Source organism: Nicotiana attenuata, unplaced genomic scaffold (genome assembly GCF_001879085.1).
Source record: "Nicotiana attenuata strain UT unplaced genomic scaffold, NIATTr2, whole genome shotgun sequence".
Classification (NCBI taxonomy): Eukaryota; Viridiplantae; Streptophyta; class Magnoliopsida; order Solanales; family Solanaceae; genus Nicotiana; species Nicotiana attenuata.
In genome coordinates, this window is record NW_017670996.1 from 178945 (window position 1) to 251033 (window position 72089).

Consider the following 72089-nt stretch of genomic DNA (forward strand, 5'->3'; position numbering starts at 1 on the left):
AGCTACAGCACAGGGATCTGCAGACAGTGCAGAGTGTAGTATCAGCACAACCGACCCCATGTGCTGGTAAGTACCCAGCCTAACTTCGGCGAAGTAGTGACGAGGCTAGGATTTTTAGACTACCAAATAAACCTGTGCAGTTAAAGCATATACAACGGAGAAGTAAAGGTAGAAATATACAGGTAAAGATAGGAGGGGGAAAACATGCTGCGGGGAAATCAAGTAACAACAGAGAACCAATAAGTAACCGTAAAGAACACCATAACTCATTTATCAACAATAATCAGGAAATCAAAGGCAAGTGCACGGCATCACCCTTCGTGCTTTTACTCTCGTCCTCACCAAAAGAATCAATATAATTGGCACGGCATCACCCTTCGTGCTTCTACCTCACATAATCATGGCACGGAATGATCCTTCGTGCATTATCACTCATATCATGGCACGAAATTGTACATCGTGCGGCACGGCATCACCCTTCGTGCTTTAACCTCACAATATCGGCACGGCATCACCCTTCGTGCATTAACACTCTCTCACAAATATCGTGCATGGCATCACCCTTCGTGCTTTAACACTCTTCCTTACCCAAACAACAATCACAAAGCAATAAGGGCAATGAAATCAATAAAATTATAATAAAGTCCCGTCAAGGGGACAATAGCATAACAACAATATCCTGGCAAGGGAAACAATATCAAAGGCAACAACATCCCGGCAAGGGAAATAATATCAAGAGTAATAACCTCCCGGCAAGGGAAATAATATCAAAAGTAATAACATCCCGGCAAGGGAGGCAATTTCATAAACCTCTTCTCTTTTCCACGATTTCTTCACAACTCAATTCAAAACTTGAGCCAAAGCTCTACAATGTTCAATTACCAATAGTACTTCCACAAATCAATTCACAACTTGAGCCAACGCTCTTCAATATTTAATTACCGCTAATGCTTTCACAATCCTTGTTCAACAATAGATATCATCACATAAAGCATGAACAATACGAAACGGAGTCACATTTATCAAAGTATAAGACCCACGGGCATGCTTGACTCCGACGTATAGATACTCGTCACCATGCCTGTACATCGTACTCCACAATTAACACATAGCAAATAACACACAACTCCTAATCCCTCAAGCTAAGGTTAGACCAAACACTCACCTCGATGCCACGAACACAATTCAAGCCTCAACTATCGCTTTACCACTTGTTTTCACCACCAATTTGCTTGTATCTAGCCACAATTTAATTAATACTATTAATAAGTGCTAAATGAATCAACTCTAATGCATGAAAATGGGTTTTCAAATGATTTCCCCAAAAAGTCAAAAATCGACTACGGGCCCGCTTGGTTCAAATCTGAAATTTGGACCAAACCCGATTACCCATTTACCCCCGAGCCCGGGTATACAATTGGTTTTGGAATCCGACCTCAATTTGAGGTCTAAATCCCCAAATTTCAATATTCCTAAGATCTACCCAGAATTCCCATTTTCACCATGAAAACTCTAGATTCTAGGATGAAATCTTGTAAAAAGAAGTTAAGGAGTGAAAGAAATGAGATTAAAATCACTTACTTGTGTTTTGGGGATGAAAAGAGTGTTTGGAAAATCGCCTCTTATGTTTTAGGTTTCTGAAAATTGAAAAATAGTTGAAAAGTCCCGTTTATATACTCCTCTCAGACCCTCACTGCGGACCACATAAAAAGGATTGCGGTCGCGGAGCTCCACCACGGACCGCGAAATATCGAGCGCGGCCGCGAAGACATTGCCTTGCTCACCGCGGACCGCATTAATCCCACCGCGGCCGCGAAGACCCTACCGCGGTCGCGAGAAATCACTGCGGACCGCGAAGCCTGGTTCAGAGACCTGCAACTTCTCTGAACCTGCAATAGTTATTTTTCTAAGTTTAAATGCACTCCGAGGCCTATCCAAAACTCACCCGAGCCCTCGGGGCTCCAAGCAAAACATGCACCCTAACCTAAAAACATCATACGGACATGCTCGTGCGATCAAATCATCAAAATAACATCAACCACTATGAATTAAGCCTCAAATTCATGAAATCACTCAAGAACATCAAAATTCTCAATTTTCTAAAATAAGGTCCGATTTATACTATACGGACTCCGATTCTTACCAAACTTCACAGATTCAACTAAATTATTATTTCAAATTTGTACTTGGCTCCGGAACTAAATTACGGGCCCGATACCATCAATTTCAACATCTTTCATTTCCCAAAAACTCTTATATTTTCCAGTAAACAATTTTCTTCAAAAATTTATTTCTCGGGCTTGGGACCTCGGAGTTCAATTCCGGGCAGACGCCCAAGTCCCATATTTTCCTACGGACCCTCCGAGACCGTCAAATCACGGGTCCGGGTCCGTTTACCCAGAATGTTGACCGAAGTCAACTTAAATTCATTTTAAAAGCAAGCTTTATCATTTTTCACAGATTTTTCACATAATGGCTTTCCGGGTACGCGCCCGAACTGCGCATGCAAATCGAGGTGAGACAAAAAGGAGGTTTTAAGGCCTCGGAACACAGAATTTACTTTTAAAACGAGTGATGACCTTTTGGGTCATCACATCCTCCACCTCTAAAACAGTCGTTCGTCCTCGAACGGACATAAGAAAGAAGTACCTGAGTTGGAGAAAAGATGGGGATATCGGCTCCGCATATCGAACTCGGACTCCCATGTCGATGCCTCAATATGCTGACCCCTCCACTGAACACGAACAGAAGGGAAACTCTTCGGCTCCTCCTCATACAAGTCCTTGTCCAATTAGACAGTGCTGAAGTCTAACACGTGGGATGGATCGCCGTGATACTTCTGAATCATGGACACATGAAACACTGGATGCACGGCTGATAAGCTCGGTGGCAACGCAAGTCTGTAAGCCACCTCTCCCACTCGATCATGAATCTCAAACGGGCCAATGAATCTAGGGCTAAGCTTTCCCCTCTTACCAAATCTCATCACGCCCTTCATAGGCGACACCCGAAGCAACACCCGCTCGCCGACCATGAATGCCACATCACGAACCTTACGGTCGGCATAACTCTTTTTCCTGGACTGAGCTATACGAAGCCTATCTTGAATGATCCTGACCTTGTCCAAGGCATCCTGTACTAGATCCGTACCCAACAACCGAGCCTCTCCCGGCTCAAACCAACCAACCGGCGATCGATACCGCCTACCATATAAAGCCTCATAAGGAGCCATCTGAATGCTCGACTGGTAACTGTTGTTGTAGGCAAACTCCGCTAAAGGAAAGAACTGATCCCACGAGCCTCCAAAGTCAATAACACAAGCTCGGAGCATATCCTCCAAAATCTGAATAGTACGTTCGGACTGGCCGTCCGTCTGAGGATGGAATGTTGTGCTCAGCTCGACCCCTGTGCCCAACTCACGCTGAACTGCCCTCCAGAAATGCGACGTAAACTGCATACCTCGATCAGAAATGATAGACACGGGCACACCATGAAGACGAACAATCTCCCGGATATAGATCTCAGCTAACCTCTCAGAAGAATAGGAGACTGCCACAGGAATGAAATGCGCTGACTTGGTCAGCCTATTAACAATAACCCATACTGCGTCGAACTTCCTCTGAGTCTATGGGAGCCCAACAACGAATTCCATGGTGATACGCTCCTACTTCTACTCAGGAATCTCAATCTTCTGGAATAAACCACCAGGTCTCCGATGCTCGTACTTTACCTGCTGACAATTCAAACCGAGCCAGATATGCAAAAATATCCTTCTTCATCCTCCTCCACCAATAATGCTCCCGCAAATCCTGATACATCTTAGCGGCGCCCGGATGAATAGAGTACCGGGAACTATGAGCCTCCTCTAAAATCAACTCTCGAAGTCCATCCACATTAGGCACACAAACTCGACCCTGTAGCCTCAAAACTCCATCATATCCAACTGTAACCTGCTTGGCACCTCCGTGCCGCACTGTGTCCCTAAGAACACACAAATGAGGATCATCATACTATCGATCTCGGATACGCTCAAATAATGAAGAACGAGCGACTGTGCAAGCTAACACACGACTAGGCTCAGAGACATCCAACCTCACGAACTCATTGGCCAAAGCCTAAACATCCAAAGCAAGCGGTCTCTCACCGACCGGAATATATGCAAGACTGCCCATACTGGCTGACTTTCTACTCAAAGCATCGGCCACCACATTGGCCTTCCCCGGATGATATAAGATGGTGATATCATAGTCTTTTAAGAGCTCCAACCACCTTCTCTGCCTGAAGTTTAGTTCTTTCTACTTGAACAAATACTGTAGACTCTTGTGATCCGTGAACACCTCACATGCCACGCCATACATATAGTGCCTCCAAATCTTCAACGCGTGAACAATGGCTGCTAACTCCAAATCATGAACTGGATAATTCTTCTCATGAATCTTCAATTGCCTCGAAGCATAAGCAATGACATTGCCGTCCTGCATCAACACCGCACCAAATCCGATACGAGATGCGTCACAATAAACTGTATATGGCCCTGAACCTGTAGGAAAAACCAACACTGGCGCCGTAGTCAAAGCTGTCTTGAGCTTCTGAAAGCTCACCTTGCACTCGTCCGACCACCTAAACTAGGCACCCTTCTAGGTCAACCTGGTCATCGGGGCTGCAATAGATGAAAACCCCTCCACAAACCAACGGTAATAGCCTGCCAAACCCAAGAAACTCCGGATCTCTATAGCTGATGTGGGTCGAGGCCAGTTCTTGACTGCCTCTATCTTCTCCGGATCCACTTGAATACCCTCTGCTGAAACACCGTGACCCAAGAATGCAACTGAACTTAACCAGAACTCGCACTTCGAAAATTAGCATACAACTGACTATCCTTCAGAGTCTGAAGAACGACTCGAAGATGCTGCTCGTGCTCCTCCCGGTAGCGGGAATAGATCAAAATATCGTCAATGAAGACAATCATGAAGGAATCCAAATAAGGCCTGAACACTCGGTCCATCAAATCCATGATAGCTTCTGGAGAATTTGTCAATCCAAATGATATCACCAAGAACTCATAATGTCCGTACCGAGTGCGGAAAGCTGTCTTAGGGACATCGGATGCCCTAATCCTCAACTGATGGTAGCCAGATCTTAAGTCGATCTTAGAAAACACTTGGGCACCCTGAAGCTGGTCAAACAAATCACCAATCCGTGGCAATGGATACTTATTCTTGATTGTGACCTTGTTCAATTGCCGGTAATCTATATGCATCCTCATCGATCCGTCCTTCTTCTTAACAAACAACACCGGCGCACCCTAAGGCGAGACACTAGGCCTAATAAAGCCCTTATCAAGTAAGTCTTGAAACTGCTCCTTCAATTCTTTCAACTCAGGCGGGGCCATACGATACAGCGGAATAGAAATGGGCTGAGTGCCCGGAGCCAAATCAATGCAGAAGTCAATATCCCTGTCGGGTGGCATGCCCAGCAGGTCTAAAGGAAACACCTCAGGAAACTCACGAACCACGGGCACAGAATCTATAGAAGGAACCTCGGCACTAGAATCACGAACATACGCCAAATAGTCCAAACATCCCTTATCAACCATACGCCGAGCCTTCATATATGAGATAACCCTACAGGTAGAATGACCAGGAATCCCTCTCCACTCTAGACGAGGTAAACCCGGTAAGGCTAAGGTCACAGTCTTAGCATGACAGTCCAAGATAGCGTGGTAAGGTGATAACCAGTCCATCCCCAATATGACATCCAAATCAACCATATCCAAAAGTAGCAAATCTACTCGAGTCTCAAGACCCCCAATCACAACTATACAGGAACGATGTACACGATCTACCATAATAGAATCACCCACCGGTGTAGACACATATACAGGAGCACTCAGGGAATCACTAGGCATGAACAGATACAGTGCAAAATAAGATGACACATAGGAGTATGTAGATCCTGGATCAAATAGAAATGAAGCATCTCTACTACAAACCAGAACAGTACCTGGATAACTGCATCGGAGGCCTCAGCTTCGGGCCTGGTTGGAAGAGCATAACATCGAGGCTAGGCCCCACCACTCTGAGCTACATCTCTGGGACGGCCTCCTACTAGCTGGCCTCCACCTCTAGCACCTCTACCTCCCCCTCTAGCTTGCTGAGCGGGCTGTGGAACACTCAGTGCCTGAACTATGGCACGGGAACCATGATGCTGAGAGCTGCTCGATGCTCGAGGGCAAAATCTACCAATATGCCTCGTATCGCCACAAGTATAACAAGCCCTCAGCTTCTGAGACTGCTTACCCTGACGACCTGAATGACCACCCTGAAAACTCTGGAGCGGCGGTGCACTAATAGGAGCTAGCGGTGCACTGTAGGACTGCTAACCAGAATACTGCATATGGGAACCACGACCACCTGGAGCACCGTGAGAAGCCTGAAGTGTTGACTGAAAAGGCCTAGGAGGAAGGCCTCTACCAAAAGAATCTCTGCCTCCAGATGAGGCACCACTGAATCTGCCCGAATGACGAGGCCTCTTGTCAGACCCCTGACCGCTCCCCAGTGACAGAACCATCTCAACTCTCTTGGCTACATTGGCCGCATCCTGAAAGGAAATCTCGCTCCCCGTCTCCTTAGCCATCTGAAGTCGAATAGGCTGAACGAGTCCCTCAATGAACCTCCCCACTCTCTCTCTCTCTCTCTCAGTGGGAAGTATAAGAAGAACATGGCGGGCCAAATCAATAAACTTGGTCTCATACTGAGTAACAGTCATAGAACCCTACTGGAGACGCTCAAACTCCCTCCGATAGCTCTCCCTCTGAGTGATAGGAAGAAACTTCTCCAGGAATAGCTGAGAAAACTGATCCCAAGTCAGAGCTGGTGACCTGGCTGGTCTAGCCAAACAATAATCTCTCCACCAAGTCTTGGTAGATCCAGACAGTTGAAAAGCAGCGAAGTCGACCCCATTAGTCTCCTTATGCCCATGTTCCGGAGAACCTCATGACAGCTGTCTAAATAATCCTGGGGATCCTCAGAAGATGTACCGCCAAAAGTGGTAGTGAACAGCTTGGTGAACCTATCCAATCTCCACAAGGCATCGGTAGACATAGCTGCTCCCTCACCGGTCTGGGCTACCACACCCGACTGAACTGCTCCAACTGGCTGAGCTGCTGGAGTCTGAAACTGGGGAGCCATTTACTTCGAAGTGCGGGTAGCGGGAGTCTATGCTCCTCCCCTAGCCTGAGAGACAGCTGGTGCTAACGGAAGTAAGCCTGCCCGAGTGACTCTCTCCATAAGGCCCACAAGACGGACCAGAGCATCCTGGAATACTTGGGTAGCAATGAACCCCTCTGGGACCTGAGCTAGTCCTGCTGGAACTGCCTGGGCCGGTACCTCCTCGTCAAACTCAACCTGAGGCTCCGCCACTAGTGCTGCTGCTCTGGGCTGAGCTCTGCCCTTGCCTCGGCCCCTATCATGGCCTCGGCCTCATCCTCTGCCCCTCATAAATGCTACCGCTGGGGGCTCGGGCTGCTGAACAACGGATGAAGAAGCGCATGTTCTCTCCATCTACGAAAGAACAAAGTAGAAGTTAAATTAGCATTGAGAAACCAGATCGCACGACGGGAAAGAATAGATGTGAAATTTTTTCTAACTCCGTAGCCTCTGGGGATAAATACAGACGTCTCCATACCGATCCCTCAAACTCTATTAAGTTTGTCCGTGAATTATGAGACCTAAGCAACCTAGAGCTCTGATACCAACTTGTCACGACCCGGATTTCCCACCCTCGAGAGTCGTGATGGCGCCTACTAGTGAAAGCTAGGCAAGCCAATTATTCCAATTATTTAACCATTTTCATTTTTAATCCCTTAACAATTCCAAATCAACAGAACTAAAACAGCAAAAATAATAAGTACAAAACAGTGCGGAAGATGAAATTTGATAATTTAGATTAATACAAACTGCAGAAGTCTAAGTACAACTCTACCCAGAATTTGGTGTCACAATGTCACGGACTATTAATGAATACTACAAATAAAGTCTGAATAGAAATACACAAATCTGTCTCTGAATAAGTAAAAACAGAAAGGAGATGATAGAAGGAGACGCCAAGGTCCGCGGACGCTTGCAGGACTACTTCGGGTCGCCTGATGAACTGGAAGCAGCAACCACACTGTGGTCTAAAAGCTACAGCACCGGGATCTGCACACAGTGCAGAGTGTAGTATCAGCACAACCGACCCCATGTGCTGGTAAGTGCCCAGCCTAACCTCGGCGAAGTAGTGACGAGGCTAGGACCAGACTATCAAATAAACCTGTGCAGTTAAAGCATATACAAAGGAGAAGTAAAGGCAGAAATTTACAGGTAAAGATAGGAGGGGAAAAACATGCTGCGAGGAAATCAAGTAACAACAGAGAACCAATAAGTAACCGTAAAGAACACCATAACTCAATTATCAACAATAATCAGGAAAGCAAAGGCAAGTGCACGGCGTCACCCTTCGTGCTTTTACTCTCGTCCTCACCAAAAGAGTCAATATAATCGGCACGGCATCACCCTTCGTGCTTTTACCTCACATAATCATGGCACAGAATGATCCTTCGTGCATTATCACTCATATCATGGCACGGAATTGTACATCGTACGGCACGGCATCACCCTTCGTGCTTTAACCTCACAATATCGGCACGGCATCACCCTTCGTGCATTAACACTCTCTCGCAAATATCATGCACGGCATCACCCTTCGTGATTTAACACTCTTCCTTACCCAAACAACAATCACAAAGCAATAAGGGCAAGGAAATCAATAAAATCACAATAAAGTCTCGGCAAGGGAACAATAGCATAACAACAATATCCCGACAAGGAAAATAATATCAAAGGCAACAACATCCCGGCAAGGGAAATAATATCAAGAGTAATAACCTCCCGGCAAGGGAAATAATATCAAAAGTAATAACATCCCGGCAAAGGAGACAATTTCATAAACCTCTTCTCTTTTCTGCAATTTCTTCACAACTCAATTTCCAACTTGAGCCAACGCTCTACAATGTTCAATTACCAATAATACTTCCACAAATCAATTCACAACTTGAGCCAACGCTCTACGATGTTCAATTATAATACTTCCACAAATCAATTCACAACTTGAGCCAACGCTCTTCAATATTCAATTACCACTAATGCTTTCACAAGCCTTGTTCAACAATAGATATCATCACATAAAGCATGAACAATACGAAACGGAGTCACATTTATCAAAGTATAAGACCCACGGGCATGCTTGACTCCGATATATAGATACCGTCACCATGCCTGTACATCGTACTCCACAATTAACACATAGCAAATAACACACAACTCCTAATCCCTCAAGCTAAGGTTAAACCAAACACTTACCTCGATGCCACGAACACAATTCAAGCCTCAACTATCGCTTTACCTCTTGTTTCCACCACCAATTTGCTTGTATCTAGCCACAATTTAATTAATACTATTAATAAGTGCTAAATGAATCAACTCTAATGCATGAAAATGGGTTTTCAAATGATTTCCCCAAAATGTCAAAAATCGACCCTGGGCCTGCTTGGTCCAAATCCGATATTTGGACTAAAATCCTATTACCCATTTACCCTCAAGCCCGGGTATACAATTGGTTTTGGAATCCGACCTCAATTTGAGGTCTAAATCCCCAAATTTCAATATTCCTAAGTTCTACCCAAAATTCCCAATTCCACCATGAAAACCCTTGATTCTAGGATGAAATCTTGTAAAAAGAAGTTAAGAAGTGAAAGAAATGAGTTTAAAATCACTTACTTGTGTTTTTGGGAAGAAAAGAGTGTTTGGAAAATCGCCTCTAATGTTTTAGGTTTCTGAAAATTGAAAAATAGCTGCAAGTCCCGTTTATATACTCCTCTCAGACCCTCACTACGGACCGCATAAAAAGGATTGCGGCCGCGGAGCTCCACCGCGGACCGCGAAATATCGAGTGCGGCCGCGAAGACATCGCCTTGCTCACCGCGGACCGCATTAATCCACCGCGGCCGCAAAGACCCCACTCGGTCGCGAGAAATCATTGTGGACCGTGAAGCCTGGTTCAGAGACCTGCAACTTCTCTAAACCTGCAACAGTTATTTTTCTAAGTCTAAATGCACTCCGAGGCCTATCCAAAACTCACCCGAGCCCTCGGGGCTCCAAACCAAACATGCACCCTAACCTAAAAATATCATACGGACATGCTCATGTGATCAAATCATCAAAATAACATCAACCATTATGAATTAAGCCTCAAATTCATGAAATCACTCAAGAACATCAAAATTCTCAATTTTCTCAAATAAGGTCCGATTTATACTAAACGGACTCCGATTCTTACCAAACTTCACAGATTCAACTAAATTATTATTTCAAACTTTTACCGGGCTCCAGAACCAAAATACGGGCCCGATACCATCAATTTCAACATCTTTCATTTCCCAAAAATTCTTATATTTTCCAGAAAATAATTTTCTTCAAAAATTCATTTATCGGGCTTGGAACCTTGGAATTCAATTCCGAGCATACGCGCAAGTCCCATATTTTCCTACGGACCCTCCAGGACCGTCAAATCACGGGTCCGGGTCCGTTTACCCAGAATGTTGACCGAAGTCAACTTAAATTTATTTTAAAAGCAAGCTTTATCATTTTTCACATAATGGCTTTCCGGGTACACGTCCGGACTGCGCACGGAAATCGAGGTGAGACAAAAAGGAGGTTTTAAGGCCTCGGAATACAGAATTTACTATCAAAACGAGTGATGACCCTCACATTAAAATACATCTACAACATCATACAACTTAAATACAATTTTAAAACTTCAAAGCTTTTTAATGGTAGTCAGTGGTGGAGAGTCAAACGCCTTCAAAATTGGTTGATTGACAACTTCAATTTAAACACCAATTGTGCAACATGAAAGGAAATTGCTAAGTTAAAACGATTGAAATCCATTGATGAATTCCATTAAAACTCAATACAACAAGAAAGCATAAAAAAGCAGAGAACATCAAATGAAGAAAAATTGGGAAAAAATAGAGAAGGAGAGTAGAGAGACGAAGACAGAGACAGAGACAGAGAGAGAGTCGGAGAAAGAGACTGGGAGAGAGACGAAGAGAAAGAGTGGGCAAGTATAAAGGGACAAGAAAGTAATTGATATTCCTTATTCAATTCCTAATACAAATGGATACTCTTTAAAACTTATTTGTATATAATTGGTAAATTGTATATCACCTTGTAATTAAATTGAAACTTGAATTGGGATGGTAATAAGGTTTCAAATAATGTATAGGAAGGTAAAAATCCCATAAAAAATAAGACAAGAAGGTAAATGTTCACACTGTTAAATAGGGAGTGAATCCCAAAATACTACTCTCCTCTCCAAAGGTTCCATCTTCCTTGAAAATTGTTTACTTTATTTAAAAATACCTAAGATTCTTAAAGAAAAATTGACATATGTAACTACAGAAAATTTTGCACCCTCCCCCTCCCCCCCTCCCCCCAAAAGTAAGAGGCCCAAAGCAACCGCTTCATCCACTTTACTGTTGGGCCGCCTCTGGGAAGGAGAAATATCAGAAAATTGATCGAGAAATGAGCATGACATTTGAAGTTATTTTTAAAAATAATATTTTTTCGTAAATAATAACATGACATAGTGTTGTCTGATGTGGATATTAATATTTTATTTAGTTAGCTGATTGAGGGTCATTAAGGTAAGAGAGATTTTAAACAATAGATTTCAACATATTGAGGTGTCTAGTGTCTATTTACCTATTTTACCAAAAGAAAGAACCTTTTAATTCTTGATATTATCTGAAATGCTTTCCCTAGAAGGATTTATTGTTATGCATAAGCGTGTAGCCCTAGTTTAGGCAAACCCGAAATCCAAATGGAAATTTAATTTTTAAAAAATTTTAATTTGGATTTTCAGATTACGAATTGAATTTTGAAATAATTTTTAAAAATTTTGGATTTGGGATTGGATGTTGGATTTGGTACTTTTGATTTTTGAATATCCGAAAATCTAAATTTTTCATACTTTATATTTAATCCATTATTCATATGCCAATAATAATGAGTCTACTACCCTACCCATTAGACATTATCTCGCATATTAAATGCTACTTATTAAGGCACTGCCAGAATACTTTCTATTTCGACATGATTTTACCATTGCTAATCTTATCGTCTTTATTAGTGTCTATGTTGTATTTCCTTGATGATGATTTTATTACTTGAATACTTTATTTTAAATGATTGCGGTTAGAGAGAAGAACTTCTTAGAAAATTTTACATGAATATTTTATTTGGATGTTCATTTTTGTAAGAAGCAGAAACAGCTCAACTTATAGGCTCAAAATCGAAAATTCGAAATATTCAAACAGATTAATCCGAAATCGAATATAAAATATCCAATCCACTCCGAGCTTATTTAGATTTGGCTTGTTTTCTTCAATCTAAAAATTGAATATTCAAACTGAAATTTTCATATCCAATCCGAACTGCCCGAACCCACCCACCTCGTTTATTGTCCTGACTGGGCTGAGGATTGATAAGAAGAGCAAATCCAAATCAGCAACGGTCCAAGCCCAATATTCAATCCAGCCTAAGCCCAAATAGAAGCCCTACTCGTGCCTAAAAATTTCTGGAGAAATTAACGACTACATGAAGTTGTTTCTGCTACCGGCGAAAGTTGCAGCGAAGAGCAGCCATGGCGGAGGCGAACCAGAATACGAACCCTAATCCGAATCCGAACCCGAGCAGCGGCGAAGTTCCACCGAATGTGACTATTTATATCAACAACCTCAATGAGAAAATAAAGCTTGAAGGTAGGTACTCCATGCTTCTCTCGAGATTTTACGTAAAACATTATCCTCTCATGTGTTCACTTTGTATTGATGTGTTACGTATTGATGGTGAATGAATTGTAGAGCTGAAGAAATCGCTGCACGCTGTGTTCTCACAGTTTGGTAAGATACTGGAGGTTTTAGCATTCAAAACCCTAAAGCACAAAGGACAGGCGTGGGTAGTGTTTGAGGAAGTCTCTTCTGCTAGCAATGCACTTCGCCAGATGCAGGGTTTCCCTTTCTACGATAAGCCTATGGTATTCATTACTCCGACTTCCTTTTGTTTCTGTGAATTTTCACTACTGGAATCTAGTTCCTAACTGTTGCAATGTGCTCTGCTGCAGTTTTAGTTCACAGTTGCTAAAAGAATCAACTTTACTATCAATCAATTAACTATACCTCTCAAACTAGTAGGGATCGGCTATATGGAGATTTATATGATTGATCTATCATAATTTAGCTATTTTTAGGCTATGAATTCATCGTAATCTTCCTGCTTTGTCTTTATACGGACTTGGGACTGGCTAGCTAAAGTGAATTAAATTTTCAGTGTGACTATTTATTTGACAAATGATCCTAGATATGTATTGAATGTTCAAGCATTTTGGCATCTTACCTATGCTCAATTAGAGAATACTATTTTTCATGGTGTCTTAATATTACACTGGCTACATTGTGGATGTGATGGATATAAGAGGTGGAGCTGCTAGGAGTAAGGATAAGTTTCCTTGAGGTTTTCAAACTAGTTGCGCTATATGGAAAGAGGAGTGGAACTGCTTTTGGCATTGGCAAACTACTAGATGAGCTTAAATGAAGAGACATGGACAGTGAGGATTCAAACTGTCAATTGTAACTTGCTTGGTATTGGGGCTTACAACAACAACAACAACAAAAAACCCGGTGTAATCCCAGTGTAACTTGCTTGGGATTGCGGCATAGTTGTTGCAATCTAGCAAACTACCTTTTTTTTTTGATAAGGTAAATAAATGTATTAAAAATTGAGGAAAACCCCATATACAAGCCGTATACCAAAAGAAGAGAACCTGCACCAAAATATGGTTCTCAACTAAAGAGACCCAATCCTCTATACAAATTGGGACTTCACGAGTACACCAAAAAGGAACAAGAAACAAAAGACTATTTTGCAATTTCATAAAATCTTGTTCCACCCTTTCAAATGCCCTCCTATTTCTCTCTCCCAAATAACCCACATAATTGCTAATGGGGCAACACGCCATGCCCTTGGACTTCTCTTCCCCTTCTTATGAGCTCAACTATGCAATGCCTCCTTCACAGTGCCCGGCATCACCTATTGCATCGCAAATAAATTAAGGACCACCCTCCACAAACGATTAACGACTAGACAATGCTATAGAAGATGATCTACGTCTTCGCCCAAGCTTTTGCACATGAAACACCAACTAATATAGGTGATCCTCCTCTTCTTAGTCAATGCAATGTACAAAACTACTAGACAATAAATTTTGAGGAAATTGATTTGGCATATCTTTGGATTGAGTATGGCATCTATATTGTTTGAATTCAGTCTATTGAGCAATGAATGCGACCTCAATGCTCAATTTATTTGAATTGGTATATGAATCTGTTGTATGCACTGTGCCTTATGGTAGTTTCTACTACTAAATAGTTTGCCTTTAAGGATTGGAGTTGGCTAAAACTGGATACTCTATGGATATTACAATTATCGTATACTGAAATACAAGTCTCTGACCAGACTAGGAACTTCTAATAATCACCAAACCTGTCATGCTTTTGATTCTAACGTATTTGTTATTTTAGAGTGCTTGACTGTTTAGGGCACATTAGTTTGTTCTTCGGCTAATGGCATGAGGGTAGGATGCGGCATGACTAAGGGGTGAGATTAGCGGGTTTTGATCTCGTTGAGAGGTAGACAGAGGAGATAGAAAAAGTTTGCCATTCTTGATTCATAAGATTCTATGTCCAATAGCACCGATATATTATCATACTGAGTCTTCTCTGCCATGTCGTGAGCCTAGGGTCTATCGAAAACAGTCTCTCTACTCCTCCGGAGTAGGGGTAAGGTCTGCGTACACACTAGCTTCCCCGGACCCCACTTGTGGGATTCCACTGGGTTGTTGTTGTTGTAGTCTCTGCCATTACTTCTCGGACCAACCAATTCGGAACTGCCTTCACAAGTCTTTATGCATTTTCTGAAATATATTAAGTAGAATGTATGATGTGATGACCCTAGGTTGAGAACTCAATGGACTAGGATGACCCCTTTTTTCCTTACCAACCAATCCTTGGAAACTCCGAATATTGGTCCACTAATGGAAGAGTATCCCAACTAGTTGAGTATCATCTATATAGTTACTTTCTTTGTGTTGTGTCTTAGCTAAGTCCCAATTGATTACAAGAGGTTATAGGTCTTTAAAAAAAGGTTACAGGTCTTTTTTAATAGAAGTTTTCTCCATTTTATTTTTATATACCTTTTTCGTTTTAGCACATTCGATCATTATAGTGTAATACCAAGGACCAAAGGTCTATATAGGACATGGTCAATCCTTGAGATGTGTTCTGAGATTCATCTTGTGGATATGCTGGTCTATAGATGGAAGAATGGAGTCAGAATAGATGATTGAAGTCGTAATTTGCTTTGACCTTTTAATTGTTTCAGTAAGCAATTGTATCTCCTAGTTTCAAAGATTGGTTAAGATAGTCTTTGTCAAGGATATTTCGACCTGGAAATTTGTTTTGTCCTCAGTCAAATGAGGATATTCTGAAATATATATGTATATATGCTGGTTTAGCTTCATGTGAGCTTGAATTTGCAAATCATACATCCTTTAATTTCAATCGTCGTGCTAGTTGCATATTTCTTGATGTGATTCTTCGAGTTAACAAAGAACCAACCGACCAGAATCAAGATTTTGAAACGAAAACGTGGTTTATGGGCTGATTTCAAGAAACAGCTTATCTCAAGTTTTAGGACTCCAAATATGATGATTCAAAAACGAGGTGAAAGATGACGATCTGAACTGTAAGAAAGACTATTTATTTGTTCAAAACAAGTAAATATTGAGGCTGTACTGGTTAACGAAAGTTCTGATTCTAGGATATTAAACGAACAAATTTAGATCAAGAAACGTGTTCTTGAATGATCAAGAACTAAAAAGTTCCTAAAGTCACCAATTGGAATCAATTAGCGTGATAAAGAAACACCACACGTAATTGAAAACAAGATAAAGACTATCACCACCTTGCTTGGAACAAAAAACAAGGATAAAGAAGACAAAATAGAGAAAAACACTCTATTGTAAACTAGGGCAAGCCTCACAAACGTGAATTCTACTTTACAAGGCATGAGAACCCTTTATATAGGCCTAAGGCCTCTTCTTTGATGACTACAATTCCTATTCTAATAAGGAAATAAAATATTTAAAGACAAGAAAAATAAAATCCCTATTCTATAAGAAAAATAAACTAGAATCCTACTAAAAGGAAAATCATTATTCTAAAAAGAATAAAATAAATCCTATTTTAAGAAGGAAAGAATCTTGGCTTCTTGAAATCAATCTTCTTGGACTTCTTGCGCTTCTTGAAAATAAGTCTATATGTTCGGACTTGAGCTCTAAAATATTATCTTGGCCAAAATTAATAAAATTTAACATAGATTCTTCTTTTACATCATTTCTCCTCTTCACTTGAGTTTAAGAGAGTGTTTTTTCATGCTAGTTCTAGGTGTTTTTAGAAGGGAACCACCCAGGGTTCACTCGGTTTTTGGGTGGGTTATTTTATTAATATCTCAAAAGAAATAGTACACAAGTAAGGGGGGATACAGGCACTTACCTTACTCATCCTAATGATAGTAGGATTAATAATGCTAGTTCTAGGTGCCACCTCATTGCTTGCTGTTTTTTCTTATTAATATGATTAAAATATATTGCTCTCCGCGGGCACCGATAAAGTGCAATAGTTGCAGGGCAAAAGCTCGAACTCCCATAAGGTTAACTCAAGTAGTGTCTATGTGATATACATTCCTGATGTTACACCAAAAAGCCAAAAAGTACAAGCATCTAAGCTTTAGTTGTTTGTTGCTCTTGCATAGCGTGCTACCATTAACTATGAGGATGCACATGTATTATGGTTAAAATGTTTATAGATTTTGTTTTACATAGGTTATTCTTACATCAAAGATGTTACTTTTTCGGTTTTCTCTGGTTGAGTAAACCGACTGCTTTTTTGTGAATTTTCAGTCTTTACTTTTACATGCGATGCTATTCTTTACACATACATGGTAGCATATTACAGGGTTTAGCAAAGTGCATGTGAATGCTATACAATGTGTCCCCTCTTTGTTTTTGGTTCTTGCATGCGCATGCTATGTTCATCTGTTCATTAATCAAGCAAAATTAAAATTGCTTCTAGATACTTAACGAGGTTGGAATTTTCAATCCGGAGTCTCTCTTTTTATTCCTGAATTAACTTCTTTACCTCAATTATGTCTCGATGTCATTTTGATAGCTACTGTTATATGTTTTATGGGGGTAGTATTGATGGTTACATAGTTATTCTGACACACATACATGTCTGTCACAGAGAATACAATATGCAAAGACGAAATCTGATGTTGTAGCAAAAGCTGATGGTACTTTTGTTCCCCGAGAGAAAAGAAAGAGGCACGAGGATAAAGGTAAAGTCTCTCATTTGAAAATTTTCGAGGGTTTCTATATTCTTTTGAATCCATGTAGGAGGTTGTAAGGCTAAATGTGTTACTTCATACAGTTTGCTGCATACTGTTTGCTTTAAGATACAGATAATAATAGGGCGATAAATTTTACCTTCCAACATCTGTGGTTGTGTGGTTGTGATTAGCTTCCCTGTTCCCCCCACAAAATAAAGAGGAAAAGAAACTGCAATTACCTGATTATTGCAAATTTTAGTTATTTGTTTGCTGATCCTGCAGGTAGAAAGAAAAAGGACCAGCAAGATGCTAATCAAGCTGGAATGGGTCTGAATCCTGCATATGCTGGTGCTTATGGTGCAGCACCTCCTGTAAGCATTTTCCCTTATTTTAGGAGACCTTGTGGAGTTTTCTGTTTCGGCACCATATATGTTAAATTAGTGGGATTATATTATCTTTTGTCCTGTGGCCACGTACTCTAGGAAGGCAAACAGGTGATGCAATGTAGATTTCACTTTAAAAGATGTCATCTGATTTTTCCAATTAAGCATTACTTGAAAGTGCACCATGGTGCATGGATAGTGGCAGTTGTTTCGAGTTAGGATGGAGAGAAACCTCTGCGGCAAAACTTAATGAATTACTTTTTAGATTGCAATTTGCCTCTATGGTAACCTTTCCGGAAGTGTTGTTGTGTGTGAATTTATTTCTCATTCTGCTGAAATTTTGGCACCTTAATTTTGTTTCTCATAACCAGGGCTAAAATATAATAAATTTGGTGCTTCTTTCTAATTGTATATACTGTTTATGAGAGACTTCGTGGAAAATAAAAAACTTTTCCCCCTTGTCCAACTGCTGCAGTTCTCTCAAATACCATACATGGGTGGGGCTAAAGCTGCTGTACCAGAGGCTCCTGCTCCGCCAAATAGTATACTGTTTGTGCAGAATCTTCCTCATCAGTCTACTCCGATGATGCTACAAATGCTCTTCTTCCAATATCCTGGCTTCAAGGAAGTTAGGATGGTTGAAACAAAGCCTGGAATTGCTTTCGTAGAATATGGAGATGAGATGCAATCAACTGTTGCTATGCAGGCCCTTCAAGGATTCAAAATTACCCCTGAGAATCCCATGTTGATTACATATGCAAAGAAGTAGATAGACTGTATTTTAGCTGCTGTCTGTAGAATTAAACATTATTTTTCACTAGGGTTTGGATGTTGCGCGGCTGCAAATTTAAGCTTATGATCCTTGGATATTTAAGTTCACCAGTGTATTTGTTGTGTAATAGCACCTTAGCACCTCCTTTTTTGTTTGGAACATTATGCATTTCAATTTCCTCTTGCATCTTGTAGAGAAGAAATACTAAAAGCTTGTGGTGTAGTCTGATCCTAGCTGAAAGTCTTATGATCTTATCTATTATTCATGCCAGGTGCTGTAACCATTTATTGGTGTTGAAGTTGTCTCTGTTGCAGTGACAGGATACTAACTTGTCAATCACAAAATTGGATGTAATATTGTCACCTTACCAGACTATAATCTTATTCACAACTCAATATAAAATGTAATTTGTTAACTGTCGTTCTATTTAGCATCAGTCCATGGGGTCTGCTTATGATATGCTCGAAAGTCTCAAAGAGATGTTCGGTGAGCAAAATCGCGCAGCTAAGCAGACAGCCATGAAAGCCCTTTTGAACACGAAAATGGCTGAAGGATCATCGGTCAGGGACCATGTTCTGAAGATGATGAATCTTCTGAATGAACTGGAGGTCCTTGGAGCTGTGATTGATAAGGAGTCTCAAGTTGAGATGGTCCTGCAGACTCCGCCTGACAGTTTTCAACAGTTTTGCTTGAACTATAATATGAACAAAATGGATTTGTCACTAGCGAAATTGTTGAATGAGCTGCAAGCGGCAGAATCTATTATCAAACAACAAGCTCCAGTTGTGGCACTAAATGTTGAGAAACCTTCAATTTCTAAGTCGAAAGGAAATAAGAAAAAGAAGAAGGCTCAAAAGGTTCTGGCACCTGGTGGTGCGGCTGGCGTGAACAAGCTCAAAGGCAAGTGCTATCATTGCAAGCAACCCGGGCATCACAAGAAGCAATGCCCCGCCTATCTGGCAAAGTTGAATAAGCAAGGTAATTCAAATTTAAATGTTGTTGAAACTTGTTTAGCGGGTGTTTCTACCATGTTTTGGTGTGTAGATTCGGGAGCCACTAATCACATCTGCAATTCTTTGCAGGGGTTTCAGGAAACGCGGCTGCTAAGTGAGAATGAAGTTTGCGTTTATCAAGCCAATGGCGAGCCAGCACCAGCTTTAGCTTTAGGAGATATTAGTGTTTCGTTTAGTAGTGATAGAGTTTTAGTTTTAAAAGATGTTCTCTATGTACCTTCCATTAGAAGGAATTTGATTTCGGTTTCGAATATAATGGATGCTGGTTATAATGTTTATTTTGCTAATAACTCTGCTGTTATTAAGTTTCATAGACGTTTTTATGTACAAAGCTGCTAGAGTACATGACCTTTTTGTTCTTGATATATCTCCCCCTGTGCTACAACAACCAAAAGAACTAAATAACATTAATCTACCACATAAAAGAAAACGTATTTCTGAATTGAGTCAGACTTATTTATGGCACTTACGTCTAGGCCATATAAATCTAAATAGGATTTCAAGATTGGTCTCTGATGGACCTTTGAGTTCATTGAAAGTGGAATCACTACCAACATGCGAATCCTGTTTAGAAGGTAAAATGACCAAGAGACATTTTCCCTCAAAAGGGAATAGAGCCAGTGATAAGCTAGAATTAATTCACTCTGATTTGTGTGGTCCTATGAATATATAAGCAAGAGGTGGTTTTGAGTATTTTGTGACTTTCACAGATGATTACTCAAAATATGGATATATTTATCTGTTGCGTCGTAAGTCTGAATGCTTTGAGAAATTCAAAGAATTTAAGACGGAAACAGAGAAACGACATGATAAATATATCAAAACATTACGATCTGATCGTGGTGGTGAATACCTTTCTGCGGAATTCATAAAATACTTATCAGATAATGGAATTACATCTCAATTATCTGCACCAGGAACACCACAACAAAATGGTGTGGCAGAAAGAAGAAATAGGACTCTTATGGGAATGGTTAGATCAATGTTAAGTTATTCCGATTTGTCTCTTTCCTTTTAGGGATATGCTTTAGAAACAGCAAACTACATTCTAAATTTGGTTCCTTCAAAGTCAGTACCTTCAACTCCAATAGAATTGTGGATTGGGCGAAAGCCAAGTTTACGGCACACTCGGGTTTGGGGTTGTCCAGCACATGTGCTGAAAGGGAAAACGGATAAATTGGAATCGAGGACAGAAGTATGCATTTTCATTGGATATCCAAAAGGAACAAAAGGCGTTTTGTTTTATTGTCCCAAAGAAAAGAAGGTAATTGTTAAGACAAATGCCAGATTTTTAGAGGTGGACTATCTAACGAACCATATTCCTAGAAGTAAACTAGTTTTACAGGAATTAAATAATGGAATAACTAACGACTCAACTTTTGAACGTATCCCGGAAGCCAACATTGACATACCACTGCATTATCGTAGTGGGAGAAATGTCAATAGGCATCAGATTGCACGAGAACAATTGTCTGACATCTCACTACCCCAAAGTAGTGGAAATAATGTTGAGAAACCTCAGATTGTTGAGCAACCTCACGTTGTTGAACAACCTGAAATTGTTATGCAACCTGAAGAATCTGAAAGCCTCTCTCGCCACGGTCCTGGCGTAACCGCGGTAGGACAGTGCCACTGATTCTGAGAGGCAATCTGGGAGGGATCCTGCACTCCAGGAAGAAGTCAATGATATCCTAGCACCACATGCTGTGGAAAATAACATTGAGACTTCAGTTCAAGGAAGTGGTGAAGTGATTCAACAACAAAATTAGCCTCCACCTGTAGTGACTAGTCGTAATGGGAGAATTATTAAAAAACCTCTCCGGTTTGCGCTCTTGGGAGAATCTTATGATAGAATCCCTGAAGAGCCTAATACAGAAACCTATTAATTACGATGAAGCACTACATGATACAGATGCTGATAAATGGGTTGCTGCTATGAAATCTGAAATGGAGTACATGTACTCAAATCAAGTCTGGGATCTTGTAGAACCACCTACTGGAGTCAAACCCATAGGTTGTAGATGGATCTATAAGAAAAAGAGAGGAATGGATGGAAAAGTGCAAACTTTTAAAGCTAGGCTTGTTGCAAAAGGGTTTACTCAAAAAGAAGGGATCGATTATGAGGAAACCTTTTCGCCAGTAGCCATGCTTAAATCCATAAGGATTCTCTTATCCATTGCGGCTCATTACGATTATGAGATCTGGCAAATGGATGTCAAGACCGCTTTTCTGAATGGAAGTCTTGTTGAGTGCATCTATATGGCACAACCAGTTGGTTTCATAAAAAGTGAAAATGAGCACATGTTGTGTAAATTAAAGAAATCCATTTATGGATTGAAACAAGCTTCTAGGGCATGGAACACTTGTTTTGACGCATCGATTAAGACATTCGGTTTTGATCAATATGAAAATGAGTCTTGTGTCTATAAGAAGTGGAGTGGAGATAAAGTTACATTTTTGGTCTTGTACGTAGATGGTATTTTGCTCATAGGAAACAATGTGAGCATGTTGAATTCAGTAAAGGAATGGTTGTCCTCACGTTTCGATATGAAAGACTTGGGACAGGCAGCACATATCCTTGGGATCAAGCTTATGCGAGATCGCAAGCAAAGGATAATAGGCTTGTCCCAAGCACTTTATATAGATACTATTCTCACCAGGTTTAGCATGCAAGATTCCAAGAAAGGGTTTCTCCCCTTTAGACATGGAATCTCTCTGTCAAGAGATCAGTCCCCAAAAACGACTGATGAGATAGAAAAGATGAAGGCGGTCCCTTATGCTTCTGCTGTAGGGAGTCTTATGTATGCAATGCTATGTACTAGACCTGATATTTGCTTTGCCGTTGGCATGGTTAGCAGATTTCAGTCTAACCCTGGTCGAGAACACTGGACTGCTGTTAAGCATATAATCAAGTACCTGAAAAGGACTAGGGATTATATGTTGGTGTATCACTCAGGTGATCTTGCACCCATTGGCTATACTGATTCAGATTTCCAGTCAGATAGAGACTCTAGAAAATCTACCTCAGGATATGTTTTTACTTTGGGAGGTGGAGCCATAAGTTGGAGGAGCATCAAGCAATCGTGTGTTGTTGATTCCACCATGGAAGCCGAATATGTGGCTGCATCTGAAGCAGCCAAAGAGGCTGTTTGGCTCAGGAACTTTCTGAAAGAGCTTAATGTGGTTCCTTCGGTTCAAGTACCAATTGTATTTTATTGTGACAATAATGGTGCAGTTGCAAACTCGAAGGAACCAAGAAGCCATAAAAGAAGTAAGCATATTGAGCGTAAATATCACTTAATCGAGACATAACACAAAGAGGTGATGCAAGAGTGTTGAAGATTGCGTCGGAGGATAATTTGGCAGACCCGTTTACAAAGAGCTTGACACAGAAGATTTTTGACAAGTATGTAGAAGGAATGGGTGTTAAAATATTAGACGCATGGTTATGAGTCTAAGTGGGAGATTGTTGGGATATACTATTAACCATGCGGTTCAGACATAGTATTATATTTTGTTCTTTATGAAATAATTGTTTATTTAATTTATTCAATTCAATAAAGCACTATTTTAAATAGATCATTTGTAACATGTGTGTCCTTTTGATTATGTAGTAGACAATTTAGTGTATGGAGTCTTAGCTCATACACAGAAGATTAAATTGTTGGTTCTCATAATTAATAAACTATGTTCACAATCGAAGATATTATCGGACAAAATATCTTGATGATTGTAGCACAAGATTATTGTATAATTTGTCTTGATTATGGGAGTAAGTCTACTCCAACTTCTTGTGCTAGTATACTCAGTGTATATTGAACGGACCAAGTAGAGAAAAGGTGTTTTTGTACTGAATACATATAAAACACTTTCTCTAATTCATTAAATGAGATTATACTCCTAATCTTGATATAATTATTATGATCAATGTAATTTGTTTATTATTTTGATTTATCAAAAGGTACGACTCTATTTAGAGTTATGCCTAATAAATTGGACAATAACAAATAACATTTGTGAATAATAATTAGTTGATAGAATCCTTGACTTGGTTTTTGGGTTTGATAATACCCCTTTATATAAGCTTATAAGTTTTCATGTGAAAACCCGGCAGGTGGATTTTGTATATGTCACATGAGATAGTTTAAGCGGAATTATAAAGGATTTAATTAGTTGATTGAATTAAATTTTCAGTGATTTAATTTAATTAACTGGTATTTGAAATCTTAACATGGGGAGTTAAAATAAGTGTTGATGAATTTTTGAAATTCATATTGAGGAGTTCAATTGCAGTTTTTTAGTGGAATAAATTGCAATTAATTATAGTAGGATCTAAGTCTTGCCTACTTCGAATTAGTACTACAATTAGTAGCCTCTTATTATTTTTGTGGTCCCTGCTATACCTAGTAATAACTTGGACAAACTTGGGTAAAAAGTAGCTTGGGAGAAAAGTTACCTTTTTGAGTTGGAGTAGGATTCTACTTATGGAATCCTACTTCACACGTTTTTTGAGCCTATTTTTAGGGCTTAATTTCGTGTATAAAAAGGAGACAGGTTTCTCCTGTTAACTGCCCTAGAGTTGTATTGTTCTTGCCCATCCAAAAACAAAAGTGTTCAAGGTTTTAGGCATATAGCAGAAGACTATAGCCCTGGATTCTTGTTGCTTGGAGAACTTGTGCAACTATTTCAAGAGGTTAGTGTTCCTGATCTCGTTATTATTGCGTTGTCTAGTTTACATGTAATTGATGCCTGATTGTATGCTTGCTTCCGCTGCGCATGTTCTAACATGATTGTCAAGTGTTTCTGCAGTTCACTAAAGTATCTGGCTTGCAAGCAAATCAGAACAAAAGTGCAGTGTATTTTAGAGGAGTCACAACAACAAAACATCAAAAGATTCTACTTCATCTGGGATTCATTGCTGGAGACCTTCCTTTCAAATATCTTAGGGTTCCTTTGTCTACAAAGTAGATGAGTATCATGCAGTGGTAGCCTCTAATAGACAAAATGACAGCAAGAAACTCTTCGTGGACTGCAAGGAAGCTATCCTATGCTGGCAGAGTCCAATTAGTTCAAAGTGTGCTATTTGAGATTAAAGCTTTCTGGGCACAATTGTCTATCATCCCTGCTAAGGTGATAAAACCAGTTGAGGGTATATGTCGATCTTATGTCTATTCAGGAACTAATGTAATCACAAAATATGCTCTATTTGGCTGGGATAAGGTCTGTCTATATGCTGGGACCTGGCTCACAAGCAACATAAACTTTGGATTAGGTGGATTCACACATACTACATCAAAAGCCAACAGTTTGCTAATGTACCAATACCCCAGCAATCATGCTCGATGGTGAGAAAAATATTTGAAGCTAGAGGGTCCATAGGGAACTCACAGCATGATCAGATGTCCAAGAAGAGCCTGATACGGCAAATATACTTTGACCTGCTTGGGGACTACCCCAGAGTTAAGTGGAAGAGCCTAATGTTTAATAATGCAACACGTCCAAAAGCAAAATTTATAATGTGGCTGAAGATGCATGACAGAATTCTTACTGCTGATAGGTTGAGCAAATGGGGGATAAATGTAAATACACAATGTGTATTAAGCCAAGTATAGGAGGAGACACGAGATCATTTCTTTGTGCAATGTGCCTATACAATTGCAATCTGGTACAAACTGTAGCAGTGGATAAAAATGCAGGAGATGAGTACCATGAACTGGAATGAATATAGTCGATGGACTACCAAATGTGCTAAAGGAAAATCCCAGCAGGCCCAGGTCTTTAAATTGGTGCATGCAGAGACCAGTTATCATATATGGATTGAGAGGAATCTTAGGATATTTGAACACAGGAGCAAGCACTAGGAGAACATTCCCAAAGAGATAGCTTATGTATGTTGTGCACGAGCCTCTCTTTGAATTGTCCATCATCTTAGGAGTTTTGATTTTTGAAATGTACTGGTAGTTGAGGTTATGTTAGACAGTGTTATCCTTTATTAGATAGCAAGCTTTATTGGCTTAGCTATGGCGTTGTAAATATTTGCTTTGGTGATTAATAAAATCAAATTAATTACCAAAAAAAATCATTTTTGACATATGGTCTTAAATAGGACATATTATTAAATATGACCAAACAATATTGTTTCCTAATTTGTTAACCAAACATAGATTAACATTGTACATAGCAACATTTATAACTTTCTTTTCTAATTTTCTTAACTCATATCCTCTACAATAATAAACACACACACACACCCCCCCCCCCTCCCGTCGGTGAATTTTAATCTTTGATAACATGTCATATTTTATCATGTTATCAATTAATACTTGTTATAGAGATTTGCCTGTAATTACGAGTTTAAGTTCTATGGGGTCATAGTTAGAAACCTAGAATTAAATTGTAAGTAACATGCTATATAATGTTAAATTCCACTAATGGTATACAAAATCCGTTATGCTATCAGTGTATATTATTTAAATTTATTATCGTAATAAACAAGTAAAGGGACTCAGTTTATCTTCTTAGCGAAAGTGGATCATCTGCAGCAACACGACACGAATTACTGGTTGTTAGAAATTCTCACATAGCGGATGGATCCCCTGTTTTTACAGCCTAATTATCCCTAGTTTGGATTCAAAAAACAAACCCTAACCGTTCTCTGGTTGAACAAGTGAGTCTCCTAACACCCATAGTGATGTTTATATAGACTACACTAAAGTCTACAATGTAAATCTAATGGGACAACTAATTGTTAATTAACTAGCACCCTTATGAGTGTGCTAGGCCCAAAAGATTAATTTTTACCAAGAATTATCTTATAAATATGATTTTCAAATGTTTTTTACACCGTGAGTGTGTAAAACTTAAATAAAATAATAAAATAATAAAAGGGTAGAAGGATCTAGCTTTTTCAAATATTTTGCATGGCTAAGCTTCACTTTATACCTTATAACCACTTAGCATGTATTATATAGTGGGACTCCACTAACAAAATGCCACTTGTATTTTCTCTTTGTCTATATATACTCTTCCCTGGCAGCAACATCTGAGTGCAAATAGTATTCTAAATACTTGTTCTCTGTCCTTGTTTTCTTAGTTGAAATTTTCTTAGATTTGTTCTGATCAGGTGTTTGACAAAATGTTTATTGAGAATTTTAAGGTTGAAAGCCCAAATGTGAAATACACAGAAAATGAGATTCACTCTGTGTATGATTATCAGACCACATAGCTTGTTCATGAAGAGAAAAATGGCAATTATCAATGGACTGTAAAGCCAAAAACTGTCAAATATGAGTTCAAAACTCATGCTTGTGTTCCCAAATTAGGGTATGTTTCTGATTGTTTTTCACCTTTTATTTTTCAATACAGAGTTATTTGGTACATGTGCTGGTGTCTGGTGGTAGGTAGCGAGGGCGGAGGAAGAATAGAACCTGTGGGTTCGGCTGAATCCACTAGCCTTGGTCCATACTATGTATTTGTGTTAAAAATTTCGTTGAAAATACACGAATTATTAATTTAGAACCCCGTAACTTAAAAGATTTAGAATTCCTAACTCATAAGTTTCAAACCCTAGCTCTGTCTCATCAGGTAACCGGCAAAACAGTCGAGATGCGCGCAACTTTGTCCGAACGTCATTACAAAAATGACCCATGATTTGGAAACTAAAAATTGTGTACATTTTTTTAGTGTTTTGTTGTTTCATGTTTACATTAATGTGTTGATTTTTTTCTCCTTATAGGGTTATGCTTGTTGGATGGGGAGGAAATAATGGTTCAACTTTGACTGGAGGTGTTATTGCTAATAAAGAGCGAGTTTCTTTTTAATTTCATGTCTATCTGTCAATTATCATATTATCAAAATTCATTTGTTGATTTTATAATGTATGTCACTATGAAGTAAGATTTAAGAATAGCTTTTAAACAATCATTTTTGGATCCTAAATAATATGAATTTTGGTACTTTATTTGGGGGAATTTCTGTAGAGGAATTTCATGGGCAACAAAATGTCACGCCCCGAACCATGGTCTGGGCGTAACATGGTACTCGGTGCCTGACTACATGTGACTGAGCGAACCAACTGTATGGCTGGATCAACACGTGGTATAACTATGAGCTAGAGGCAAATATAAAACATGATAATCTACTAAAGAGTCCGACTGAAATATCATAGATGGGGAAAATACCGAAAGGGGTGTGCCAGTATAAACAAGTAGCCGTACAAGGCTAACACATAAAAGCCTGCTAATATCTGACTGACTGGGTTATAGTCTACGAAGCCTCTAAAGAATACTAAAAATGCCAATTGTTTACCGGGACAAGGTCCCCTGTATACCTTATTAACTGAAATACTATAATGACTAAAACAAAAGAGAGATAAGGCCCCGAAAGACTAGGGCTCACCAATAGCTGATACGAGATATCCTAGCAAGCAGAATCGTACCTGAAAATCGTTACCTGCATCACGATATGCAGGCCCCGGGCAACAGGGACGTCAGTACATTTGAATTGCACTGGTATGTAAAACAGCTGAACAAAAGAACTGTAAATACCGAAACTGAAACTGAACTGCTGGCTAATAAAGTGATAACTGAGCAAGGAAGTAAGGATATGAATACTTCCTCTTCTGAATGATGAACAACCTGTTTAACTGAGTATTAAACTGCGGCCTCAGGCCCAATATATGTATGTATGTATGTGTATATATATATATATATATACATATATACATATATATATATATATATATATGTGTGTGTGTGTGTGTGTGTGTGTGCGCGCGCGCGCGCGCGCGCGCACAACTGCGGCCTCGAGCCCAAGTATACGTATACATAACTGCGGCCTCAGGCCAAAGATGCATAAAGCATAAACTGCAGCCTCAGGCCAAAATACAGGTGTTCAACTTTCAAGAATATAAAAATTAGGGACTGAGAATCATACTGCAGTACATGATACTGAAATAATGAGCCATACTGAGTTACATGATACTGGAATAGTGAATAGGATTAGACTGAGATGAGTACTCATAATAAGTTGATTTGTCATAACTGAAACTCATACAATATCGAATGATTATGAAACTATACATCTAGAGAATAGAAGTTCTACTACTATTCAGGGAACTAAGGCATAGTTACTTTCTGAGGAAACTGGTAATGGTCATAATGAATGGGACGTAGGGAGAATCATAGGCATTCCCAAACGTAAAGAGTTAGCCTTACATACCTTAACTTCCTGCCCTTGAGCGTAATACAACGTTTGTCAACCCTCTCAACTTTAATCTACAGCAATACAAGTCAAAAGGATTCCATATTAGCTATGATGCTCATGTTTTGGTCACTTAAGCATCCTATCAAACACTTGGTGAGAATAAAGCTTCATAGTCCTTATTAATAGTGTCTCTACACCCCACAACCCATTCTCTTGTTCCTAGTTAAATTCTAAAGTCTCAAACGATTATAATCAACATTATTCTTCATCACCCATAAGGTAGACAACACCCTTAACCAATAATCAACAATCAACACCCCAACCCTATAATCGTTCATGCTTTTCTATCAAACCCAACAACTCATATCTCATGAACTAGGATTTATAATCATTAAGCCAATGCTAAAATCAATTAGAGGGTGAAGACATTACCTTTTTGAAGTTCAAACCCTTTGAATTCGAGTTCTAGGCTTCCTTCTCTCAACAATGATGCCCCAATCGAATATCTAATGATATGGAGGGTTTAACCATGTTAATAAGATGTTGGAAAATTAAAATTAAGTTAGAATCACCATTAGAACTTACCTTGGGTGGTGGAGGGACCGTTAAGGATTTAGGTTTTTGAGAGCTTTACTTTCTAGAGCAAGTTTTTATGTTTTGGGGCTGTGGGGGACAAAATAGGGCTAAGAAAATGACTTTCCAAGTTGGCCACCGCGTCCCAGTAGGCGCGACCGCAGTCCCGACCGCGGTCCCGACCGCGGTAAATCGCTGGGATACTGCCTCACCACCGCGGTCACAGTAAAACGCGGCAGGAACGCGGTGGTTACACACCATTATGTAAAACGGGCATAACCTTTTGCACAGAGCTCCGTTTGGGCTCCACAATATATCGTTGAAAAACTATTTCAAAGGCCTACAACTTTCGTGCTTTGGGTTTTCCCAAATGCCTTACTTATTTTCACTAAAACCTACTGGAAGACAAACCTTCTGCAAACTTATAGCTGGTTTGGCCAAGTTGCAAAAATCAGCTTATTTTGAGAAGTGCTTTTTTCCAAAAGTGCTTTTCTCAAAAGTACTTTTGGTGTGAAGCAGTTTGTGTTTGGCTAATTAGTTTGAAAAGCACTTATGAGCAGCAATTAGTGTTTTGCCAAGCTTTAAAAAACTGCTTCTAAGTGTATTTTTCTCAAAAGTGCTTCTCAAAAAAGTGCTTTTGGAGAGAAGCTACTTTTTTCTGCTTCTCCAAAGCTGTTTCTGCTTCTCCTCAAAAGCACTTTTTTTCCTTCCAAAAGCTTGGCCAAACACCTCAATTTTTGGCCAAAAGTGCTTTTGGCCAAAAAAAGCACTTTTGGCCAAAAAGAAGCTTGGCCAAACAGGCTATTAGTCGATTTTGTCAAATCTTATGCACCTCACTTTCCATCTTGATTTTGAAACAACTATTTTCACCCATAATTATCCCGATAGGACTTCATATGCAAAATATAACCTTAATACTCATTTAACTCATTCATACCTAATCCGAATGTGCGGGGTATTACATTATCTCTCCCTTTGGATCATTCGTCCTCGAATGATTGTCCTGACTGTAACTTCTGCTAACTCTGGACCTTAAACGGGTTTGGTGGAAACATGAACTTTCATTAACACTTGTATGCTGAACTGAATGAATACATGATTACTGAATTGTTGCGATACTGAACTGAATGACTACTGCATTGATTGAATATTGGTCTGCCATGGATACCTGAATACAGAACTAACATGGATATTCGAATATTGAACTAGCACGAATATTTGAGAATTGAACTAATATCAATATCAGAGTACTAAGCTGGCATGAATATCTAAGTATTGGACCGACATGAGTAACTGAGTATTGAACTGACTTGAATATCTGAGTAATGAACTGACATGAGTATCTGAGTACTAAATTGGCATGAGTATCTGAGTACTGAACTGACATGAGTATCTGAGTACTGAACTGCATGAGTATCTGGGTACTGAACTGGCATGAGTATCTGGGTACTGAACTGGTATGAGTATCTGAGTACTGAACTGGCATGAGTATCTGAGTACTGAACTGACATGAGTATCTGAGTACTGAATTGGCATGAGTATCTGAGTACTGAACTGGCATGAGTATCTGAGTGCTGAACTGACATGAGTATTTGAGTGCTGGAAACTTGAATGTTATAACATGACACGTGAAATACTGGTTGTACCACCACTAATTCTGGTGGCAACTCCAACTCATAGGCTAATTGACCGATCCTTCGCAAGATTCTATATGGCCCAATATAGTAGGGACTATGCTTTCCCTTCTTCCCAAATCTCATAATGCCTTTCATAGGCGGAACTTTCAGAAACACCCAATCACCAACTTGAACCAACCAATTGGCGATCTACACCTTCTCCCATATAGAGTTTCGCACGGTGCCATCTTCGAACTGATGGTAGGTGTTATTATTAGCAAGGTCAATGAGAGGTATGTGATCATACCAATTAATTTTAAAATCAAGGACATATCCTCAACTATTTAAATAAAATGCTCTGCCTGGCCATAAATTTTACGACGTTCTTTTTCATGTCATTCAACCAATAAATCTCCTTGGTCATGATGCATATTTGGGAACCTGGATGGAAAGAATACCTAGAATTATGGGATTTTAATATGATCTTCCCTCTTTAAGTCCATCTATGTCTGGGACACACAATCTGTCCTAGTACCTCAAAGTACCATTATCTCCCCCTTATTCAAAAGCCATCGTCTTATACTTGTGAATCTCCTTTTTCAACTGCAACACGTAGGGATTATCGAATTGTTTCTCCTTCTCAACGGCTATTAAGGGGGAACAAGTCATGTTCTAGACCACAACTCCGTTATCTTTAGAGACCGAAGTCGAACTCTTATCTTGGCTGGTGAACTTCTTTTACCAGAGTTCTCTTATCTACCTCAATCATGAGTTATACTTCCCACACTTTATCTTCTTAAGAACTTCCTGAAAACACACATAGAATTGTTGTGAGCTAAGTCTTTAACCAGTACTCCGAAGACTAGAGTCTCGTGCAATGGCACTACCCTCGTGATACATAACTGGGCATGATTTTATAGCTTTCTGTGATCACTTTGTCATCAATAACTAAACTATGTGATCATTCTACTCACTTTGTTTTTCTTACACATTCTAGACATAATCCGTGTGGTAATTATACAATTTTCCCTCATTACCGAACTGATTTTCTTTTTCATATCCCATGCTACTATTCGAGTTTTAGATCTCCAACTAGACTTACTGAAAATTTTTACATCACCCCTTAGACCAAAGGTCTTATACTTGTGGATCCTTCTCTTTTTGTTGGGATCCGAATAACTTTCCTTATTCTCTGCAATTCTTTGCACTCTACGTCAATGACGACTCATCTTCAACCTTACTTCTGAGAAATCTTTCTTACTAGGAAAAACTAAATTATTCACTTAACGGAAAGCTAATGTATTCACAACTATCATATACAATCTTAATATTTAACTCCGCTCACACTGCCAATCTTGGAGAAACCACATTTAGATAATTCCTAAAGGTTATTCTTCTATAGTTTGCTCTCTCACTGCCTAATTGATTTTTTTCCACTCTCACTGTACTTCAGGTCTAACTTAAACTCTTTGGATTCTAACACACGTTCGGTATTTCAAATTGTCATCACTCATTAGAGTTAATGTAACGACCCAACCGGTCGTTTTGAGCTTTTGCGCTTTGATCGCCAGTTCTCGGGCATGACTTGCCCCGTGTAATGTGCTATGACTGATGTAGATCGTTGGTTTTGGTTTTCACGGAAATTGGTATGAATTTGAAAGAACAGTCTCAGTTGAAAGCTTTGAATTTGAAAGGTTTGACCAAGAGTTGACTTATTTGTATATGAGCTTGGATTGGAGTTTTTATGATTTGGTTAGCTTCGTTAGGTGATTTGTGACTTAGGAGCATGATCGGAATTGGTTATGGAGGTCCGTGTAGAATTAGGCTTGAATTGGCGAAGTTAGTATTTTAGCGATTTTCGGTTGATAGGTGAGATTTTGATCCGAGGGTCGGAATGGAATTCCGAGAGCTGCTGTAGCTTCTTTATGTCATTTGGGATGTGTGTGTAAAATTTCAGGTCATTCGGAGGTGATTTGGTTGGGTTTTGGATCAAATGCGTGTTTCAGAAGTTTTAGAAGAACTTAGGCTTGAAATCGATGTAATTTGATGGTTTTGGTGTTGTTTGAGGTGTTTTGATGATTGGAACAAGTTTGAATGATGTTTTAGGATGCGTCGGTGCTTTTGGTTGAGGTCCCGGGGGCCTCAGGGTCATTACGGATGGCTAACGGGAAGTTTGGAACTTGGAAAAGATAGCAGAAAATGCAGCAGCAGTGCAGGCCTAATTTGGCCTTCGCGTTCGCGTGCCTGGGTCCGCGTTCGCGTAGCAGGAGTTTGGCGGGCCAGGCCTTGCTCTTCGCGTTCGCATTAGGGTGTTCGCGTTCGCGGAGGGGTGAGTTTCTTGAGCTTCGCGTTCGCGGGGAGTTATTTGTGTTCGCATAGGAGGGTCTGGGGTCCCGTTTGTTTTGTTCCTCGCGTTCGCAGCCTAGGTGGTCGCGTTCACGTAGCTGAAGCCGTGAAGCATCGCGTTCACGGGTTTTTAGACGCGTTCGCGTAGGGTAATTTTGGCCAAGGGAATATTTGTGCATTGCGAACGCGAGAAGGCCCTCGCATTCGCATAGAAGGAACATCATAGCTGGGCAGAGGGGTTTTAAAACATTTCATCCGCGAGCCTAAGTTATTTTTCCACCATTGTCGATCATTTTGAGAGCTCTTTGGGAGAAATTGAAGAGGTAATCAAAGAGGATTGATTGGAGGTAAGTTTTATGAACCAAAAACGTGATTTTATTCTGAAATTAACCTAGAAATTCATGGGAATTTAACTAAAAATGGAAGAACTAGGGCTTGGGTTTTCAGATTTTTAAATTGGAAATTTAAGGGCCATTTGAGGTCGGATTTGAGAGTTTTTGGTATGTATGGACTCGTGGCGAGATAAGGAACCCATTGATGTGAAAATTTCTGAGTTTCGAGAAGTGGGCCCGGGGCTCGGGTTTTTCTAATTTTGGGATTTTTGATATTTTTCGATTGTTTTTGCTTGGGCTTTGTTCCCTTAGCATTTGTGATGTATTCGCTCTGATTTTGGATAGATTCGATGCGCGTAGAGGCCGACTCGAGGGGCAAAGGCGTCGCGAGCTAGGGATTTCGCCGCTTCGAGGTGAGTAATGACTGTAAATGATATCCTGAGGGTTTGAAACCCCGGATTGCATATCGTAGTGCTGTATTGAGGCGAGACAAGCGCTAGATGATGAGCGTGGGGTCTTTTACTGTTGGGGATCGTGACTTGGTCCGTCCCGATTGATGATTTTACCGCATATTTGACTGAAACTTATTTGTTACCCCTTAGGGGATGGTTGTTGATATTTCCTCACTGTTTGATTTTATACTTGAACTCAGTCATGTATTTTCAACTGTTTTCAAAACTCAGCCAAGTTTATTTTGCTTTAACACTTGAAATGATATTTCATATACTATTTTTGGGCTGAGCAGCATGTTTTACTGTTGCCCGAGGGGCTTATGTGATTTTTGACTGAGTAAGGTTGAGGGCCTGTGTGTGAGGATACTTTTGGATCGGGTTACACGCCGCAACAGTATTATACTGATACTAAGATGAGGTCGAGGGCTTAGACTTGATTCCACGAGATGGCTTGATATTGCGCTTGGGCCGTAAGGGGCCCCTCCCGGAGTCTGCACACCCCAGTGAGCGCCGTCGACGATAAATGGATCGGGCTGCACGCCGCAACGATATGTGGATCGGGTTGCACGCCGCAGCTGTACTAGTACTGTTCTATATGTTTACCATATTTCATTTGTCTGTCATTGTCTGTTGTCTGTGTTACTTCATGCAATATCTACCTGATTGCCTGGCATTACCTGATAACTGAGTGTTCTGCCCGAGGGGTGGATTTTCTGTGCTTATTAGTACTGTTGTTTTGCATTCATTTGCGTAACCGCTGAAAAAGTCATTTCCAAAAGAGGTTTAAACTGAGCTAAGATATTTTTCTAAAGATTTCACTGCTTCACTGCTTTTCTCAAAGGGTTTTACACTGCTCTATACAGCATGATGGTTTGTTTTACGTGATTTCTTACTGCTCAGTTATTATTTACCTTTATTACTCACTGAGTTGGAGTACTCACTTTACTCCCTGCACCTTGTGTGCAGATGCAGGTATTTGTTCACCCGGTAGCAGGTTTTGAGCTGATCGGAGGCTAAGCTTATTGGAGTTTAGCGAGGTGACTGCTAGTGTTCGCAGCACCGCATTTCTTCCTATGCTTATCAGTCCTCTTTTGTATATTTTAGGCCTTGTAGTTGTATTTATACTCTGATAGATGCTCGTGACCTGTGACACCCCGGTTTGGGCTGTGTTTGGGTTGTATTCCGCACTTTATAAAGAAATCTTTGTTTAGACTGTGGTTATTTAATCATGCTAAAACTGCTTATTAATATTAACTATTCTGAAATGGCAAATTGGGTTGGTTGGCTGGCCTTGTCTTTACGAGAGGCGCCATTACGACCGGATCGGGGTTGGGTCGTGACAAGTTGGTATCAGAGCCTAGGTTACATAGGTCTTACGAGTCATGAGCAGGTTTACTAGATCTCGCGGATCGGTACGGAGACGTCTGTATTTATCCTCGAGAGGCTGCAGAACCTTTAGGAAAAACTTCACATTCTTGAATTCTTATCGTGCGTCCTTGATTCAGCTTGAAAAGAAACTCTTGAAATTCCTTCCACACGTTTGTATGCGCACATGAGCGCTTAGTATCCGATGTGCCTTGATGGCTTGTGATTCCCTGATCGAGGGGCGAGATGTGATCTCTGTGAGTTTGATGTTTGGCCAGTCTGAAGGACTTGAGGTCGGATCTTTTCCTATGGCTTGAGTACCGAGGTGCTGACTGTGTGAGTAAGTGCTTTGAACTTATATGTTCGGTATTGTCCCTATTAGTGGAAGTGACGGCTGGATAGCCACGTGATGAGTATGTTAGTACTGCGAGATGCATCTATATGACTTGGAAGTGACGAGGAAGGTCTGCTGGATGATAGATGAACTATTAAGTGTTTGATTTCCATTGTGATTGGATGTGTGGCCCCGAGTTATGGGCGCGTGAAGAATCTTTTCATGTCTTCCAGTTGGGGTGAAGTAAATTTCATGTTGCAGTATGAGTTCAGATTTGGGAAGACTAAGTGACTGGGTAATGTGTATGACGGTGGAAGGTATACAGAAATGATAGGTTGAGGCGAAGCAGGTGGGTTATCTCCCGCGGAGTGTTCTGAAGTGGTGTGATCCTCATGTGTAAGTGAGAAGTACGTTTTGAAATTTGAAATTTCGGGTTGCTTAAGCGAGTGGGTTTAACTGTTACGAGAATGAGTGCGAGATTTGCCGAAGATTAAAGTACTAAATGATTTGAGTTTTCACAAGCTTACAAAGGATTTGAGTTTAATCTCACTATGGTATTGTGGCATCAATGGAGTAAGTGTTATGAGTTATCGAGTGTATTTTGATCTATGGCTCCGAGCCAAGTGGGGGAGTCTGTTGATTAGTTGATTGCACGGTTAGGGGCTATGTTGGTTCCATTCCGAGGCGTGCGAGTGAATCAGTTATGGCTTGCGGAAATAAGAGACCGAGGATGGTTTGAGTAAAGGAAAAATGTTGACGAGGTTATATTATGCTTCATAGAGTAAGAAAAATCACGGAATGTCTTAAGTGGTTATTGGTAAAGAATGCTCGGTGCATAGAGCGGGAAGTTGCCCGGTTGTATTGAGACGAGGATTTCATTCTGCGGTGTCGGAGTGCCAATGAGGCACGGGTGGTTATGTTCGTTGGGTCAGGTAAATTGCAACTTGAATAAGAGTGAGTGACTTGCGAGAATAGTTCTAATGTGTTCAAGAGTCTGTATACATCAATTGAGTGCTCTAAAGTTGCATATGCGGTTAGAACTGTTGTCTTCATTGGAAGAGGTCAAGACTTGTGGTATCTCTATGTGAATTATGGGATTCTATGTATCGGTATCAGGATAGTAAAGGTAACGGACTTAGATTCGCAGGAAGTTCTTCAGAGTAAAGCATTCTGTAATGTGGTGTTTCTGGGAATATTTGAGAGAGTATTCGGCGGCTTGTGGGTCTTAGACAGTGTGGTCTTATGCTTGGGTCTTGTGTGGTGAGTCCGGGTTGAGGAATTGTAGTGCTACAGCGAGAGGGGATATCAAGTTGAAAATGAATCAGAAGGAAATTTAGATAGATGAAGTAGCTTGATAGTAGACCGAATCGATATGGAAAGGATATGATTAATTCTTTGTATGTGTTCGAGGTAATGAGTTCTTACAGGTATTCTGCAGCACTGCTCTTGGGTTTTGATGGCTTGCTTAGCTTGGTCTAGTTAGAAGGATTCAGTCTTGGCAGTTTAATTTGTGCAAACGGAATTGGGAGAGTTCTTGTTGATTTCTACCGTGGTTGGAGAGGTGCATTTTCTACGAATGTTAGAGGCATGGGATGTGTAATGATTTTTCTTATAGATGGGATCAATGGAAGTTCTTGGCTAGATGAGTTACAGTTTAGTTCTAAAAGGAAGTTCATAAAACTCTTAGGCAACGGGTAGCCTCAGATAATCAAGGAAATGGTACTGCTAATTGGAAGTGATTTGACGGAAGTATATGTTTCAGAAAAAGGGTAATGTGATTAAACTGATGATGCTTTGATAGTATTGCGGCACTTTCTTGTTGGGGTCGACTGGTGATATTCGGGTTTGCTTGGTGGCACAGGGAAATTTTAGAGTATCTATCGTGGAATGATTGGGTATTAAAGGTGTGGCATGTGTTCGGACGGCGAAATGGGGATCGGATATGGTGATTCATGTGCTGTGTGCATGTGGAGACGGAAGTTCTCATATACAGGCTATGATGTGGTTGTAGATCGTGTGTATCGATACTATTTGGCAACTACCGGGATTTGGAGGCCGAGTGGATCTTTCTTTGCTTGGTATGTTAGACTTTGGATATGATATTTGGGTATAGACTGGTTATCTCAGTGTTGTGTTATTCTGGACTATTGCGCTATGGGCTATGCCGGAAACGCCACGGGTTGAGTGGCGAGGTGCGTCGGATTATGTTCTAGCAGAGTGGTTTATATTTCAAAGACCCAGCGGACGGCTGGGAAGGATTGCTTCTCTTAATTGGGCCTTCGTGATGGATGTTAGTGCAGAGGTTTCTACCATTGATTCAGTTCCGGTGTTGAGGGACTTTTTGGATGCGTTTCTTGTGGCCGGGCATGTCGCCGGGCGAGGTTGTGGATTTCGATATTGATTTGGTGCCGGGCACCGTATCGTATGGCTTCGGTAGGAGCTATAGTAGTGGAAGGAGCAGCTTCGGGCTTCCTTGATGATGAGTTCGTTGGCAAGCCAATGTGGATGCGTGTTCTAGCTTGGGTCGGCTTTGTTGGCCCCGAATCATATTGTTGAGAGATAGGTTGATTCGATCGTTATTGAGCTTATTGGTGATCTAGGGAAATCTATGGGTGGCCTTCCTGTGTTGCGAGATGTTATGATTTGTTGGTTATGGGCACATATGGTGCGGTTCTAGTGGGGTTCTTAGTGGAAGTCGAGCGGGAAGAGTGATTGGGTGTTGTTCGGTGGGTGGCGTATCGATTATGTCCTATCAGGTTTGCGTGGTATATATTATTTGTTTCACCGTGGGTGTGATGTTTCGCTTTGGTTCCGGACATCATATTGTGCGTGGTTGTCAATTTCGGGCATAGTGACTCAAGGTGTATCATATGGAGCAGTGTTTGGATAGGCTCGTGCATCGCAGCAAGGCTATGTGGAGATATGACCTTGCGGGTTAGATTCGTGTGTTCTATTCTACGATGTGAGACGGGTTCTCAACCTTGTGTTGTGGTGGTACTGGTGAGCTTGAGGTACAACTCTTTCAATTGAGTCATTTTCATGATTTGAGTATGTTCGGACTGTTGCTTATTGGTGCGCGTAGTTACGCAAGTTGTGGCTTAGGCCCGTATTAATGTGTCATGTCACCAGAGTGGTGTGTTGTGTTAGAGGAGATCGTTGGGATCATTAATGAATATGATCGATTCGATTTTAGCATGTTGGAAGGTTAATATCGAGGTTCGGCTCGAAAATTTGCTATGGTAATTGCCAGAGGAGAAATGGCTTCATGAATGGTTGATCAGAGAAATGGTCATGGTTTATTGCGTGTTTCATTTATCGTTGGCAGTATATGAAAGTGTTGGAATGAGACTTTAGCTGATAAGAGATTTTCTATCGGTAGTTGGTTGTTGTGGGCAGCTGCTGTGAATGGAAGTTATCTCTACATGTGTTTGAGTTATGTGGTGTATCATATAATTGCACCACTACAGCTAGTTCGGGTCTATTCAGAGTATAGGTGTGAGGTTTTGATCGTATTAATGGTTTCAGAAGTGAAAAATGTGATTCTATGGTTTATGGGCCAGACTAGATTGTATAATTTCAGTTGCAATGTGTTATCGGACCTATATAAGATAGGGTGACATGGGATCACCCCCGGGTGTATGCATGGCAAGGTTATTCAGCGATTGGTTGGCTTTTAGAACAACTCTGGATACATTCGAGGACGAACGTGTGTTTAAGTGGGGGAGGACGTAACGACCCGACCGGTCGTTTTGAGCTTTTGCGTTTTGATCGCCAGTTCTCGGGCATGACTTGCCCCGTGTAATGTGCTATGACTGATGTAGATCGTTGGTTTTGGTTTTCACGGAAATTGGTATGAATTTGAAAGAACAGTCTCAGTTGAAAGCTTTGAATTTGAAAGGTTTGACCAAGAGTTGACTTATTTGTATATGAGCTTGGATCGGAGTTTTTATGATTTGGTTAGCTTCGTTAGGTGATTTGTGACTTAGGAGCATGATCAGAATTGGTTATGGAGGTCCGTGTAGAATTAGGCTTGAATTGGCGAAGTTAGTATTTTAGCGATTTCCGGTTGATATGTGAGATTTTGATCCGAGGGTCGGAATGGAATTCCGAGAGCTGCTGTAGCTTCTTTATGTCATTTGGGATGTGTGTGTAAAATTTCAGGTTATTCGGAGGTGATTTGGTTGGGTTTTTGATCAAATGCGTGTTTCAAAAGTTTTAGAAGAACTTAGGCTTGAAATCGATGTAATTTGATGGTTTTGGTGTTGTTTGAGGTGTTTTGATGATTGGAACAAGTTTGAATGATGTTTTAGGATGCGTCGGTGCTTTTGGTTGAGGTCCCGGGGGCCTCGGGGTCATTTCGGATGGCTAACGGGAAGTATGGAACTTGGAAAAGATAGCAGAAAATGCAGCAGCAGTGCACGCCTAATTTGGCCTTCGCGTTCGCGTGCCTGGGGCCGCGTTCGCGTAGCAGGAGTTTGGCGGGCCAGGCCTTGCTCTTCGCGTTCGCATTAGGGTGTTCGCGTTTGCGGAGGGGTGAGTTTCTTGAGCTTCGCGTTCGCGGGGAGTTATTTGTGTTCGCATAGGAGGGTCTGGGGTCCCGTTTGTTTTGTTCATCGCGTTCGCAGCCTAGGTGGTCGCGTTCATGTAGCTGAAGCCGGTTCGTCCGGGTTTTTAGACGCGTTCGCGTAGGATTTTGACCAAGGGAATATTTGTATTGCGAACGCGAGAAGGCCCTCGCATTCATAGAAGGAAAATCATAGCTGGGCAGAGGGGTTTTAAAACATTTCATCCGCGAGCCTAAGTTATTTTTCCACCATTGTTGATCATTTTGAGAGCTCTTTGGGAGAAATTGAAGAGGGAATCAAAGAGGATTGATTGGAGGTAAGTTTTATGAACCAAAAACGTGATTTTATTATGAAATTAACCTAGAAATTCATGGGAATTTAACTAAAAATGGAAGAACTAGGGTTGGGTTTTGAGATTTTTAAATTGGAAATTTAAGGGCCATTTGAGGTCGGATTTTAGAGTTTTTGGTATGTATGGACTCGTGGCGAGATAAGGAACCCATTGATGTGAAAATTTCTGAGTTTCGAGAAGTGGTCCCGGGGCTCGGGTTTTTCTAATTTTGGGATTTTTAATATTTTTCGATTGTTTTCACTTGGGCTTTGTTCCCTTAGCATTTGTGATGTATTCGCTCTGATTTTGGATAGATTCGATGCGCGTAGAGGCCGATTCGAGGGGCAAAGGCGTCACGAGCTAGGGATTTCGCCGGTTCGAGGTGAGTAATGACTGTAAATGATATCCTAAGAGTTTGAAACCCCGGATTGCATATCGTAGTGCTGTATTGAGGCGAGACACGCGCTAGATGATGAGCGTGGGGTCTTTTACTGTTGGGGATCGTGACTTGGTCCGTCCCGATTGATGATTTTACCGCATATTTGACTGAAACTTATTTGTTATCATCATAATTTGGGCTGATTGCCATATTTGGGCTTCGTGCCAATTATTTAAATCCCTTCGGGGATGGTTGTTGATATTTCCTCACTGTTTGATTTTATACTTGAACTCAGTCATGTATTTTCCACTATTTTCAAAACTCAGCCAAGTTTATTTTGCTTTAACACTTGAAATGATATTTCCTATACTATTTTTGGGTTAAGCAGCATGTTTTACTATTGCCCGAGGGGCTTATGTGATTTTTGACTGAGTAAGACCGAGGGCCTGTGTGTGAGGATACTTTTGGATCGGGCTGCACGCCGCATCAGTGTTATACTGATATTGAGATGAGGCCGAGGGCCTAGACTTGATTCCACGAGATGGCTTGATATTGCGCTTAGGCCGTAAGGGGCCCCTCCCGAAGTCTGCACACCCCCAGTGAGCGCTGTCGATGATAAATGGATCGGGCTGCACGCCGCAGCGATATGTGGATCGGGTTGCACGCCGCAGCGGTACTGGTACTGTTCTATGTGTTTACCTTATTTCATTTGTCTGCCATTGTCTGTTGCATGTGTTACTTCATGCAATATCTAACTGATTGCCTGGCATTACCTGATAACTGAGTGTTGTGCCCGAGGGGCGAATTTTCTGTGTTTATCCGTACTGTTGTTTAGACTGTGGTTATTTAATCATACTAAAACTGCTTATTAATATTAACTATTCTGAAATGGCAAATTGGGTTGGTTGGCTGGCCTTGTCTTCACGAGAGGCGCCATCACGACCGGATTGGGGTTAGGTCGTGACAGTTAACCTGGCTAAGTGAATCAAATTGTACCTCTACTAGCTCTGCTGAAAGTGCTAATTCACTGTATCAACTCAAAACTTACTTACTATTCTCTTACTAACCACCTGCTACCATCATATTTTTTTGCTCTGCTTTGAATAACTAAAGTGAAGCATAAGGTTATTCTAACTTGCCTCACTATCCAGCCCCGTTCTACGGTCGCATACTATTCCCTAAAGTTCAATGTTGCCTGCTCTTGGTTCTCATTTCGTACATCACATTATTCTTAGCTATATTTCCCTTAGGCTCTTTTCTGTCCAAAACTATAGTGATCAATTCTATGGCCGCTGTGGCTGAATTTTTAACCTGATGCACCGTGGGGTCTGACATACGGATACACTGCCATACATATCTGATAAATCACTTTATGCACCATCTAGTGAGTCTTGGGTATTAATCCCTAAAACATGCGAAGATTTTGCTATAATCAGTGTTACCTACATTTTCTTTTAGCATCCATAGGCATCATTGTATACTCACCAGTCACCAGGATTTTGATACACTGAAAGTTAGATATTTGGTAAACATACAACGGAATACTGAAGTACTGAATAACCACAACTTGCTAATTGAAAGACTGTATAACTGGTAAGTGAGGTAAACTGATAACCATAAGACATGAAAACTGCTTTTGTACTTTCTGATAAGGTTATGCTCTAATCTGTACTACTATCCATTGCATCCTACTTTTAGCATCCTCTCAAGTCTCATATTTACCAAGCTGTACTCCATAATTATACCTCAATAGGAAATTATTCTTTCTAGGATATTAGGTTTCTCCTGCGCGTCGCTTGGGCATCCAATACGTTTGGAATTCGATGGGAAGAGAAGGTTAACTATTTCTCTAAGATCCATGGCACGATCTAGAGTAGAAAAAAGTGAGACAATCCTAACTGTCTTGGTAGTTAACAGTTTATATGTGTGGCCGGCACACACATATAAAGGAAACTCCACTAGACACAGCTTCATAGACTCCCTAGGACTCTTGAACCTAGTGCTCTGATACCAAGCTTTGTCACGCCCCGAACCATGGTCTGGGCGTAACACGGCACTCGGTGCCTGACTACATGTGACCAAGCGAATCAACTGTATAGCTGGATCAACACGTGGTATAACTATAAGCTAGAGGCAAATATAAAACATGATAATCTACTAAAGAGTCTGACTGAAATATCATAGATGCAGCAAATACCGAAAGGGGTCGGCTAGTATAAACAAGTAGCCGACAAGTCTAACACATAAAAGCCTGCTAATATCTGACTGACTGGGTTATAGTCTACGAAGCCTCTAAAGAATATTGAAAATGCCAACTGTTTACCGGGACAAGGTCCCCGGTATACCTTATTAACTGAAATACTATAATGACTAAAACAAAAGAGAGATAAGGCCCCTAAAGACTGGGGCTCACCAATAGCTGATACGAGATATCCTAGCAAGCAGAATCGTCAACCTGAAAATCGTTACCTGCATCGCGAGATGCAGGCCCCGGGCAAAAGGGACGTCAGTACATTTGAATTGCACTGGTATGTAAAACAGCTGAACAAAAGAACTGTAAATACCGAAACTGAAACTGAACTGCTGGCTAATAAACTGATAACTGAGCAAGGAAGTAAGGATATAATACTTCCTCTTCTGAAAGATGAACAACCTGTTTAACTGAGTATTAAACTGCGGCCTCAGGCCCAATATATATATATGTGTGTGTGTGTGTGTGTGTGTGTGTGTCTGTGTGTGTGTGTGTGTGTGTGTGTCTGTGTGTGTGTGTATGTGTGTGTGTGCACAACTGCAGCCTCGGGCCCAAGTATACGTATACATTACTGCAGCCTCAGGCCCAAAGATGCATAAAGCATAAACTGCGGCCTCAGGCCCAAATACAGGTGTTCAACTTTCAAGGATATAAAAATTAGGAACTGAGAATCATACTGCAGTACATGATACTGAAATAATGAGCCATACTGAGTTACACGATACTGGAATAGTGAATAGGATTAGACTGAGATGAGTACTCATAATAAGTTGATTTGTCATAATCGAAACTCATAGAATATCGAATGATTATGAAACTATGCCATCTAGAGAATAGAAGTTCTACTACTATTCAGGGAACTAAGGCATAATTACTTTCTGAGGAAACTGGTAATAGTCATAATGAATGGGACGTAGGGAGAATCATAGACATTCCCAAACGTAAAGAGTTAGTCTTACATACCTTAACTTCCTGCCCTTGAGTGTAATACAACGTTTGTCAACCCTCTCATTTTTAATCTACAACAATACAAGTCAAAGGGATTCCATATTAGCTATGATGCTCATGTTTTGGTCACTTAAGCATCATATCAAACACTTGGTGAGAATAAAGCTTCATAGTCCTTATTAATAGTGTCTCTACACCCCACAACCCATTCTCTTCTTGCTAGTTAAATTCTAAAGTCTCAAACGATTATAATCAACATTATTCTTCATCACCCATAAGGTAGACAACACCCTTAACCAATAATCAACAATCAACACCCCAACCCTATAATCGTTCATGCTTTTCTATCAAACCCAACAACTCATATCTCATGAACTAGGATTTATAATCATTAAACCAATGCTAGAATCAATTAGAGGGTGAAGACATTACCTTTTTGAAGTTCAAACCCTTTGAATTCGAGTTCTAGGCTTCCTTCTCTCAACAATGATGTCCCAATCGAATATCTAATGATATGGAGGGTTTACCCATATTAATAAGATGCTGGAAAATTAAAATTAAGTCAAAATCACCATTAGAACTTACCTTGGGTGGTGGAGGGACCCTTAAGGAGTTAGGTTTTTGAGAGCTTTACTTTCTAGAGCAAATATTTATGTTTTGGGGCTGTGGGGGACGAAATAGGGCTAAAAAATGACTTCCCAAGTTAGCCACCACGTCCCAGTAGGTGCGACCGCGGTCCCGACCGCGGTAAATCGCTGGGACACTGCCTCACCACCGCGGTCGCGGTAAAACGCGACAGGAACGTGGTGGTTACGCACCATTCTTCAAAACGGGCATAACTTTTTGCACAGAGCTCTGTTTGGGCTCCACAATATATCTTTGGAAAGCTATTTCAAAGGCCTACAACTTTCATGCCTTGAGTTTTCCAAATTCCTTACACATTTTCGCTAAAACCTACTGGAAGACAAACCTTTTGCAAACTTAGTCGATTTTGTCAAATCTTATGCACCTCACTTTCCATCTTGATTTTGAAACAACTATTTTCACCCATAATCATCCCGATATGACTTCATATGTCCAAAATATGACCTTACTACTCATTTAACTCATTCATACCTAACCCGAATTTGCGGGGTGTTACACAAAAGAAAAGGTGCAACTAGCCAATTACTTTGGGTCTCTCACTCAGGCATCAACAATTAGAGTTGGATCTTTCAATGGAGAAGAGATCTATGCCCCTTTCAAGAGCCTCCTTCCCATGGTACTGACCCTGCTCTTTGATTGGTTATCTTTAATGAATTCACTTAATAGGATTTAACTTATATGCACTGACAGTTTAATAAATTTTTTACGCTATATATCAATACAATTTGATTTTTCTGAAATAGCGTTGCTTGTGTGATTAAGCTTAAGCTTATTTTGGCTCAAATTTCTCAATTGGCAAATCTCCTTTTGTTTATGCTAAATTTCCATACAATAAACTATACTAGAATGCTTTCATTTCTTTTGGCCAATAAGTTTATTTTAAAATAAGACACTAATCAACTTTTAGCTGTAATGGTGGTCCTTATGATGAATTTAATGAGGTTGGTGCCAAGACCAATGGAATATTTCACTTTTTAGAAGCCATTAAGGTAGGTCGGGATTCATTTGGATATATAACCTATTACATCCTCTTTTCTACTTTGTAATAGACATAGTTTGGCCTTTAAAGTTAGAATTGAAATTAATGCTTAGCTTATTCAACATTGCATCCAATAAGGTCAAATTAAATCCGTAAAGCTCGAAAGTCAGTCATTCTCATCAGACTATAGGGGGAACATCGTGATACTTAATCTCTGCGCATACTGGGCAACAACATTAATTTTGCTACTTTATGAAATAATATATGAGGTCATTGGTCTTTGCTGGCATCTAGAATTTGGAAGGCCCTCTGATTTACTCCTGAGATCACAATGTAGTGTCCTATTTACCGTGTGTCGAGATAGACACTTCTCTACTAAAATGTGAAATTGGTAGAATGCTTATCTAAAAGAATTAAATTCGTAAGTTTTTAAATAAATGATTTGAATAAGCACCTCCTATTATATTTTTAGAACCACAAGATTTCAGCTGATGTAAGCTTTAAGCTACTAATATGTTTTCAGGCTATCATTTTGCTATTGGGATATATACTTGATTTTGCTTTCTTAACACTACATTACTACTGAAAGTAATAGTTTTCATTGATTCTCTTCACTATTTTGCTGCGAGTAGGAGTTTTTCTAATAATAATATTTTTGCAGGCGACATTTTAATGCAAGATGTTTGGTGTGAACAGAGATCACTTCATTTAGCCAATGTATTTTGCCTATTCCAATGTTTGTCTGCAACAGCCAAGTTCCCTTTCAGACAGGATAATGCCACACAACTACTTTCCTGTATTTTTATATTAATACTGATGTCCAAGATGAGTTACAATATTCTAATAACGATTTTCTTGCACTTAGTCTTCAGCATTTGTTTACTTTCTGGTGAAAGAAACTTACCCTGAGGACATTGGCTATATGTCTATTATAGGCATATGGTGCAACTAAAATGACATCTTTTAATCTGTTGTGTCCTTTCATGTAGTATATTTCTGAGGGGATGATAAAACATAATGTCATGTCTTATTGTCAGAAGATGCATATGTCATGTGGGTAAATGGAGTTTCAAATAAGTATTTTTATTATATTTTACTTTTGAGGAAATAAATTCCTTATAGAACCTATATTCTTCTTTCAGTAATAGTTTTCCCTGCTGTGACATTGTGGCTACGTAGGTTTTCTGTTTGCTCGAGATCGTATTGCAATTGACATATTTATGGGAAACGCTAGATCGGTAGGTATGCAAATGGCAACTTGGTGTTGAAATTATTTTCAGATTTTTTCTTGTGTGTAGTTTAATACTCTAATTATACTACCTTCAATTGTGATGCCTAAACTTATTAAAACAAGATGGTAAGAAAAAGTCGTACCACTTTTATGATTTTTTGAATATATGTGCAAATCAGTTAGAATTGTAGCAAATGCAATGACGGCAGTAAACATCAAGTCTTAACTTCCATATTGTGTCACATAAGAGCCTTAACTGCAAGACCTAAAACAGAAGGCCCCAATTCATGCTCATCTAGAATTTAAGAGTTGTCCTGATGAGGTTTTTATTTGGGAAATAGATTAGATTGCACATTGATGTGAAGTGTCAAGCGTCAATTTTGCAAATCAATATTCAATGATACAAAATTTTGGGGCATTTTATCTTTTGTTTTCCCAAGTATTTATGTCACGAAGCGACGAGGTAGCTCGTGGTTATAATTTGCTGTTATTTATCTGTATTGCTGTAAATAAATTAAATAATAATCTTTCTGAAAGTAGAAATAGAAAGTTAGTAGAAATTAAATTCCGAAAACAGTAAACTTCCTCAAAATAAATTCTGAAAAAGGTATAGGAACAAATCGAGCCCACTGAATACACAGTGTGTCCTTAAGAAAATTATTCCCCTCAAGTACCCGAGGTTCTGGAATATATCCTCCCAGGATAGAACGATTTAACTCACCAGCGTATCGGTACCAAAAATGCAGATGAACAGCGAACCACTCGAAGGCTGTGAAACACACTGGAATTTTTGTGCAGAAGAAGAAGAAGATAATCAGAAAATTTCGTAAGTAAATATTCTGGGATTTGAAGGTGTATTTATAGCCAATTTCGGTACTGTTTCTGAAAAGGTTTGCAACCTTTCAGAACAGCCATAGCTGTTGGAACAGGTGTGACACTGTTTCAGAATAGCCATGGCTGTTGAAAATATTACGGGAAAATTTAAAACGGATTTAAAATAATCCGGGAAAGAAAAACGGGCCGGACCGGACCGGGTCGCAGGTCATGGGTTATTCCGGATTGAATTTTCTTTAATTAATTTAATTAATTAATTAAATATTTGAAAAGAATTTTGTCCAAAAAGATTAATCAATCGATCTTTGACAAATCCGAAGCCGAAGCCGAAGCCGAAGCCGAGCCGAGCGAGCGACGACGACGACGACGCGAGGCTTGCCTTCTTCTTAGCTCTTTAAGAGCTAAAAGATGAGCTTCTCTTTATATAAACAAAGATTTTCTTTCCTTCTACCAATGAGGGACAAAGTGCATTAGTGAACTCATTCAAATTTCACTTCCCTCCATTTCTTTTCCCACCATTTTCCATTCATACTTCTTTTGTTATTAAACAACAAAATCCAACAATCCCCCACATGAATGGGGAATGGCTATAAACTTAAAGGAGTGCACGGATGTGTGTGTGTTTTACATGCAAGAATTAATTGCATCTGGATAAGTAGGTTTCCTTTTGAACTTTCCGTAGTGAACTTATATCGGATATACTCGGTCAATCGATAGATTTGATATCTTTGAACCGTCGAGCTTTGTTGTATACCTAGACAACATAAGTCACACAATCAATCCTTAACCTTCTATGGTTCTCACAGTTGTGTTCGTTTCAGCCATGAACACCGCCTGGTTTCATGAGTGCTTAGAGAATGGGCCTTTACTTTCATTCTCCTTGAAGCGGCTTACACTTCACACTCACATAGGTGATTCCTAAATGTGTAATCCAAAAGACACACTATCTGGTCATATCCTGCCAGACTTAGCAAATCATTTTAAGCTTTATTGACTCATCAAAAAGCCTTAATGCTTTACCTCGTTTTTGAACATTGTCTTCATCACGAGAATGGGTTGAGTTGGTTGACAATGTTGAACCGTCATTCATAACTTTGTTTGATCTCTTTGAACCTAGCTCTTGGGATCTCCAGTCTGCTAGGTAGAGTTACCGCCATGATGACTTGTCCTAGACCTTTAACCTCATTCCCTTTGATGATCTTTCAACCGCCTCTCTAGATAGGCCTTTTGTAAGTGGATCCGACACGTTATCTCTTGACTTTACGTAGTCAATTGTGATAACACCACTAGAGAGTAGTTGCCTAACAGTATCGTGTCTCCGTCGAATATGACGAGATTTTCCGTTATACATAACGCTCCCTGCCCTACATATTGCCGCTTGACTATCACAATGTATACATATAGGTGCCAAAGGTTTGGGCCAAAATGGAATATCTTCCAAGAAATTCCGGAGCCATTCAGCTTCTTCACCGGCCTTATCTAAAGCTATGAATTCAGATTCCATTGTAGAACGGGCGATGCACGTTTGTTTGGATGATTTCCAAGACACTGCTCCACCCCCCAATTGTGAAAACATATCCACTCGTGGATTTAACTTCAGATGATCCGGTGATCCAATTTGCATCACTATATCCCTCGATCACGGAAGGATTTTTGTTATAATGCAAAGCATAATTTTGGGTATGTTTCAGATACCCTAAAACTCGTTTCATTGCCGTCCAATGTATTTGATTGGGATTACTTGTAAACCGACTCAGTTTGCTAATAGCACATGCTATATCTGGTCGCGTACAATTCATGATATACATCAAACTTCCCAATACTCTTGCATAGTCTAGTTGTGAGTCACTTTCACCTTCATTCTTTTGAAGTGCATAACTCACGTCAATTGGAGTCTTGGCAATTTTGAAATCCAAATACTTGAACTTGTCAAGTACCTTTTCAATGTAGTGAGACTGTGATAATGCTGGACCTTGTGGAGTCTTGCGAATTTTGATTCCTAAGATCACATCAGCAACTCCTAAGTCTTTCATGTCGAATTTGCTAGCCAACATGCCTTTGTAGCATTTATATCTGCCTACTTTTGCTTATGTCATCAACATATAAACAAACAATGACTTCATGACCTGGAGTATTTTTAATGTAAACACATTTGTCACACTCGTTGATTTTAAATCCATTTGCCAACATTGTTTGGTCAAATTTTGCATGCAATTGTTTGGGTGCTTGTTTAAGTCCATAAAGCGACTTAACAAGTTTGCACACTTTTTTTTCTTTACCAGGAACCACAAAACCCTCAGGTTGTTCCATGTAAATCTCTTCCTCCAATTCTCCATTTAGGAAAGTTGTTTTAACATCCATTTGATGGATTTCAAGACCATACACCGCTAGTGCCACTAACACCCTAATAGATGTTATCCTTGTTACTGGCGAGTAAGTGTCAAAGTAATCAAGGCCTTCCTTTTGTCTATAACCTTTGACAACAAGTCTTGCCTTATATTTGTCAATAGTGCCATCAGCTTTAATTTTCCGTTTAAAGATCCATTTCGAACCTAAAGGCTTATTTCCTGGAGGAAGATCAACCAATTCACATGTATGTTTATTCAAAATTGATTGAATCTCACTATTGACTGCCTCTTTCCAAAATGCTGAATCAGAAGACGACATAGCTGCTTTAAAAGTTTGAGGCTCATTTTCAAGCAAGAATGTCACAAAATCTGGTCCAAAGAAAGTAGATGTTCTTTGACGTTTGCTACGCCTTGGATCTTCTATACTTGGAGTATTTTCCTTTGGTTCTTCCCGAGGTCGTTTAGGTCTTTCACTTAACGACTCGCTTTCAGTTTTATACGGATAGATGCTTTCAAAGAATTCAGCATTATCTGATTCCATTACCGTATTAACATGAATCTCGGGATTATCAGATTTATGAACCAAAAATCGACATGCTTTACTATTTGTAGCATATCCCCAATGAAAACGCAATCTACTATTTTTGGTCCAATTTTAACCCTTTTAGGTAAAGGAACATGTACCTTTGCTAGACACCCCCCACACTTTGAAATATTTCAAGTTGGGTTTTCTTCCTATATTTTTCATATGGAATAGATTGTGTTTTGCTATGGGGTACTCTATTGAATATTCGGTTAGCTGTAAGGAGAGCTTCCCCCCCCAAACTCTGCGTAAATTCGGAACTTATTAATAAAGAATTCATCATTTTCTTTAATGTCCGATTTTTCCTTTCCGCAATTCCATTGGATTGAGGTGTGTAAGGTGCAGTAGTTTCATGGATAATTCCATATTCCGAACAGATTTCTGCAAATGGAGATTCATATTCTCCAGCTTTATTATGTTGTTGAACCAACCACAAAAATTGTTGTTTGTGTCATGACATAGCCAGAATTAATAAATGGTGAAGTTCTTAATCTTCAAACCAATCTGTCACATTCAAAATTAATAAACGGTGAAGTTTTTAATATTCAAACCGAATAACATCTGATACAACTAGATCATATAAACGGTGAAGTTTCTAATCTTCAAACCGATTAATATGTAACACAATCAAATTTAATAAACGGTGAAGTTTTTAATCTTCAAACCGAATAATAAATTGGAGTATAATATCACTAAGATTTTAATCTCCAAAACGAATATAAAGTCACTTAGACTTTAATTTCCGACAAATGAGTAGAAAGTCACGAAGACTTTAATCTCAATGAACGAGTATAAAATCACGCAGATTTTGATCTCGAAGCAGGAGTAGTAAATCACGAAGATTTTATTCTCCATAACAGGTGTAGAAAATCATGAGAATTTTAATTCCCTTTCCATATCATTGCCAGAGACCGAATAAACCGTCATTACTACCATGTTGGGAAAATTTCATAAGTTTATTCAACTTTTAGAAACCACGAAAAGATTTGCAACACAACTCGATCCTTTCTCGTTGAAGGATTTAATTGATATCCCAAGACAAGGAGAATTCTTTATTCTTGTTCCATTTTCAATGATCAGAAATGATACGCTTCAAGACAGTTTTGGTTCTGTCTAACGCCGCTTTTGACTTGTGCTATTGTTGCGTCTCAAATTAAGTAGTCAACTCAAATCCAAGCAGTCCAATTTGCACCTTTGGATTGACTTGCTTGTTAGAGAGTAAATAAACTTGAATTGAGGCTTAGGTAAAATGACGCAACCGTTTATGTAACAGTCCACACAATTGCATTGTTTCACCAAAAAATCCATTTCCATATAAGTATATAACAACGGATATAAATATGCAGACAAGGAAAAAAAATACTATACACTCAATAGTCTGTTACTTCTTCATTTCCATTTGATCTTCAACAGATGATAATATGAACACAGAAAATAACATAATTTCCTTAAGATTGTTATTTATCTGTATTGCTGTAAATAAATAAATAATAATCTTTCTGAAAATAGAAACAGAAAGTTAGTAGAAATTAAATTCCGAAAACAGTAAACTTCTTCAAAATAAATTCTAAAACGGTACAGGAACAAATCGAGCCCACTGAATACATAGTGTGTCCTTAAGGAAATTATTCCCCTCAAGTACTCGAGGTTCTGGAATATATCCTCCCAGGATAGAACGATTTAACTCACCAGCGTATTGGTACCAAAAGCGCAGATGAACAACGAACCACTCGAAGGCTGTGAAACACACTGGAAAATTTGTGCAGAAGAAGAAGAAGATAATCAGAAAATTTCGTAAGTAAATATTCTGGGATTTGAAGGTGTATTTATAGCCAATTTCGGTGCTGTTTCTGANAAGGTTAACACCTTATTTATTTTAAATAAATACCATTTTAAAAAATTATATTCTATAGATACCTTTTAATGTTTATAGCAAAATATCTAATTTTAATATTTATAGCAAAATATCAATTGATCTTTGACAAATCCGAAGTCGAAGCCGAACCGAGCGAGCGACGACGACGACGGCGCGAAGCTTGCCTTCTTCTTAGCTCTTTAAGAGCTAAAATATGAGCTTCTCTTTATATACACAAAGATTTTCTTTCCTTCTACCAATGAAGGACAAAGTGCATTAGTGAACTCATTCAAAATTTCACTTCCCTCCATTTCTTTTCCCACCATTTTCCATTCACACTTCTTTTGTTATTAAACAACAAAATCCACGGGAAGACTCGCCAGTAATTGAAAAAAAGACTTGGATAGCCATACCATTTGGTAGTGTCTTGTGGAGCATACAAAAGGGAGAGATGTCTTGAATGTTCTAAGCCACAATTGATGTCATTTAAATTAGGAATTTTTACCTCCTATAGCAAAGGTTAACACCTTATTTATTTTAAATAAATACCATTTAAAAAAATTATATTCTATAGATACCTTTTAATGTTTATAGCAAAATATCTAATTTTGGTTACCTCCTACCCCTAAGCCACTAAATACGCTATTCAGTTACACTATTTTCTTTCTTTCTCTACTTTGATACATGTCATTCTCTTCCCCCATTTACTAAAAACACCATGCTCAATCAGAGAACAATCAGCCGAGGGGACGATGATAGAAGAGCCGAGGAGGACGATAAAAATAAAGTTGTTTAAGAGGAAATATAGTGATTCGTGTGTGCTGAAAAATTATGATAAAGTTTTGAGATCACTAAGCACTTTAAATGTTGGTACTCCTATATGAATGCTAGGTAAATATGTGTCATTGTGTTCGAAGCTGATGTTCTTTTCTTTTCTTTTTTCTTTTTATATATATGCAAGATTGCTATTTGAAGTGACTGTATGAAGACCATTAATCACATAAAATCACATTTTCTTTTGTGTTAAAGATAAAACTATGTTCGTTAAGCCAGAAGGTGTGTGTAAGAAATATCTCCATTGTCCTTTTACTCTTTTGACGAGAGTGTCCTATTGTTTTCTGTTATCTTAATCTATCTCTAAAGTTACCTTACATTCGCAACAGATACTTCAAATGGCCAGGCTCAGGCTCAGTACATTTAAAATTTGACTATCAGAATCTGAAGGTAATATCATACAAGTTTATTTTTCTTCGTTTAGGTTTAAAATTCACTTTCTTTTAGGTTTTTTGCAATAAAATTCGGTATTGGGTTGATGAGAAGATTTGTGTATGACTGGTAGTTTTTTATTTTGAGGATAAGTAGAGTCACTTTTCAATGAGTATCAGTTCAAGATCTCCTTATATATCACTAAACTGATGAATGCCTTTTTTGTGAAAAGTATTACTATAATAAGATGAGAAACTAAATGTAGCTATATTTTTGTGCTATTAACACTAAACTAACAGATGTATTCATGTGAAACATGTTTGGAAGATGTACAGGTTTTAAAAAACAGTTAGGAATTGATTACTCACACTAATTGACCAAAATAAAGAATAGTGGTACAAAACTTTCGCTAATAATGGTGAATTTGGTGCATTGTTAGATTGTCCATGCATTAAACAATATAGCTTACCCAAAAGGACAAGTAGTGCAAGTCCCTCGAGCCATTAGCACATTTAAGTGCTATGGTGATGCCTGCTTGGAGGCATTTAGAATTTATATTGGGCAATATAGTAAGCTGCCACATAGAAGTTTTCTGTTATCTCATCTTTAATAGAATTTTTCTAGATCTCAGCGATGATAAATTAACTGTGTGGCTCTGCAGAATACAGAAGGAGAGCAAGAAGTTTCTTTGGTGTCCAGGATGGTAACAACTGTCAAGAACAGTGAGAAAACTGAGTAGTGTCTCTAATGTAAGGTTGATGATGAAAAGAATTGGCAAGCAACAACAATTTGGTGTTAGCTCTATACTGGTGGATGATGACTTTGGTGTGATGTTTCATGACATGTCTTTTTAAGATATTAGCTTTTTAGCTTTTGAAGTCATAAATCTAAGAAATAGAGTTATCGATCATGCCAAATAATCTTTTATGTACAATATATCACTAAGTGCATTATTTATATTCTGTATTTCTATCCAGTTTTTCATATGGCACCATGTTTTATATTTATATTGCTATAATTTATAGTCGAGATTATGCCTCTGAAATATACATGTAGCGTCTTAGAATGTGAACAAGATAAGAATATTTCACCTCGATAGTCGTTCTTCGCGTTGGGAGCTGAGAAACTTGAATTTTCTATTAATATATTTCAATGTATCTCGTTGTATTTCCATGTATTTCATTGTATTCATTGTCTTTTTTTCCATTGTATTTCAATGTATCTCGCTGTATTATATGTATTTCATTATATTCATTTCCTTTTTTTCATTGTATTTCAATGTATCCCGTTTTATTCTATGTATTCCATTGTATTCACGGTCTGGCTATATTCCATGAATGTATTAGGTTTCGGGCCCGACATTATGAGAATTGAAACTAATTAATTGCGTATGATTTGTAATAGCAAATAATAAAAATTGATGTTATAAGCGTGGATACGAGTAGAACTGCATGCTAATTGATAAATACCTATTTACATACATTTTATCAAAATACATATTCTTTACATCCATGAGAACATCATATTATTTTTTGTTCTACTTTATCAAAGGCAAGAATATAGGCTTGGGAAGCCAAAAAAATCGCAATTATCACAAGACACTTAATTTGTTCAATGGCTTTGACTCTATCCTTTTGATTGCTTAGAACTGCAGAGGTTAGTATATGTTGGGTGTTAAGTAGAAAGATAGAAACTGTTGGGAATAAAATAATATCCCGCCCAGGAATAATATCTACGGTAAATAACAATAACACAAGAGAGTAACAATGACATCAGATATTTTAACGGGGTAAAATACAATACCCGAGCAGAGCAATATTACCACTATAATATTATAACTTAGTAGTATTAAGAGACTACTACAACTTCGAAAGAAATAACACTCTTTATTTAAAACACCTCACTACAATATTACTCCCACTTACTATTTATCTCACAGACTACAATCTGTGGATTACTCTCTCTACGCTTTATTGCGCTCTCTCTGATTTGGTGTGTTTAACAGAGAAGGAAGCATCTCTATTTATAGGCAAAGTTGCCAACCTCTCAACCAATCAAATTGATTGGTTCTTTGCAATTTGCATCGTCCACACATTATTTTGATTGCAATTTGCAACCTTTTTCCAGCCGCCCTTATTGTAAACAAGTTGCCATTGCAACTTGTTATTTTCTATTTTTTTTTTACTTTGGGGCTGGTCCCACAAATCTCTCCCTTAATTTTGATTTTTCTTCTTCATTCCAATTCTTGATCTCAATCTCTGGAAATCTTCAAACTTGAGAGGCTTTGTGAAGATATCTGCAACTTGATCATGAGACTTCACATATTTGAGCTCGATTTCCTTCTTGGCAATGCATTCTCTGATGAAGTGATACCTTGTGTCTATATGCTTGCTTCGATCATGATACACTGGATTCTTCGCGAGTGCCTGTGCGGATTTGTTGTCAATACAAATCTCTGTAGCTTCAATTTGTGGCAAATTGAGCTCCTTCAACAATCTTCTCAACCAAATAGCATGACAGGTACAAGATGTTGCTGCTATATATTCAGCTTCACAAGTCGAGAGAGTAACAATTGGTTGTTTCTTTGAACTCCAAGAAATAACAGAATCACCCAAGAAAAATACAAAACCGGTTGTACTTTTTCTATCATCAATATCCCCTGCATAATCACTATCACAAAATCCCATAAGGTTGAAATCATTAGAAGAAGAATAAAATAACCCAAAGTCAATCGTACCTTTTAGGTAACGAAGAATTCTTCTAGTGACTTTCAAATGAGTGGAGGTGGGAGCTTCCATGAAGCGGCTTACTACTCCAACTGCAAAGAGTATATCTGGCCTGGTACAAGTCAAGTACCTCAAACTTCCCACAAGACTTTTGAAAAATGTGGGATCCACCTTTTCTCCTTCATCAAACTTGGACAATTTTGTCCCACTCTCCATCGGTTGTCACGAGGTTGCATCGAGCATGTTGAACTTCTTCAATATCTCTTTTGTATAGCTTTCTTGAGAGATAAAATTCCATCCTCCATCTGCTTCACTTCTAGCCCAGGTAATATGACATGAGCCCTACGTATGTCATCTCGAACTCACGGGACATATCTTTCTTAAAAGCTTCAAACAAACTTGGGTTATTGCCCGTGAAAATAAGATCATCAAACATAAAGACAAACAAGTAAGATATCTCCATTAGTATGAACTTTAAGGTAAAGAGCATATTCATGGAGACAACGAGTAAACCCATTGCCTTGAAATATTTGCGATGCAACTATTCCATGCTCGTGGGCTTGCTTTAATCCATATAAAGCTTTCTTCAACGCAACACTTTATCTTCATGGTTTTGACCACGAAGCCTAATGGTTTTTCAGCATAGACTTCTTCTTCAAATAGCCATTCAAGAAGGCTGACTTGACATCTAGTTGATGGATCTTCCACTTCATTTGCGCCGCCAAAGAGATCAGCAAACGAATCGTCTCCATGCGAGCAACAGGTGCATAGACTTCTTCATAGTCAATGCCTTGCCTTTGCTTGTAGCCTTTAGCCACAAGTCGTGCTTTGTATTTCTCCACATCTCCATCAGCATTCTTCTTTATTTTGTATACCCATTTCACTCCAATTGCTCGATGACCTCTGGGAAGAGTTGTTAAATCTCCCAAGTGTTGTTCTTCTCTATTGACTCAATCTCCTGCATCCATGGCTTGTCTCCACTTTTTGTTTGTAAGCAGCTTCATCAAAGTTCATTGTTCACTGTCAGCAAAGAGACAACCATAAAAATCAAAATTAGTAACTTCTTCTGTGTCCTCATAAGAGCTCTTGAATGCTCCTTGTCTTTTGCGGTTGTTCGTTTGAACTTTCTTGAGAAGAGGGAGATGCAAAATGGTTGGAGAAGGAGGTGGAGTTGTATCCTGCAACAGTTCCAACGGTCTCTGTTCTTCTCAATCAACCAAAATATGGAAGAAAATCATATGAAAGTTTCTTCCTGAGCTTCCCAATCCCATGCCAATTCTTCATCAAATTCAACATCAGCGAATTACCACCACCTTACGCTACTTGGGTTGTATAACTTATAGCCTTTTGAACTCGGCCATCATAGCCAACAAACACATGCTTGACACTTCGATCGTCAAGCTACGCTCTCCCTTGCTGTGGCACGTGAGCATATGCTATGCTCCCAAAGATTCTTCAAGTGTTTTTGACACTTGGCTTTCTCCACTCCATGCTTCTTGAGGGGTTTTGAATCTCTAACATTCCTTGTTGAGACCTGTTTGTTCAAATAAACTGCACAAGAAACAGCTTTGGCCCAAAATTTCCTTTGGGCATACTTTTAGCTTTCAACATACAGCGCGCCATATTAAGAATTCGTTCGATCTTTCTCTCTGCAACTCCATTTTGTTGGGGTGAATAAGGTACCGTTAGAGGGCGACGAATTCCATGAGACTGACAAAAGTCATTAAATTCGTTTGAAGTGAATTCGCCTCCTCTATCGGACCTTAGATCTTTAATTTATAGCCACTTTCTTTCTCCACAAGTACTTTGAAATTTTTAAAAGCAGCAAAAAGCTTCAGATTTTTTGGTTCAAGAAAATAACCCAAGTCTTTCTATTAAAGTCATCAATGAAAAGCAGAAATATCTATTTTATACCAAAAGAAGGTGGATTGATTGGTCCAACACACATCAGTGTGAACAAGCCTGGAGCGGCTTGGTTGATCTTGACATGGCCTCCTTTGGAAAGCTCCTCCTTGCAATGTTTTCCAAGAAGACAAGCTTCACACAATTGATGGGATGGTTTGATTGATGGTATCCCATGTACCATGTTCTTTTCTCCCATTGATTTGAGCGCTTCAAAATTCAAGTGCCCAAATCGCATGTGCCAACACCATGATTCATCTTGCACATTAGCCTTCAAACACTTTGCATCAATTGTTTTAAGATTCAGAGAAAACAATCTATTCTTTGCCATATGCACTTTAGCAATTAGAATTCCACTTGAATCTCTAAGACAAAGATGCATATTTTTCATGTGGATGTCATATTCCTTTTCAAGAAGTTGGCTCAAACTCAAAATATTACTTTTTAATTTTGGCACATAATAAACATCTTGAATTAGTTTGTGACTACCATCTTTACAGGAGATCAGAATCGTACCTATCCCTTCGATTTGAATCTTTGAGGTATCTCCAAAGGACACATTACCTCTCACCGTTTTATTGATCTCCAAAAACTTTTCTTTGCATCCACACATATGATTGCTTTCTCCATTTTCCAAATACCACGAGCTGCAATCATCCTTGTCTTCTTCCTTGAGTGCCAGCAATAACGTTGACTCATTTTCTTCTTTCTTGTCGTCAACAAGGTTAGCTTTCTCTTCAACATTGCTACGACATTCCCAAGAGTAATGGCCAAATTTATGACAATTATAACACTCAGTTTTTGATTTGTCATACCTTTGTCCATTATTTTCTTGGTAGTAGTCACGTCCTCTTCCTCCTCTTTGTCCACGACCACGACCGCTGAATGCTTGGTGGATTTTAACTTCATTGTTGAAGTTGTTACCATTACTTCTTCCTCGTACATGACCGCCACGGCCTCGTCCTCGGCCATTCCCTCGATAGCTTCTTTCACCTCCATAATCCTTAAAGGATGCCCGAGTTTTAAAAAATTGCTCCAGTGGCACTTCTTGTCTCCTCTTGATCTTTTCTTCATGAGCCTGTAAAGAACCCTCCAATTGCTCCACCATCATTGAGTCTAAATCTTTAGACTCTTAAATAGCACACACCACAAAATCGAATTTAGGTGTTAAAGTGCGAAGGATCTTTTCTACCACACGAACAACTTTTATGTCCTCCCCGTATCTTCTTAATTGATTCACAACAGCCTTCACTTTTGAACAATAATCCGAAATGCATTCGGATTCTTTCATTTTTAAAACTTCAAAATCAGCCCTTAGAGTTTGAAGTTTTACCTTCCTCACCTTGTCAACTCCTTGAAGAGAATTTTGTAAAATCTCCCAAGCTTCCTTTGAGGTGGTAGTATCGGCTACCTTCTCAAACATGGCATCATCCAAACATTGGTGGATGAGCGTGAGGGCTTGTTGATCCTTCTTCCTTGTCTTTGCCAAGACATCTTTTTCATTTTGAGGCAGAGCTTCCTCATTATCGGGTATTGCGTACCCTTTATCTATGATTTCCCACACATCCTGGGAGCCTAGAATGGCTTTCATACGTAGACACCATTTCTCATAATTATCTTTTGTGAGACGGGGATACTGAAAAAACAGCGGACCATTACTCGCCATGGCTCTGATACCACGTTGTTGGGAATAAAATAATATCCCGCCCAGGAATAATATCCACGGTAAATAACAATAACACAAGAGAGTAACAATGACACCAGATATTTTAACGGGGTAAAATACAATATCCGAGCAGAGCAATATTACCACTATAATATTATAACTTAGTAGTATTAAGAGACTACTACAACTTCGAAAGAAATAACACTCTTTATTTAAAACACCTCACTACAATATTACTCCCACTTACTATTTATCTCACAGACTACAATATGTGGATTATTCTCTCTACTCTCTATTGCGCTCTCTCTGATTTGGTGTGTTTAACAGGGAAGGAAGCATCTCTATTTATAGGCAAAGTTGCCAACCTCTCAACCAATCAAATTGATTGGTTCTTTGCAATTTGCATCGTCCACACATTATTTTGATTGCAATTTGCAACCTTTTTCCAGCCGCCCTTATTGTAAACAAGTTGCCATTGCAACTTGTTATTTTCTATTTTTTTTTTAATTTGGGGTTGGTCCCACAGAAACATCCATAACCACACTGATCAGAAGGAAAAGCAGCTTCCCAAAAGATTAATTGAAAATGCTCTCTTTCATCCTAATAATGAGATAGAAATAGATAACAAAGGCTAAAGAGACTGACTAACGGGAAGACTTTGTCTTAGCTTTGAAGTTTCCTGAGAAATAACTCCAACAGAAACAAAATCATTCATTTCCAAGATATTTACAATCTTCTAAGGAGCAAAGAGATTGTCTATATAATTCACCTTATTACACATTTAAGGTGAAAATAAACAATTGTAACCTTTCTAGCTCAACAATAGGTTTATGTTTAAAGATGTAACTAAATCAACAGTAACCATATCCAAGTAAGATACAAAACCAAGTTATTAATTAGTTTTTAGTTTAGCCAATCTAAAGTTTCTGTGCAAATTCTAAAAAATCTGTCCCTGGCTTATACATGTGATAACATAAGGAAAGAGAAAGCAATCTTAAACTATTTAGGCTACTCAACGCATTAACTCATTTTTAAAAAATTTAAAAGATGGAAAACAGCAGAGGTCCATTTATAAGTAGAACTCCTTCGATGCGAAGAATGGCTACTGGTACATTCCTTTAAAAACAGATGTCAGAGACGACAGATTTCAGCTGCATTTTTCATGAGTCAGTGTCAATTGAGTCTAAAAGAGTATCAAGTTCTCATTCTTATTCCATGTAAAGAACACCTTACAACCCAATTCTTAGTGCTGCATGTCTCTTAGGTCTAAATGTGAGGTCAGGTAATTCAAGAATCTATAGAATGTTTAATTATTTAATTTAACAATAACTTTTTTATATATATATCGCTCACTAAATGGCCAAAAGTCGAGTAAAAAAAGAGTAACATAACTGAGATAAGTCGTGTAGAGCTTGAGCCAAAATAGATTGCCTGTAAATATCCCTTACTTCAAACTGGAGAACTTGGAATTCAACCACCCCAGATAAGTTGCATCTCATGTATATGCTAACCATCATGCTGTTATGAAATTTAAACAAACATCATATGGCAACAAACCCTCGTCAGAATCCCTTATTCCATTGTCAATGTTCCTTTTTAGATGTATATAATGTTTTATATTTCACTTTTTGAATCAGCTATGTTATAATATATCTTCTTTACTTGGCACCATTTTTATTTCTAAAGTAGTACACTTACTGAATAATTCAGGTATATCCAACTCTTTATATGAAAATGATCCTGGCTTGAAAAACAGAACCAGCAAGAAGGCCAACCTAATTTAGCTTATCATTTGAACCATATGGAACTTCACTAAAAAATAGTTTAGCAATCTGGTAAGAATTAGGAATTCATAACAAAGAATTAGAATCTGTTAAGTAAGACCCTATACAGCTGAGCTGTTAATTATTGCACAGGCAAGAAGTTGATGGCTACTTGATGGAGCTTTGTTTCCTTGTGCTCGCGCCAGGAGAGCTTCTTTTTATCAGGTTGCATCATTCTATATAAGTCTCATGAGCCTTCTGTCAGCATGTTGATCAGTTTTATGGATTTTGTTCGACATTTCAGCCGTTTATTCCCATTCACTAATATTCATGCATGTGTACAATTATCCTTTGCAGTGTTCGTACACCCCTTTCCATTTATATACAGTAGTAATTTTTAAAGAACCCAGGCAAAAACATACAATATTTACACACAAATGATTAGAGGACAGAAAAATTACCTTCTATTCTTTCTCTCTATTATTTTTATTTTGAAAGAAAGAGATGGCTAGAATAACAAATAAACCCCTTACAGGTATCAATTTTTTTGTCAATGGCAGGCAAGAAAGGAGCCTAACCANTATATATATATATATATATTTTGTGTGTGTGTGAGAAAGATTACTCATATGAATGAAAAGGTCTACAGCAAAAGAAGTTTATCAAAATTACGAAGTTGCAATTTCTACATTATTGGGCCCGTGCTAGCACGGGGTATTACTGCCTAGTTGTACATACAAGAGACTGTAACACATATAGGTTAGGCTTAAGAACCATCTACAGAAGCTATACAACAAAATGGTTCTTTCTAGACTTGATTTTAAAATTAATCGGTTGGTCTTTATCTGTCTTCAAGGTAGCTCTCACCTTCCCGGGTAGGATGTTAGCCTCCATCAAGAAAGTAGATGATCTTCTTTGTAAGCTTCAATTAGCAAGATAATCGGTTGTGCAATTGGCTTCTCTAAAGCAATGAAAAAAATAGAAATTGTCTTCCTGTACCAACTCCAAAATTTGCTCCGGATGTGAGAAATTTGCCATGAGACGGAAGAAAGGTTGTTGATAGCATTGATTAAAATCTGTGAATCAGATTCAACAAAAATCTCCTTGTCACCCTTGTCTAGACACCATTTAATTCCCATGAGAATGACTTTCGCTTCAGCCATATTACTTGTGCAAACACCAAAAAAGCTAGAGAAAGCTATCATCAAATCTCCTCTGTGATCTCTCAAAATACCACCTCCTCCTGCTAGGCCTAGATTTCCTTTACTGCATCCATCTTTGTTGAGTTTGAGATATCCATCATGTGGTTTTCGCTATTTGACAGGGATAACATTGAGAGCTGGTTTAATCTTTTCCAAAATAAAGCATAGATGCTTCCGAAAGAGTAGCAAAATTGCTGGTGATAAGAGTAATCATATAGGATTGAATATGGTAGATTAACCTTAGAATGGAGCTACTCCTTCACCATATCTACCTGCACACCTCCTTTTCCAGATCTCCCAACAGATAATGCTCGGTAAGAATTGCAAGATAAATTCTAAAATTTTATTGTTACTCTTAGTGAGCCACCACTTAATAAGAGTTTGCCTAAATCACCAACGAAGGAAACTCCAAACGAATTTTCGAATACATTCCAGGCAGCTAGAGCACCATCACTTCTCATAAAGATATGATTGATGGTTTCAGCTTTGGAATTCTGCAACATGAGCAACTAAAAGGTCCAATAAAACCAAATTTGCTGGTGATATCATCGGTAGGTAATGTTCTATTTAAAAGTCTCATCATGAAGAATGAGATTTTAAAAGGAAACTTCTTGTGCCAAATTTTGCCAGCTGTAAAAGTGTGGTTCCTGGTCTGTTTTAGCTCTTGCCATGCCGACCTGCAAGTAAAAGCTCCAGTATTAGTGTTGGTCCAAATAGTTTGGTCTTTTTTAGTTTGTGTAGGAGGAGGTAAAGATATAATATTTCTAATGATATCTTCAGGGAGAACTTCTCTTAGTTCAATCATATTCCAGGATTCCTCCTAGATAAAGGATGATACTTTCTCCTATCCTTTGCTATGGTCATTAATCAAATTGGCCAATGGGCCTTGATCCAACCATTTATCCCACCAAAATGAAGCATCCCCATTCTCAATCTCCACGTGATATGTTTCTCTGTATCCTCTTTTATGTCTATCAACCTCCTCCAGATTTGTGAGTGACCATATTTCCATGTAGGTACAACAGGGTGGAGTTTGTTACAATACTTGGCTTCCATAAATTCTCTCCATAGTGAGTCTCTTGTCCTTAAACTCCACCAAGCTTTTGAAGCAAGAGATTTGTTGATGTCATGAATTAATCTAAAAGCTACACCACCCTCATTCTTGTCCCACCATAATGAAGCCCATGAGAACCAATGGTGTTTGTTATCTCCCTCAGAGTTTCCCCAGAAGAAGTTAGAGCATTATTTCTAAATTATCTCCATAGTGGTCTTAGGTAGATTGGTAGCAGCAAGGATATGCATAGGAATAGAGTAAAGTACTGCTTTTATTAGAAATGCTTTGCCTCCGAAGGACATGAGTTTGCCATTCCATCCTTGAACTCTTTTCCCAACTTTGGTTGTAAGATCATTAAAGTATTCTACTTTTTTTTCTCCCTATGTAAATAGGAGCACCCAAATAGGTGAAAGGAAATTGTTTCTTGGAGAAACCAGTCAGTTGACTGATGGAGTCAATTTGTATGTACCCAACATTCGGATTCATGTAGAAATATGACTTGTTATAGTTGACAACTTGCCTAGAGATGTTGCTATAATCTTGAAGACGCTGGTTGATAATATGGATAGATGTATTATCAGTTGAACTGAATAAAATGGTGTCATCTGCACAAGTTAAGTGAGTAATGCAGGGACCAATGAAATCTTGGCATGTTGTAATTTCATTCAACATTCTAGAAAGAAGCTCAAATGATATCACAAAAATAGAAGGGGAAATCGGATCTCCTTATCTGAGGCCCCTTGGCGATTTGAAAAAAACCATTCCTCGAGCCATTCATGGCAATAGAGTACCAAATGTTGGAGATTAATCTGAATACTAGGTCTATCCAAGTTTCAGTGAATCCTAATTTCCTTAACATAAGGCATAGGAAAGACTATAAGACTCTATCATATGCGTTTGACATATCTATTTTGATTATGATATCGCCTCCATTGTTGTCTCTGCGCATATTATATGCAAGCTCCTGAGTATGCATTATATTTTTCAGTGATAGCCCTGTCTTTAACAAAACCAGATTGATTAGGATATATAATTCTTGGTAGTATCTCTGCTAATCTGCTATTCAAGAGCTTGGAGAAAATTTTAGAACTCACATTTGCCAAGCTTATTGGTCTGAGATTTGTCATTGCTTCAGCTTGGTCTATCTTTGGAATGAGGACCAAACAAGCATGTGTAATGTATTTGGACAGCTCATTTCCTGCGAAAAAGAAAGAAACTAAATTAGTTAGATCTCATGCAATGATCTCCTATGCTTCTTGGAAGAAAGCAGTTGTGAGTCCATCAGGTCCGGATGTTGAGTCTGGATTCACTGAGAAGATAGTTTCCCTAATTTCTTCCTCTATGGGAACTTTGATGAGGTTTTTATTGTCTTGATCCGTGATCATGTTGGGCATGCAATCCAGGCAACTCAAATCAGTTTGTTCTTGGGGTTTCTTGAATAAGTTTTGAAAAAATCTAACAGCTTCATTAGCTATTTGATCTTCATCATCCATCCATTGGTCATCTTCATTCTTGATCCTTTGTATAGTCATCCTTCTTCTTTTCCTGGTGGCAAAAGCATGGAAGAAATCGGTATTCATATCTCCTTCTTTAGCCCATTGAATGTTGGCTTTTTATTTCCAATATGCCTGCTGAATTTTCAAGTGTCTTGTAAGTTCTGCCTTTTTCTGATTAAGAATAGCTATGTGTTGCTCAGTGTTGTTCACTATGGACTGTTTTCTAAGTTGTCAATTTTCTTCTCAATATCTTTAGTATCTGCAAATATATCCCCTAGCACTTTCTTAGACCAAGCAGATAGTTTAGAATATGAAATCTTAGTTTTCTGATGGAATTTCCAATAGGGATTACCCTCAATATGAGTATCCCAAGCTTCTTTTATAAGTTCTCTAAAACTATCTTGCTTAGTCCATATGTTCCGAAACTTAAAGTACTTTAGCGGGGGTGTCTTATGGGCTGTAACTTTAAGAAGTAAAGGAGCATGGTCAGAGTTAATCCTCGATAAGTGAATGATTGATGATTTGGAGAGTTTATTAACCCAAATGTGATTCACCATAGCTCTATCCAGTCTTTTCCATATCCTTTTATCTGGTGCCCAATCATTACACCACGTGAATTTGTGCCCCGAAAATCCTAAATCGGATAAGTCACAGTCCAGAATGCAATTGATGAGCCCACTTCTTTTTCTTATTCTTCAGTAATGCAGTTGAAGTTTCCTGCAACACACACAAAGGTAAAGAAGTGCCGGATAATCTGTTTAAGTCATCCCAAAGGGGAGTTCTTAAATTAGAATTAGTCTTGGCATACACAATAGAGATCATAACATCTTCACCATTGTTCAAATGCAATGTACATGTAAGAACCTGTTCTTGGTCATCTACAATGGAGCAACTCAGATCATCGTGAGCAAAAATCCAGATTTTACTATTGATGTTGGAGAAAGCTTGAGAGAAACCCAGTGCTCTCTTGTATCTTTGAAGCTTATCAATACTAGCAAGGGGTTGAAGGATAGCTATGATTGTATTAATCATGAAAAGTTTGGGTAGGGACTGTGAGCTTAGCTGTGGACCTTGTGAGAGGGGCATTACCACCAGTGGCGGATGTACATATCAGATTTGGGGGCTTAAGCACCCATTGACCGTGGCAAAGAGTTTTTGTATTATATTAAAAGCTTAACAAGATGAATATAAGCTGTCAGTTAGCACCCAGGTAACAAAAAGTTTGATGGGTACTTTGGTCTAGAAAAGGTGCCGGAAAGCTAAGAGCCCGTTTGGATGTGCTTAATTTAAGTGGCTTTTAAGCCAAAAGAGTTTTTAAGCCATAAGTTAGGAATTCTAGTTTTGGCTTGTTTTTGTCATTTTAGCTTAAAAATAAGTACTTAAAAGCACTTTTTTACTCTTCCAAACACTACAAAATGACTTAAAAGTTATTTTGGCTTCAAAGCAATTAAAATAAGCCAATCCAAGCGGGCACTAAGAATTTTGGGTAGTGAGAATTCAATTCTCACTTGTAACAGCTCCTTTTAGGAGGCATTTTCCTTATATTGTCAAGCTTTTTTTTTTTCCCATTCAATTAGGTCTACGTTTTTGTTCTTTCACTGGCCACTATCTTGACCCAATACTACTTATTTTTTCATTCTTTTTCGTCGACTTATGTCTTTTTTTAAAGAATTTTTTAACTTCATTTAATTCACTATAACAAAAAAAGAAAACGAAAATCTCCTTAGAAAGGACTTCAAAGTTCGTTTGAAGATGAAGTGGTCCTCTAGAATGGTAAAACCCACTGTTTTTTTTTTCCACGTTGTTGTCTTATCCATTACAATCTCGCAGCATCTAAAATATTAAAATTATGAATTTTTTCATTAATTATTTTATCGGCATATTCAAATACTTGCGTACTTATACAATTTGATTGGTGGTACTTTACGTCAAAAATGTTAAGCACCCATGAACCCAAAATCCTAGATCCGCCACTGATTACCACCCCCTCTACTTTTACCTATTTTGAATAATCCTTCTCCTCTAGGAGACAAGTTATGGGTATCTGTAATCTCTTCAAATTCTCTACTAACATCAGGGTCAGAGAGCTTGAGGACTGAATCTGTCAATAGTTTGGTCTTCAACATTGTCTTCCTCTGTTCACTTGATGTGTTTCCATTGATGCTCTCATATTCATCTTCCCCATCCGATGTGATATCATTAATATGAAAAGGAGGAGGATAATTTTCTGCGACATAGAATGGTGAATTTAAATTGGTGTTATTCTTGGTATTACAAGTGTTTGAATTGGTGTCTTGTTCATTTTGTTTTTGCGGGGGAGTTTGTTGTGGAGATGTAGTATTCCTTTCAATATTGACTGTCTCCTTTTGGTGATTATTGGCTTGAGTTGTAGGGGTGTTCTTCATTTGGGGTGTAATGTGGGTATGCTTCTGGGCTGTTTGTTTTGTCTGAGGTATAGCTAAAGGGGGGGATAGTATTCTTATCGGTGTTGGTGATATATAATTTTGAACGCGTATACTATTTGCTATTACAAATCAGATGCTCTTTAATCTAACTTTGAAGTGCTTTTTTTTTTGTTAAATCTCATCTGAACTTTTGGGGTAGTGCATGTAGTAACCAAGAGGAAAAGGAATCCGCAATGTAAATCCACTTCAGCTCTTCCTCTAACATCCTTTTCCGTTGCAACTATATGGGATTTAAGACTCTTCTTAGTGGATTATTTAAGTATAAATATTGTCTGTTTATTTGAGTCATTATTTGTTTGTAGTAATATAAGTTGATAAGACACAACTTATAATAGTGTATATCCACATTAAATTCCAGCAGAAATTCAATTTTACTTTAGTGTTCTTGGAAGCCTAAATATTCAGGGAATAAAGCAGTGTCGAGTAAGTATAAAAAAGATAAAACCTCTGAAAAAATACATGTCGATAAAAGTGTGATAGGTTGTAACGCGAATTATATGGAGTGATGCAATCTGATAATTAAGAGGCCCTTATAGCACGAGTCTAATATATGAGACAGCAAAAGAATAAAGTGATCAACAAGAAAGAAGAAAAAATCGGCACTCTATAAGAGAGAAGAAAACATTGGCACTCGATCTGTAGCCCCTCATTGGGGGATAAATGCAAATATGGTTACCATCTTCCTGTAGTGAGAAGAAGATTTTGCAACGAATGTATCAGTGTTCTTGTCTTATCATAAAAAATACCTCTTCTCAGTTTCCAATAGACTACTATTTCTTTTACCTTTTTAATGCCTACAAGATACCACAATCATTTATGCCATAGTACTTCCTATCATTTCCTATATTCACCTGCATATATATTTTGTTTTCTGGAAGCTATATAAGTAGTAATATAGTCTTCTCCTAAGCTGATGTTTTTGAATGGTAGAGGTTGCCTAGTGGACACTATAGTGAGTTACTCATAGCTGATGTTTACGATGTGCTGATATTGTATTTGAAATTATAAACAATCCTTATTATATATTTGAGTATTGTATCTATAATAGATAAGTGTGGTTGGACTGAATAATTTTAGAGCCATACAGTGTCTTATATCCTTTTTTACACATATTTTTGTATACAAATATTTCATATTATGCCACATTGTACAGAAAATAATTTTTCTTTTGGATATCCATATTGATTTCTTATGGACCACTATTTTCACTAAGAACCAACACACTTGAAAAAATGAACATTAGGTGTATATTTCACTTTCATAAAAGAATGGACAATATTTCAATCCGATCAAGGATAGAATCCGGCTGGATTATGACAGAATATTGACCATATTTTGTCTGCCTATTTAAGTAACTAGTCATAGTAAAGCGCGTGTACCCTATTTCAATGAGTAAAAACTTATTTAAAATTTATCTTTGTATTATAAAATAAAAGTATAAGCTCTTGAAAATGATGAATGTTGGTCGCATATAGTTAACTCTATAATGACAAAAATTGTCCAACATACGTACTCAATTATCAGACAATAATTCAACCTAAGTTTTATTTCAATGACTGGAATTAGAATTGGAAATGTGTATTTGATTTTGAAGTGTTAGTATTAAAATCAGATTAGTATTTCAATAGTATAACCTAATACCAGATTTTAAACGTTTAACTATAGTTATATTCTTATTCAATAAGAATTCTTTTTCAAATAAACAATCCATTAGGTAAAAAATTATCCACGAATGACATGTTCCCGAAAAAAAAAACAAATGAGAAAACTTTGTAAATCTCAAATAATTAAGAATCACTATATACCGTAAACAAATTTTGAATCAAAATGCAAAGTCATAATTGTAGTCAAGAAACCTACTTATATTCAGCTAAATTTAAACTCATTTAAAAATGCTAAAATATTTCATAAATTATTTTGTTGGAATAATTGGTAATTGTTTCATATAAATCAGAATGTATAAAAGTTTATAAAAAGACTTTGACCACCTCCGTTATTATTCAAAACCTCATACTTCCTCTTTCTTTGATCTTTTTAATTATTTTCTTTATTTATTTTACTATATATAGTTTAATGTAAGATTTTTATAAGGTAAAATATAAGAACTTTAAATATAGTTCAAACAAGGAAAGATTTAATATGTAAAATTTTAGTTGATTTTAAATTCCTAAATAATGAGATAATTAATTGAATGATTGTTCCTAAATAGTAAAAAAATAATAAATTACTATTTTACTCAATGAGAACTGTATTATTAAAGGGTAAAAAATATGAAGAACATTTTGCTATGGAATTTCGTGCTTTTAATATAGTACAGAATAATGGATAATAACTATTTAAAAATAACATAAAATAATTTTCAAAATGTATTTATATTATAAAATAAAAATTAACAGACAATTATATGCTCCTAAAAATGATAAGTACTAATCACGGATAGGGAATTGTACCCATTTCAAAGGATACTAAGAGGATCAACTAACCGACAAAAGACATCTCCTTTTATTTTTCCCACAACGAAAATGCAAATTGTTCAATTTATTTAATCAATAAGAAATTATATAGAAATTATTTTCAAGGGATTAGAAAAGAAAATATCACTATTTTTTTTGGCAAAAACTTTCTTTTCTTGTCCAATTATATAACCACGTGTTTATTTTGGATGCATCCAAATGTTATCTTTTTATGTAGTAAACGTCAATGGTTAAAATTAAATTACTTGCAGTTGACAGGTTCTGAATCTATCAAACATCCACATTATTAATTTGCTTATACTTTATTTAAACATAGAAAATATTCCTAAGATAATCTGCATATCAATAGTATATATTTTTGTAATGTCAATTATAATATAAACATAATCATTATCAAATAAAAAAGTAATTTCTTTCTCCTCCTGGAAAAAGAAAGGAGAGGAGCATTCAAAGATTGTGATTTCAAGTTCGCAAATATGACGTCTTTTTGTATTTAGATAGCTAAAAGAGACAATTTTTTTCGCATGCGGGAAAAAAGGACTCCTAAATTTAAAAAAAAAAAAAAAAAAAACTGTAAGCGGGCGAAATGTTTACATGTAATCTATACTATACTATTTATTAAAAGCACGAAGCCCCTTAACGAAATATCATTCGTCTTTTATACCCTTTAAAATTTGATTTCAGACTAGACAAATTAGTCATTTTACTATCACTCTTAATTTTTTTAGGACTTTAAAATCACCTAATATTTTCTTATTACGTCTTTCCTTAATCCTTATCTGAAGTATAGATGTAAAAAGTCATACTAATATTTAGCAACATGTAACGCATTAATTATCAACCTAGCGTGAGTTATTTTCTATCCAAAGAAAAGCTATACTTCCATTATTAGATATCCTTTCGCAAATATAAGAAGTATAAAAAGAAATCAAGAAAATTAATTCAAAAATCAATTTACACTCAAATAATTATTTAATTATGTTTTTTAAATTTTTATGACTTTAAAATTAGCTAAAAAATTACTTATTACATTTTTTTATTTGAACTATGTAAAAATCTTAATATATAGAATTACCTGACGTGTAACATATTTATTAAATCAAAACTAACGTGAGTATTTGCCATTCAAAGCTAAGCTAAACTTCCATTGTGATATTACCATTGTTTCGGTTATCGTTTCTCTTTTACTAATTCAAGGGTCGAAGAAAAATAATTTACCAATTAAAATTTGGATGATCATAATAAAATAATAA

General features: G+C 38.4%; 1 protein-coding gene across 1 annotated transcript; it reads left to right on the top strand.

Annotated features, from left to right (window-relative positions):
- Positions 1-12672: 12672 nt before the first annotated feature.
- LOC109205122 (U1 small nuclear ribonucleoprotein A) lies at positions 12673-18983 on the top strand. Its single transcript, XM_019367799.1, has 5 exons — positions 12673-12859; positions 12962-13134; positions 17459-17552; positions 17826-17914; positions 18402-18983. The coding sequence occupies exons 1-5, from the start codon at positions 12742-12744 to the stop codon at positions 18693-18695; spliced, it is 768 nt and encodes a 255-aa protein (XP_019223344.1). The 5' UTR covers positions 12673-12741; the 3' UTR covers positions 18696-18983.
- The last annotated feature ends 53106 nt before the right edge of the window (positions 18984-72089 follow it).

Bases quoted from the DNA above. Each gene is read 5' to 3' on its own strand.
- LOC109205122 (XM_019367799.1), top strand. From the start codon at position 12,742: ATGGCGGAGGCGAACCAGAATACGAACCCTAATCCGAATCCGAACCCG. The intron at 12,860-12,961 runs GTAGGTACTCCA...AATGAATTGTAG, and splicing joins TGAGAAAATAAAGCTTGAAG to AGCTGAAGAAATCGCTGCAC. The intron at 13,135-17,458 runs GTATTCATTACT...TGTCTGTCACAG, and splicing joins CTTTCTACGATAAGCCTATG to AGAATACAATATGCAAAGAC.